Consider the following 72,089-nt stretch of genomic DNA (forward strand, 5'->3'; position numbering starts at 1 on the left):
CAGGACTTAATTCGGTGCGACCGAAGGTTCCCTTGGTATGACCGAAAAGTAGCCGTTATAGATCCATTGGAACTTTTTCTCTATAAAAGGAGCACTTGGAACTTTGTGAAAAGTGTGGATTAAGGCATTCTAGAGTCCCTAGTGCATCCCAAGCTCAACCCACTAATCCTAAACTCTATCCACACGAGATTCATGTTCTTTTCATTGTGATTCCTCACTTTAATGAGCATTCAAAGCTCCTATTAATGAAGAACATAATCTCAAGCCTTCTTTAGAGTATTGAGACCAAACCTATTGAAAAATTCTTAGTCTCCATGATACTTAGAGCATCCATCAGTTGAATTCCTTAGGAAATCTATTCACTATATTTTATAGGAGATTCAACCCACTCCCATTACCTTGGTTACCCTAATAGGAACATCATACCAAAGGTATTTGATCGTAAAGCTGAAACAACAAGAAAATCATAGTATCGTGATCGAGGGAGCAACGGGGAGCTAATTAAAGCACAAAAGAGCAAAGATCAAGCAACCCAATAAGAGCTACAAAAAGGGACTCAATTCGACAAGTAAGTGTCAGTGTTAAGAGTCCATAAGTTAGTCTCTATCCTCATGTAGGATTGAGGTTAAGAGTTTGGTATCTACAAACTCGACTAGGTGCCTTGTATGAGACCTTGGCCTGTGAGGCCTGAACGTAGGTGCCTTGTATGGGACCTTGGTCGATGTGGCCTAAACGTAGGTGCCTAATATGGAACCTTGGCCGGTGTGGCCTAGACATAGGTTCTTAGTGTAGGACATTTGCTCTTATGTAGGGAATAAATTGTAGAGTCCTTTGTGTTGGGCTGTAAAGGTTTATGGTGAACCTGATTTAAAACCATTGATAGTGAAATCCGGTACACTCTAAGAGAGAGTGTGTCTGTTGAGAGTGGAGTAGGCACGTAGCCGAACCACTATACATGATTATGTTTGAAATTATCATTTGCGCATCTGTTTAATTATGCTTATGTGTTTTAATGCTTAATTCTATATGCATGATCAGATGAATGCTTTGGATTAATAGGTAGCATATTCAATTCACACATGTTCACAATGATATAGGCTGGTTGCTTTATTTGCATATCTTGAGTAGCCTATGTGATTGAACCCTTTATTGGCTTAGAAGCCTTTAGAGTTATATTACCTTGCTTAGTTTAATTGTAAATTAGTTTAAGTTAGATAATGAAGTTTTTAAATTGGCATAATCATTGAAAAGTCCTATTCACCCCCCATTTAGGACTCTTAAACTATTTCATACTTCTACTATAGCAGTCTAAACCACAATTTCAGAGCTCACGTTAGACGCAAGTGTCCAACTTAACCTTATCTTATTGGTCAGTCCATTTTTATTCATAACAATTACCATATAAAATTACAAATGTTAGAGTGACCGTCAATGTTCAGGAAAAAAGTGCAAAATCTAAGGGAGGGCTGAAATAATTTAATTTAAGAGGTTTTTTGGTTGTCCATTCATTGTAAAAAATCAGACTCGTATAACCAATCACCAGAAGAAGACTAGATTCAAAGGCTGAAGTCTCCGTGCATGGGCTCATTTGGTAGCATGGATTTCAAACATTGGACTTCAAACCCTAGTTTTCAAATCTTAGATTTAAAACCTTGAATTTTGGTTTGTGTTTGGTAGCTTAGGGGGTGTTTGATTTTTCATTTACCATTCTAAATACCTGTAAATAGAAAAATTCGCTAAAATCAAGGCATAAATTAAATTCAGGCAAAATTTGTGGAGCCCACTGCTATTTATGTGTATGATCTACACCATCCATTCATTTTACTTGCTCATTTTAAGGCATTAACCCAAAAATAAGGTAGATCCAAAGCACAAGTGAACTACACCACAAGAAACAAGGGAGCTGAATGCCTACCATTGAAAACTTCTTGGGCACCACAGAAGTTTCGAATCAAGCCAATATTTATGTATTCCTTTCATCCATGGCTGTGTGATCTTATTAACAGGTTGGATGATAGATGCACATCTTTGTGGGCCCTAAAAAGGTTTCGACTTTCAACTATGGACGTTATTTTGTGCCATGTTTCTTGTAGTGTGGTCCACATGAGCTTAGAATCTACCTCATTTTTTGACTCATGCACTAAAATGAGCTGGTAAAATGGATGAACGGCATGAATCAGACACAAACATCACATTGGGTCCCATAGATGATGTGTATGCAATCCTAGTTCATTTCTTTCATGAGGTTAGCAAATTTTTATTTTTATTTTTTAAAAAAAAGAGACACTTTCCATGGATTTTCAATTGGGTTGGAATTGATATTCAAGTGTTCATTGAGCCAAATATGACTTGAATTGAACATTATTGATTTCAATTCCCAATTGCCTAAAATTCATGTTTTTGCTTTAAAAATCCAAGATTTCAATTTCAACACAGGGATAAAAAAAGGATTTTAAATCTATGAAAAGGGGCCCTTTTTTTAAATATAGAAGAAAGCAATATTATAAATTTTAAATTTCAAATCTTCTCTAACTATCATAACTACTCTCTCTTCCTCTCTTTTTTAAGTGACTCATATTTATTTTTTGTTGAGTTCGAGTTTTAGTGCTTATTTTGTTGAGTGGGATGGGAGATGGGGTTTTGGAAAGTGCATCCAAATGCACAATAACAAACACCACTTGTATTAACTCCACATTTTAGCCCCAAAAGCTCTGTTATGGGTAAAATGGAGATAAACAAATGTATGAGACAGATGAGACAAGCAGCCAAACTCGATGACTATAGATTGCTTGAGGGTCGGAAAATCACCCTGACCTTTGGGTGTTGGCTACTTTCCACCTCGGCCTTGTCACTTTGGCCCTCAGTACTGACCTCAGGCTCGGATACCCAAATCAACCTCGACCTTAGATATCGATCACCACCTCAGAATAGAAATATCAAGGGAAGATCACACCGAGAAAGGCATGATATACCCAGATACAGATCCACTTTGTAATATGTAACTATCCAACATATTCATTGCCATATACATAGGTGATGTCAAGGGATTATAAATAGAGACCCTCACCATAAAACAAGGTACACACAATATATACTGATTTTACAAGTGTGGTGTTTTCATAGGCTTTATTGCACACGTGTATGTTTAGCAGACTTCCCTAACCGTAGAATGGACGCGGATGTTCCTTCGCAAGGATGCTGGGTGGGGCCCACCGCTATGTTTGTGAGAAATCCCCGTACATCCATGTTGTGAGCTCATTTTCAAACATGCGACCAAAAATGAGGTCGATCCAAAACTCAAGTGGTCCACAGAACAAGGAAAATTGGGGAAAGAAATTCCTACCATTGAAACCTTCTTGGGCTTCACCTTAATGTTCAGGTTTCAACCAAATCGTTTATAAGGTAATTTCCACTGGGATGAAGTGAAAAAAAAAAGAAGAAAAAAGCCTCATACAAAACTTTTATGGCCATAATAATGTTTCAATGGTGCTCACTGAATCCCCAATGTTTCCTCTCGTTTAGACCACTTGAGTTTTGGATCTACCTCATTTTTGGTCGCATGTCCTAAAATGAGCTCGCATAACGGATGGATGGGGTGGATTTCTCACAAACATCATGGTGGGCCTCACCCAACATCCTTGCGCAGGAACTTTCTATGAAAGGCTTTAACAGGAAATCTGCATCCTTAAAATGAAGAGAAGGGAAAAGATATGTGCTCTAAGTACATCCCCATGTATTAAAATACCGTACTTCAAGACTTTGCATAATGGAATTGTGATGCAGGGGAGGACATGATGAGGTCAATCACCATCTTCCTCGATCTATAAATAACTTAAATTTACAAGGCACTTTTGAATGCATGAGATGTTTCTAGAATTCACGAGAGAAAATGAGAAATTTCTAGGAAATTTATTGATTAAATAATTGATTCTAAAAAAAATGAGTTTAACATCGTTAAATAGGCGTAAACAAACCTTAAAATGTAAGTAAAAGAGTCATAATCAAATAAGGAAACAATTTGTCTACCTATTGAAATGGCTCAAAATTATTCAGATATAAAAACTAAAAATTCTATGCATTTCAACCTGTCAACCTAATTTATTGACCTGCCAAATAGTATTTTGACTTGTTGATAGATTTGTCAACCTATCGAACAGTATTTCGACCTGTCGATAGATCCATCAACTTGTCAAAACTGGCAGAAATCAGCAAGCAAGCAATATGGAATTTCTAGCAGAATTTCGACCTTTCAACCACACGAATTATGTTTAATTTTGTCAAATTCTTCCTGGCCTTCTTTTGGTCCATGTGCTTTAGGAACATACTTAATCCACGTCTTATGTCAGACCCTTCCACTTGAAAAAACCTCATCCTCGAGTTTGGTTCACGATATGTGTTCAACTTCCTCAAGTTCTTCAACGGACTTGGTTCTTAATATATATTCAACTTTGGGTGTCAACATTTATTAGGCTCTTCCTTGTATCCTGTAGTAGGCTTTTTTGATTTCTCCTGGACATTAACATGAATAGTTGCTACCCGAACTGCCATATTCTTCACTGTAACACTCATTTCAGGTTACTTAGGCAATGGAAACAAGTCGATTGTAGGTTTAGGAACTCGAGCATACACATTCTCAAATTGGGTTTGGTCGGTAGATTGATTCTTTGTGTTGTTGGAGACAAACTCAACTTGAGAAATACCAATCTCATGCATAAGAGATGATTTGTCGGGAAGTTCTGTGAGCACAATCGTCAACTCGATCTCCTACAACATTGACTTTACGTCTTCAGGAATGTTCGCAGACTCCTAAGCCACTTCATTTGCCACTATCACTCTTATCTCCTCTTTGTTTGACGAGATCCTGTTCGTTTACGAGATACTGCTCACTCACTTTAGAAATATTGGGTTGGTTCTCCATCTCCATAGGGGACACACATACGCCACTGACAAATTCGACAACCTATCGTGACTTCGTCGAGAAGTTCGGTGAGTACAATCGTCGACTCAATCTCTGCAACACTGGCTTTACATCTTCTAGAATGTTCGCGGACTCCTCATTCGCTTCATTTGTCACTATCACTCCCGTTTCCTCGGTGTTTGAAGAGATCCTGTTCATTTATGAGATGCTGCTCATCCACTTCAAAAATATTAGGTTGATTCTCCATCTCCACAGAGGCCACATGTACGCTACTAACAAATCCAGGAGCCTGTCATGACTTTTTTTCAACTAGGTCACCCCTTGCTAACAAACAAGATGATTTTTCTGCATAACCCCTTACCAATTGGCTATCGTCATCTCTTGTGACAAGCAATATGATTTCTCTAAATGATCCTTCACCGATCGGCTATCCTGCTGATAATGTTGGTATTGTTGCTGCAATACCTTATTATAATTGCTAGGGGGGAATCATGTACACAACAACAGCTTCATTCGCGGCCACGAGCGGATTGGCATATTCACCCGTCTCATTTGCGCGAGCTAAAGTTGTTCTCACCAAGATGAGGTTAACCTTTTCATTAGGTGAATCACTCATGCATGAAAATGATCAAGACTTCAGAAAGTTTTGTCAACGGTTCAGATTCAACATATACTGGGTGCCATTTTAAGTGTACATTGGGCAGATTTTCGTTTCATTCGAGATTAGTTGGGAATCACCTGATGCACCGTCCCGATTCCCTCTGAGCGTCCTGCATTTGTGCCAGTAACAGCATATATACATGCTTGTAGCTTAGTACATGTTTTACTTTCAAATTGAGAATTTTAAAAAAACAACCTCATTAATATGGAAATTATATTCTCGTACTTTTTTAAAAAGTGCAATTGGGTTGGTGGGTTGGGCACCATGATGTTATGTAAAATCCATCCCATACTGATAACCCAAAAATCAACGCAATCTATTATTTAGGTAAATCACGTGATTGAAAATAGTGTAGAAGGAAACATTTGCCCTCCAAACTATTTCTATACAAGTGTGGCCTAAATAAACCAATGACAGGTATGATTTTTGGACCATAGACCATTTTTGTATGGAAATTAATGGTTGGAGTGGATTTCATATGGTTCTCATAATAGACCCTATAAAAATCTGGGGTGGAATGGATTTCACGAGTTCTTTTTTATTAAAAAAAAAAAAAAATTAATTTTTTATGTTCTTCTCACTAAGGCCGTGTTTGTTAACGCTGAATTTTTGCACTTAACGTGGAATGGGGAAATTTTCCGTGTTTAGTGGTGTTTGTTAATGCGTTGTTAACGCGGAAGACGGAAAGCGCTAAGTGGTTTTTCACTGAATTCTTTCAGTGATAGGAGTCTGGCTTAATGGTGAACGCGGAATGCGCTCCGTGATTTTTCATTAAACAAAATTTTTTTCCTTCCAAAAGTATCCCTTTTCAAGTTACTACGTAAGGTTTTTCTTTTCAATTGTTTACGCAATACAAAATCAACTGAAACTTCTTTATGCCCCACCGTGATTTATGTGTTTGATCCACAGTGTCCATCAACTTTTTCAGATAATTTAACATGTGATCCAATAAAAGAAGCAGGTTCAATGATTAATTGGACCATAAGGTGGGAATTGAACGTCCACCGTTAAAAACTTCTTGAGAGTTGGAGAAGTTTCAGATCAAGCTGATATTTGTGTTTTCACTTCATCCGTGTCTACATGACCTAATGAATAGGTTGGATGGTAAAAAAACATCACAGTGGCCCATGTAACTTTGATCTCTTTGAACCGTTGGGATGCAGATTGCGTACTACCCCCGGCCCGTCCCTAGCTTCGAACGGGTAGTTCTATGGGTGGGCCCACCGTGATGTATCTGTACATCCAAACCGTCTATCCCTTTTCTCATATTATTTAAAAGCACCAAAACAAAAATGAGTCAAATCCAACGATCAAATGGACCACATCACAGATGACTCTTGCATTTAATGCAACTGGTGCATTTTAATGCAACCAAGATTATTATTTGGTGTGGTCCACTTGAGGGTTGGATCTACCTCATTTTTATGTTCATGCCTTAAAATAATGTGAGAAAAGGGATTGACAGTTTGGATGTACATATACATCACGGTGGGCCCGCCCACAGAACTGCCCGTTCGGAGCCAGGTACGAGCGGGGGTAGTACACTAGTACGCAATCCGCGTCCTAGTTAAACACGGACGCGGATTTCCTGCGAAAGCCTTTGCAGGAAGCTCCTGCTTAGGGAATCTGGATGGGGCCCACTGACATGTTTTTGAGAAAGCCACACCGTCCATCCAATTTTAAAGATCATTTTAGGATATGCAGCCAAAAATAAGGTATATTCAAAACTCAAATCGACCACACGAGAGGAAACAGTGGAGATTTAGTGACCACCGTTGAAAAATTTATATGGCCACGAAGGTTTTGTCTCAGTCTAATTTTTGATATTTTCACTTCATCCTAGTGAAAATGACCTTATAAACGGCTTGGATGGAATATAAACATCAAGGTGGAGCCTAGGAAGGTTTCAGCGGTGGACATTCCTTTCCCACTGTTTCATCTTGTATGGCCCACTTGAGTCTTATATCCTCCTAATTTTCAGACACACATACTAAAATGAGCTAGAAAAACGGATGGACGGGTTAGATTTCTCATAAACATCACGGTGGCCCCCACATGCATTCCCAGCGCGGGAACTTCCTGCCAAAGACTTTCGCCGGAAATCCTATTCCATTACGGGAACGGACTGGCTACTCCCATTACCACCGGCCAGTGGCTGATGGTCGGTGCTCTGTGGGCCCTACCATGATGTATGTGTTTCATCCATGCCATCCATATATTTTTTTAGATCATTTCATGGTATAGGAAAAAAAACTAGATATATCAAAATCTTAAGTGGGCTACATTACAGGAAACAGTGTTGAATAGCGTCGACCATTAAAAACCTTTTGGGGACCATAAAAGTTTTGGATCAAGCTGATCTTTGTTTTTCCCCTTCATCTGGGCCTGTATGACCTAATTAAAATATTGGATGTCAAATAAATAGTACATTGGGCCTTAGGAGGATTTTAATGATGCATATCCAATCATTTTTGTTTTCCTATGGTGTGGTCCATCTGAGATTTATTTTCCTATAATTTTTGGGAAGAAGCACTAGAATGATCAGTAAAAATGGATGAAAGGAATGGATGAAACACATACATCATGGAGGGGCTAACATAGCACCGCCCAGGGAGTAGCCAATCCGCCTCGAGTCAGGGTGACGCGGATTTCCTGCTAAAGGCTTTCGCGGGGAAGTTCCTGTGCTGGAAACTTAGGTGGGCCTACCGTGATGTATGTGAGAAATCCACCCCGTCCATCCGTTTTTTGAGATCATTTTAGGACTTGAGAGAAAAATTGAGAAGGATCCAAGACTCAAGTGGGCCGCGATAAAGGAAAACGTGTAGGGGGAAATTCTTGCCGTTGAAACGTTCCTGGCGTAGACAGTGATGTTTATATGCCATCTATACCGTTTATAATGTCATTCATACTGGAATGAAATGAAAACAAAAATATTATCCTGATTCAAAGCTTTTGTGGCCACACAAATTTTTCAACTGTTGACATTTAATACTCACATTTTTGTCTCACCTAAGTATGGTTCATTTTTGTCTTTATGTTCTAAAATGAACTCACAAACGGATAAATGGAGTGGATTTCTCACAAACATCACGTTAGGCCTCACCTAAGTTCCAAGCGCAGGAACATCATGCGAAAGCCTTTCGCGAGGAATCCCGGTCCGAGCCAGGGACGGGATTGGGATTTGGGAAGTGGATTGGCTGGTGTATTGACGTAAACAAGTTCTATGGGTCCCATCATGATGTATTTGTTATATCTAAACCGTCCATCCATTTTACGAACTAGTCGTAGGACTTGAGCTGAAAAATAAGACATATATAAAGATAAACTAGACTACATTGCAAAAAGCAGTAGGAGATTGAACGTGTACTGTTGAAACCCTTTTGGGGTCATAGAAGTTTTGGATCAATATGAAATTTGTTTTTCCTCTTCATCCAGATATTTTTGACCTTATGAATACATTAGATGGAAATAGATGTTATAGTGGGCCCTGCGAGTTTTTTAACGATGAAAATCATTATCCCACTGCTATTTTTGTTGTGGTCCATTTGAGTTTTGGATATGATTAATTTTTTGGACAATGCTCTAAAATAATCTTGAAAATTTTATGAACCGTGCGGATATAATAAATACATTATTGTAGGGCCGATGTAACTTTAATCCCCTTTGAAACCTTCATACAAGCGAGGAGCGTCTTCGCACGACACATATCCACGTATCAACGGATTGGCTACTCCCCCCGCCACCAGCCTGGTGGGTGATGGTCAGTGCTGTGAGGCCCCATGATGTATGTGTTTCATCCATTCAGTTCATTCATTTTTTACATATCATTTTAATTTTTTATTAAGTATTTTATAGTTTATTTGAATTAAATAGAATAATTTTATTTTCATTTAATAGAAAATAATTTCTTTATAATGTAAGATATTTCCAAATCAGAGAAAGGGGCAAATGTGTCAAATCAATATATTTCAGACTATTCATACGTTTGTTAACAAACAGGTTGTTTCAAATTCAGTACTTGATTTTCAGACTTCAGCCATAATTACTAAACAAGTCTTTTAACTTCAGATTTCAGATTCAGGCTTTAGATTTCAGATTCAGCTTCAGATTTCAGTTTAGGCAGATTTAACAAACGGGGCCTAAATATCTGCTTGATTTTTGGTGGAGCCTACTGCAATATTTATGTGAAATCTACTCCAATCATTAGATGCTTAATTTTAGTTAGGCCCAAAAGCTAAAAAATTTGACTGACTTGTGAGTGAGTTGTGGCACACCGAATAAAAGAGTTGGGAAAAAGAAATCCACCTTTAATTTTTATAGGGCCCACCGTGATGCTTCTATAAAATCAATTCCAACAATTAGATAATACACCAAAATTTTGCCACAAGGTCTAAAAATCAATTCAAGTACACTATATCATGAGAAACAATTTAAGTGGTGATCATTGTCCTTTATACTATTTCCAATTAAAACAAGAATAGAGTTGATCTTCTGAGCATCAACCTAACATGAGGTGATGCACTCGATAATTCAACTGAATTTCATATAAACATTAAATAAGGCCCACCCAAGCAACCAACCGGTTTGCTCGTTGCCAAAGATATGTAAAGGGTGGTAGTGTAATGATAATTATGTGGATTATTGAGGGAGTTTTTTGAAAATAAAGTATAGGCAGTCTTTTGTAAAATTCCATTTCAAATTTCAAACGTTGAGAAAGGAGAAATAGGAGCGCGTTGGCATCCCTTTGCGAGGGGTATTGTATCATACACGGCCTGAGACTTTGAATAATATACGCCGGTGTACAATTTTATCAAGTGGGCCTCATTTATCATTAATCAGGCCGTTGATTTGTTGAGTCCTAGAATGAATGGATTGCTTCCGAAAAGTTTATTAGACTAGAAGATCATGACCACTAATCATGTGACTTTTAACGGTTGAACATTCAGCATTGATTTGAAAGCTAGATTTAGAGATTAACCATTGCAGGATTACTTTTTAGGAGCGGTCTATTTATATAACGGTGGGTTAGAACAGATCAGTGGTCTAGATTACCTAAACATAGGCCCCACTTGTCAGAAATCAGAACCGGCGTATACCGTGCATTTCCTGGTGCTGCGGCCCAGGATGCTATAAGTCTTCTCTCCCTTGCCAACGGCTCTGCTGCTCTCTTTCTCTCTCTTCCCTCTCTTACCCCATTTCAAAATCCCAGATCTCTCTCTCTCTCTCTCTCTCTCTCTCTCTCTCTCAAACGGGAAAAAAAAGCTAGGGTTTCATCATCATCTTCTTTCTTCTTCTTCTTCTGTGATTGATTGATCAATCCAATCCATCCATTGGTCATGGAGAAATACGAGAAGCTTGAGAAGGTCGGAGAAGGAACGTACGGCAAGGTGTACAAGGCCCAGGACAAATCAACGGGCCAACTCGTCGCATTGAAGAAGACACGTCTCGAGATGGACGAGGAAGGCGTCCCACCGACCGCCCTCCGGGAGGTCTCCCTCCTACAAATGCTCTCTCAGAGTATCTACGTAGTTCGGTCTGTCTCCCTCTCCTGCAAAACCCTAACCTTAACCCTAGCCTTCCTTTCTATGGGTTCCCTCAACAGTCGACACCCAATTTCAACTGTGTTCTTGGAATTTCTTTGAATGTGTAGATTGCTGTGTGTTGAGCACATCGACAAGAATGGGAAGCCGCTTCTTTATCTGGTATTCGAGTATCTGGATACAGATCTCAAGAAGTTCATTGATTCCCACCGCAGAGGTCCCAATCCCAGGTCTCTGCCTACATCTGTCATTCAGGTATGTGCGTATTTAGTACGGATGCATGTATGTGTCTATATATGTATGTATGGTCATCAAGATCAGGCATTCCATGCTTCTTTAGGCTTTCTTTTGGGATGTGTCAAGTCCTTTGAACTTGATTTTCTTTGAGTTTTGGGCATATAATGGTGAAATTAGTTAGATGTTTGGTATCTAATGGTAAGATTCAACCACCCATACCTCTTTCTCTCTCTCATTTTCGTTTTGTTTTCTTGTTTTTCTTTTCTTTTGAGTCAATAGATATTGGTACAGAGCTGTATCCATCTTCCTGAGAATATATGGGCCCTCTACCCAAAAATGTTTTCCCATGGTTTTTATTTTTATTTTTATTTATTCTAAGTTATACAAAGTGCTGATCTTCCTTTGGTATGATGGCACCCCTAGGAGTTTAAAAAGTACATGGAGAGAGAGAGAGAGAGAGAGAGAGAGAGAGAGAGAGAGAGAGAGAGAGAGAGAGAGAGAGAGAGAGAGAGAGAGAGAGAGAGCTAATATGCCACATGTGCCACCATCCATCTTCTCTTGCACCCCCACATGTGTTAATGTGCCACATGTACCACCATTCATCTTCTTTGGCACCACACAGTTTATTTGTAGAAACCGTTCATGCAATTAGTTTGGACTGTTTTAGTTATTCGGTGATGATCCATGTTTGTCATTTTCTTTATTCAGTGATGATCCATGCTTGTCATTTTCTTTGATCCAAATTAACTTTTAACATGGTTCTTTTGATTAATGATCAATGGAGTGTCAGAGATATGGCTTAATGCATGTAAACTTTTTAACATAATGCTTGACCCAACATGGCATGGAGGACTTCAATATGCACAAGAACTTTCTTTTATTGATTTCCTCTTCATTACTCAGGTTTTGTCATGTGTTGTGGGTGTAGTGCTCTCTCTAGTTGTTCAGTGATACACTTGTCTTTGTATCATTGTTCATCGGTGTAGTCCGCTCATCTATTGTGTTGTATCGAACTTGGTTCTTTCATTGATCACTTCTTTATTACTTGAGTTCTGTCATGTGTTGTGGGTGTAATTATCTCTCCAGTTGTGTGGTGATACACTTGTCTTTATATACCGTCATTACATTGGTGTAGTCCACTCACCTATTGTGCAAAATCACACTTGGTTCTTATTAAGAGGATTTTGCATGTGAATGATGTGTTGATGATTTGATGGTTATCTACTTTGAACATAGCCTATTATTTCAAAAGAAGAATTATTGGATGCCAGCAGCCCATTCTAAAGAAAAGTTGTAACAAAAGATCTTGGATCTAATGATGTTGAGTTTGATGGGAAGTATTAAGAACGAAAATTCTGTATGTATTTTGTTCTTTCATATGGCACTGCGTTGAGAGTTTTGTCCCTCATAGGGAATTTGTGGAATGTTGGTCATCACTCCTATTTATATAAAGGGGCTCAAGTTAGATTGTCTAGGTTAGGAGACTGTGTGAGCAATGTAGTCATTTGGGCAAATAGGAGCTCTAATTGGGTAGGAGTTCCCCCAACTCTTCTTTAATGGATCTCTTTGTTTCTCATTTTTCCTTTGTTTAACAGTCACATTAGAACACAAATACACTAGAAATGATTAGGCAAAATTTTGTTACATGATTATCCTCCATGAAACTTTGTATCATATATTGTATTTACTTATCCATAAAGTTTGATTTCATGGATCTTCACTTTCCTGGTTACATGGGGACTATCGACTTTATTTTGATCTTTGTTAAAACACTAATTTTAATGATTGCAAATGTTCAAGGATTTTAGTCCCATTTTCCATTAACTAATTTTTGTCTAGTTTTAGCTTTTTAAAGTTGTTTTGGCATAGTAACCAATATTTAGGGACCCTTCATCATCTAGATAAGGGTGATTGAAAATTTTCTCTTTTGTTCTTTATAGAAGTTTTGATATTAGGTACCCCGAAGGAGGCCTTTTAATGTTTTCAGCGCACTAACTAGAATTTGGAAATGTCCTCTTTTGTTCTTTATAGAGCTTCTTGTATCAACTGTGCAAAGGAGCCACACAATGTCATAGTCATTGTGTGCTTCTTGTATCAACTGTGCAAAGGAGTTGCGCAATGTCATAGTCATGGTGTGCTTCTTGTATCAGTTGTGCAAAGGCCTTTTTAATGTTTTCAGCCCACTAACTAGAATTTGGAAATTGTCCACTTTTGTTCTCTATAGAGCTTCTTGTATCAGTTGTGCAAAGGAGTCGCGCACTGTCATAGTCATGGTGTGCTTCACAGGTTATTTTTTTATTTTCCTTCACTAATTTTCCACTTTTATCAATCCCATGGAGTTGTTCTAATATTTTTTTGCTTAACAGAGATTTAAAGCCACAAAATCTCTTGGTGGACAAAGAGAAAGGGATATTGAAGATTGCTGATCTTGGTCTTGGCAGGGCCTTCACCATCCCTCTTAAGAGCTATACACATGAGGTTTGAAATTTTAGAGGAAACGAGAAACTAGTCTGGTGATCCATCCATTGGTTATTGTAACACTTTTCATGTGCACATTCTCATATTAACTATATTATTTTTGGATTCTGTTGTAGATTGTTACTCTCTGGTATAGGGCTCCTGAGGTACTGTTGGGATCAACCCATTACTCGACTGGAGTGGATATGTGGTCTGTTGGATGCATCTTTGGTATGTTTCTTTAATGATGATTTTTTAATCTTTGAACCTGTTCTTATCTTCTTCTTCTTCTTTTCTGCTTTTACCAGCCTTTAACAAAATTTGCACGTGTTTTTAACTGTATTTTAGTTTGATATGCAAAATGTTTATTGTAAAAATAAGGAATGCTTTTTGCATGGCTAATTTCACACTCTTACTACTCTAGGTGAGGTCCATGGAACACTACAAATATGTGTATTGTCATAGTTTGAAATTTTTTTTTTACAAAATAAATTACTTTTTTTTTGAAATATTTCATGAAATATATCACTTTAAATAAAATTATCTAATCTTTATCACAAGCAAGGTAGGTGTTGCCTTAAGTCTTATGTTACTTGGTTTTGCATTGTCATTTTTTTCCTGTCGACATCACTGAATTCTTTCTAATAATTGGTTTTGCATTGTCATCTGTGTTCCTGTCAACATCACTGAATTCTTTCTAATACATTTGGTTTGGTTTTGCCACATAATGTAATGAATCTTTATGCATAAACATGGTAGATTTAGATGCAACGTCCAATTAATCATGGTTAGGGTTGCTAGTATATCTATTTAGTCTAGTCTACCTATAGCCAAAGCTGTAATGGCCTATTAGGATACATAATTTGCATTAGAGTACTAATGACACTAGCTTATTTTAATTGACATATGCTCTTAATTTGATTTTTAGCAACAAGCTTGACATTACAATCATATAATCGTTACTATTTTATTAAAAAATTTGATGGATTTTTTCTATGCAATGGGTCAAAGATTTATATACATATCCGGTTCTTGTGATTTTAATTCCACATACCATATATGCTCAACCCATACCCTTCATGTCCAATTGAGTTGTTAAAGAACCATATGTTCATAAGATGACATAGTTGTGTTGATGTTGAAATGAGAATGTTGAGATGGAAGACCAGGAAGGATAGGACTCAAGATCTCCATAATACTTCTCGACTGCCATTGCCTGCCAACAAGATTTGGCCATTTTTCGGTGTCCACCCACCATCTGGTTTTAGAGGCTTGAATTAATTCCTTGATAATATTCAATCATGATTGGATTCCCGATCAGGGGGTGCAACTCATTGTCTTTGTCGAGCAGAATGTCCTGTTTAGGTAGTCCATGTGGTTTCCATGCTTTTAGTTCATCAATCATCATGATCTCATCCTTTGTGGAAACCTTGGCAGGTACAAGTGGGACCAGTGATGCCTGTATGGGGCTGTCCAATAGATAACGTATTAGAAATGATTGAGGTTCTAATTGTGGTAATTGAACACATTGAAGAAAGCCCTCTTGTACTAGATGAAATTGCTTTTGATGGTGCTTGTGAATGTCTTTTCCTCCATCATTGCGAATGTGCCTCATCTTTCGAAATTCATAACTTCTCGTATGATTGATAGTTACCAAATTTGAGGAGGCAAACAAGAGTCGACTAGGGCTTGTCAATGTTGGTAAGGAGGTGTGCTTCGAAGGGTAGATGAATGGGTGTCTTGTTCCTATAGAGATTTTCTTGAAGGATCTCGATCAAGGGAACCGAAGATGCTGAGCGGTTGAAGCTTCTCTAGTTTGGGTTTCCGAAGGCTACCTAAGAGAGATTACACTAATAGTTGGCTTGAGTTGGGGTGGGTAATGCAGGGGCATTTTCACACTGGGCTCGAGTGGGGTTGCTTGTGAGATGCAGGGGCACACTCAGGGTGGGCGGCCCGTGTGAGGCGGTACCCATGTGATTTGGGGCCCATGAGGGGGTTTTTTTTTTTTTTTTTAAGTACACTCACTGTCAGTTCACACATCATTGTTAGCCACCCCCACGAGGGGGGTTCGGCCAAGGTCTTAACTCATGAATCAAATTGGTATCAGAGCGGGAGGTCTCGTGTCCAAGACTTCTTACCGGGGGTGATTAATGCAGGGGCATTTTTACACTGGGCTCGAGTGGGGTTGTTTGTGGGATGCAGGGGCACACTTGGGGTGGACGGCACTTGTGAGGTAGGTGGCTTGTGAGAGGTGGGCCCCACCTGTGTGAGGCGGTACCCATGTGATTTGGGGCCCACGAGGGGGGTTTGGCCAAGATCCTAACCCATGATATGTGGGGCTTGGGCTATGAGATAAAGGGATTGATTCGCCATGCTCTAACAGTTCGAGCTTTTAGAGTAAGTGGTTAATTGTCCTGTATCGGTGGGACCGTGGGAATAGAATTTCCACCAGAGGCAAGCCTAAATCAAAACTAGTTACTAACCAAAAGGTGTCGAGTCGGTGCTTCAGATTCAAATGTTACACTTCAATTTACACCTCAAATTGAATTCTCAACAAACAAAATGAAAAAGAAAGAAATATGTCAAAACCCCCAAATCAGTTAAAATCCCAAAATTAATTGAAAATCCTAGATTGAAATTTCCCTGAATCGACTGAAACCCCCAAATAGATTAAAACCCCATTGAAATTTCTCAACAAGATTTAAACCCCCAAATCGATTCAAGTCCCCAAATTCATTGAGGGCCGAATTAGAAAGTAACCCAAATTGACTAAAACCACCAAATTGATTAAAATCTCCAAATCTATTGCTTATGGAGGGGATAAAATAGAGTTAAGGAGAGTTAAAGGAAGAAGAGGAGAATGTTTTGAGTCAGTAGAGTGCTATGTGTGTGAGATAGTTCGGTGTGCATGAGCCGTGAGGCCTTCATATAAGGTGGTAAAAATGCAAGCTGTGATTTACATATGCATCCATTTCCTCATGGGGATAATGTAAATGCAGCATGTGAAATTGTTTGCGTATGTAAAACATGTGCAACAAATTTATTGCTTATGGAGGGGATAAAATAGAGTTAAGGAGAGTTGAGGGAAGAAGAGGAGAATGTTTTGAGTCAGTAGAGTGCTATGTGTGTGAGATAGTTCGGTGTGCGTGAGCCGTGAGGCCTTCATATAAGGTGGTAAAAATGCAAGCTGTGATTTACATATGCATCCATTTCCTCATGGGGATAATGTAAATGCAGCATGTGAAATTGTTTGCGTATGTAAAACATGTGCAACAAACATGTGAAAATTCCATTTATGCATGTTAAATGCCACCAGCATACATAAATAATGGATGTGAGCAAACAGGCTGTAAGTGAGATCTTTGAGAGAGTATTATTTGTGAGAATGCTGATAGTATTTTCTATGATAGCAAGAAATACTTTTTAAGCAGGTGCGAAAATAGAGTTAAGGAGAGTTGAGGGAAGAAGAAAAGAGAGTTGATCCAGTAGAGTGCTGTGTGTGAGATAGTTCAGTGTGCATGAGGCCTTCATATAAGGTGGTAAAAATGCAAACCTTGATTTACATGCGCACCCATTTCCTCGTGGGGGTATTTTAATGCGGCATGAAACTGGATGTATATGTAAAACATGAGCAACACGTGCAAAATTCCACTTACGCATATAGAATGCCATTTACATACATAAATGCACGCAAGCTAACATGCCCTATGTGAGATCAGAGAGAGTATTATTTGTGTGTGAGTGCTGAAAGTAGTATTTTCTATGATAGCAAGAAATAGTTTTTGAGAGTAGGAAAATTGCTTTTGAAGTTCTGCACCATTTGTCACTTTTATTACAAAGGTTTAGTGTGGCCTTCAACAGAGAGTTGTTATGGATCAATTTTAGCTTTGTTGCATCGTGGAGACAGAATTGCCAGGATCTGTTAGCAGTCTATAGTTGAAGTGTACAGAGGGCAATTACTGTCTTAAAGAATGATTAATTCTATGAGTGAAAAAACTAGGAGGATTATTTTATACATTTTTTTTTTCATTTCCAACTTGTACAAGACCTAGAGAGCTTGTCTGGCGAGCCCATTCATCAATATATATCATGCAAAAAGAAAAGAAAAAAGCCTTTTTGATGATCCTAACCACTTGACCAGAACAGGACCCAAAAGATAGTTGCCATTTTTTTTTAACTCCTAGTGTGGCAATTAGAATCCTCCAATCAAGCTGATTTTTGGACTATATAGCTAATTTATACTGTGGGGATGGATGGGAGACGTTAATTTTGCACACATACATTCCTTGTGTCTCAATGGAAACTCATGTACAATATCCCGCATACAGTAAGCATTTTCTCTTTATATCAATAGATGCAACAAAGAAGAAGAAGAAGAAGAAGAAGAAGAAGAAGCCTTTTTTATGATTGTAACCATTTGATTGGAACAGGATGGTAGCTGTCATCTTATTTCCTCAACTGCGGCAATTATAATCCTCCAATCAAACTGACTTTTTGGGCTATATAGCCAATTTTTAGTGTGGCTATGGATGAGAGATGCTAATTTCGCACGCATTTTCTTTTTGTCTCAATGGAAACTCATGTACAATATACCACATACAATAAGCATTTTCTCTTTATAATGCATTTTTTAGTGCAGTTAATTGGTTCATGTGTAAGTTCTCTCTTCTATCTAAAAAGTGTGTAGCATCTTGCATAATTAAATGAGAAAAGTTACTCTCTTCAATCTAAAAGTGTGTTGTATCTTCCTGAATTGAAAGAGAAAATCTTCAATTTTCTAATCAAGCTTATTGAATCAATTCTCTTTTCTTGAGATCTCTCATACAATCAATCTATCATCGTATGCAGCTGAAATGGTGAGAAGGCAAGCTCTATTTCCTGGTGATTCAGAGTTGCAGCAACTTCTTCACATCTTCAGGTACTCACTGAAAAAGTGCACCATGTTTTTACAGTTGTGACATTTGATGGAAATCACTGTGTTTGTGGGTAATATTAATTCTTTGTAACCGAAATGAGATCTTTCTTAGTAGGCTATTTTTTCTTTGTAACCGAAATGAGATCTTTCTTAGTAGGCTATTTTTTCTTTGTAACCGAAATGAGATCTTTCTTAGTAGGCTATTTTTTCTTTGTAACCGAAATGAGATCTTTCTTAGTAGGCTATTTTTTAAGAAAAATAGTTCATTAATACTAGTTGAATAATGACATATACTTAGTAACTGTTAAAAAAAAATGAAAACATTCTTACCAGATTTTATTTGATCTGAAATTGGTGTCTAGAAACTTCTTCAGTTCTCAAAAATTGGCATAGTCAATGTTAGCCAATTGGTTGGGGTACCAAATAGTTTTTGCAAAACTCAAGTGAGTGCTATGAATTAACACACCTGAAATATTTAATAAATCACTTGAAAACTAGAAAATCAGATTGCTTGTAATTTGTAAATCTTGAAAAGCTTCATGAACTTAATCAATTTTTTAGTCACCCCATCTCTCTGTTTAAATGGCACCAATCTGTTGTTCAATCATTAGGCCCCACTGGATGTATGATCTGGGATCATCTGAACATACAGCCACGTGGGCATCTCCCCAAGTCACGACATGCAATATGCACTTGTATCAAAGAACGCAAAACTTAGAATTTGAGGGGTTTTTCTTCTTTTCCTTGAGGGCCTGTTTGTTTTGCCCATTTTCCTGTTAACGTAACTAATTGTGCCATCATTACTGTTTTACCACTGCCAAACCAAACACAGGTAATTTGTATTCAATGGACAAGTAATTTGTAATCATTGCACTTTTTCATGTAATTACTGTATCTTCATCCAAATAGCAATATTAGTTTATTTTGATGATGATTTGACATTGAAGTAATGTGAAATTGCTATCATTAAAATTTTACCCTAGATAAATCAAACATTGTAAAATTGCCATCATTGCGGTCAAATGCAGTTGTTGTCAGGAGACAGTTTAAGTAATTTGTAATCATTGCTCATTTATTTTACAATACTATGGTAATGGGCAAAACAAATGGGCCCTAATGGTGTTGGTTGGGCTGTGTCTTTAGTCAGCTATTGAGTGTCTTCATGGAATGACTTACTAATGTAGTTGTAGTTTTTCAGTTTTGTAACCTCTTCCTTCTTTTGGTATTCTGCCACGAAAGGTTGTTAGGAACTCCAACTGAGGAGCAATGGCCGGGAGTCAGATCTCTGCGGGACTGGCATGAATATCCACAATGGAAGCCTCAGAACTTGGCACGCGTAGTTCCATCTTTGGAACCTGAAGGCATTGATCTTTTATCGGTATGTCACACACTACCAATGCACTTTTATATGCTCAAGAGCTTCTGAAGTTGATCACTCAGTTTCCAAGTATTATCCTGCCCAAGTTGATGGAAAAAAAAGGCCGACTTCCAAGCAAGAGTTTCCTTGTTCTCCCAGGTCAGACTGAGTCAATCATGAGATTTTGAACCTTGATTTCCTTGTTCTCCCGGGGTCAGACTGAGTCAATCATGAGATTTGCAACATTGATTTTCTTCATCTCTTTATGTGAAAAAATCAAAACAAGCAGAAAGTGCTTTTACTCAATTGGTTTTTTGAAACTTTTCTGTTGTTACGACTATCCATCCCAAACCTGTAAAAAGCCTCTCTTTGAATGTCAGAATAAAATGCATAGACCTTGTTGCTTACACACTGTCAGACCTAAATTTTTTGTGAACTGCCCCACTGATCCTGATCTCAACTTCTTTTGGTGGGATACTAGAGTCTTTTATCTCAAATTCTGTTTGTCAATTTGATCCATCCATTTGGTCATTGGAGTCCCAACCTTGTCTTGGAATCCACTATTCCCCACTGAGGCCTGATTGTTTAACCCTGACTGTGATAGGCCACACCCCATCAATGGGTGTGAAAATTGGCACTGTTGGATGTTTCTAAACCATTGAATCTGAAACTTTCTTTGGGCTGTTGCTCTTGACTTTCCTCGACTGTCCACCATCGGTGGCTTTCCTTGACTGTCCAGCATCGGCTATGGATTAGATAGTAATGAATTGATTTTTGGTATATGGGATATCCAAAAGATGGGTCCACTGATTCTACAGTGTGATTCATTTCTGAAATTCATCAATGAACAGTCTAGTTGAGGAATGTATGATTCTCTTGTCGTTGTCAAGGGTTCTATAATTCCTCTCATCTACATGATCCAACCGAACCTCTCTCAGCTGCTAATGGTTTAAATTTGTGATATGAGCAGAAGATGCTTCAATACGATCCAGCAAACAGGATTTCAGCAAAGGCGGCACTGGATCATCCCTATTTCGATAGCCTCGACAAGTCTCAATTTTAACCAGCTCCCCTCACTCCACTTTCCATGGAAATATTAGAGAATGTGAGTTAGAGCGAGCTGTGATTTGCTTTTGTTGTTTTACATCTTCTGTTTGGTAACTTTGGTTGCCATTGTTGTTTGATGACCTCTTTTGGAATTGTTTCTGATATAATTTGGGTAGGGATACATTGAAAGTCTTGTGTGTTTTGTGTATTGTATAATATGTATGGAGACTGGGCTTGGGTTTGAAACCTAAGCCCCCATGTCTGGGCCAGGTGGGGCTAGGGTAGAAATGATGAATGGCCCACTCTAATTATCAAGTGGGTGGGTGATTGTTATAAAAAGAATGGTAATTTCAAACATATGGAATAACATTTCAAACCTTTGATCATGTTGTTACTCTTTTCCTCCAAGGGCTAGCTGTGTGGCCCTGCCTAACTTATAAGGAGCCATGCCAGGGCTCAGGCTTTTGAGACTAGGGTCCTCCACCCAGGCCGATTGGCACCCTTATGTCTAGTTGGGGAGATTTTTGGGACCGTGGTCCATCTAACTCGAGCCAATTCAGCCCAGAATCGGGTGAGTCACAAATCGACTTGGGGTCAAGTGGATCGGGTCCAGCCAGCTGGTCTTTAAACCATTATGACCATATGGGTGGTGGGCTGGGTGACGAGGATTTTATTGCTGATCCAGTGCTTGTACTTTTTTTCTTTTTTCCAATTTTTTTTCACAACTTGAGTCCATAGTTAACTGATCCAAACCGTTGATATGATGAGTCTCACCCTAGATGGCTCATGCACCAAAGATTCCCCAGATTTCTTAGCTGTTGACTACTAAATCTTTAGTCGATATATTTTTTACCGTTGATGTATTTTTATTCTTAACCGTATGTTGGGCCAGCTATTTAGGTTAAGAATAAAAATACAGGACAAAGCTTACCCTCCCAATTGTTATTGCAGGGCCCAAAAATCAGCACCATCTATGATTCAGGCGGACCAAAGGTATACAGGACAAGCTTACCCTCCCAATTGTTTCTTTTGGTGTGGCCCACCTGAATTAGGAATGAGTCTGACATTTGAGCCCTAGGCCTGAATTTTAGTGTAGGATTTAATAGTTAGAGTGGATTTCATAAAAATATTATAGAGAACCTTGTAACCAACTGTTTTCCTTCGTGCAGCACACCTAAATTACAAGTCAGCCTAATTTTATTTTATTTTTTTAATCCATGCCTCATATGGTATTACACAGATAATAGTCTGAGTGGATGTCACATACATATCATACATATATGATTGGGGCCATGAAAAATCAAGAGTGCACCTACGTCTTCCACCCGTTCCTAGAAACAGTGACATCTTCCGGAAACAATTGACATATTTCAGAGTCTTTAAGTACAACAGGCGACCGCAAACTAAAGTCCACCCACGTAATAACTTCATGAGTGTTAAGTCCATGTGTCATCCAACCCTCTTTAAAAAGTTGGCCCCACCATCAGTAACGGCTACTGCAATGGTCAGTCTTATCTGCTGTTAGCACAAATTGCATATTTTACAATTTTTATAAAAATAATTAAAGAAATTGGAAAAATAAAGATAGAATGAAACAAGCTTGACTACTATGTCCTTAAAGTGGTTCTGCGTTCAGCAAGTACGAAGAGTTACATCTCACTCCAACAGTTAGTTTTCAGCCTTTATAAAAGGCAAACTAGTTTCATCTAGCTCACTTGATCATTCCAGCCATTTGACTCATATTTCTTGTCGTACCTCGCACCTTGGCTCACCCTTATCTCGATATTCCACTGATCAACCATGCAAATAATAAGGTACTCTACACCCCACATGTAAACAAATTTTTAATTCTTTCATTTTCAATACGGGATTATTTCCAAAAAGTCAAAATTGCAAAATTTTCAAGCAAAACTTTATATATATATATATATATATATATATAATTAAAATATTTTTTAATCAAAGCTTTTTCACAACATTTACACCAAGTGGGCCACACCATATAAAACAATATCAAAACATTGGTATTGTCCACTCAATGACTGTCTATTTTATTTTTGAGTTTTCAAAAGGTAGTTACACGTTGCACTACAGCCCGTTGGACTCATTAGCTCATTATAAATTTCAGTGGATGCCTGCCCTTGATTTTTTATTTTTTTCTTAATGGGCCCTCCTCCCTGATGTGGATCTGACATCCACTCTGATAATTAGATGTGACAGGCATCACAGTTGACCCCACAGATATCGGTGGGGTTGGGCACAGGCAATTAGTGTCCTCTATTATTGTTAAAAGGGACAGTTAGATAAGAAGAGGAATCCACCATAAGTAGCACTTGACCTGATTGGATAATCACAGCCATACACATCAAATGAAAGGGTAAGAAGAGGAGAAATGGGGGTGAATTTCCAATCTTAAAAGAATGGCTCTCTCTATCTCTCTCTAACTAGAAATTCCAACGAGATTTCAAAATATAGTAAAGCCGATTAAAACGGAAACGAAGGGCTTAAAAAAGTCTCCATCCATCCCCTTTAGTAGACGGATATCCCGAAAACAAGAAAGAGGATTGAAGAGGAAAGACCCATCCAAAAACAAACAAACAAGGGTGCTATGCTTTTCTCTCTCTCTATTCCTTCTCTGTCTCCCTTTTCTTGTTAGGTTTCATTTTCTTTCTATAGGGTTTTAAAAGACGAAGACATTTTTAGGTTAGAGGGGTATTCGATAGAGCATTTATTTGATAGTAGAGTATATATTTTCAAGAAATGGAAGCAGGTGCGTTGGATGATCTGATCGGGCGGCTATTAGAAGGGAGGAAGACGAAAAGCGGGAAACGGATTCAGCTGAATGAGGTGGAGATCCGTCAGCTTTGTCTCACCGCTAAAGAGATTTTCCTTTCCCAACCTAATCTGTTGGAACTAGAGGCCCCTATCAATGTCTGCGGTATGTAAATATTTTTATGTTTCCAAATCCCTCATCATCATCATCACCATCACCATCACCGTCGTCTATAGAATTAATGTATATTATCATCTGATGGTATTAGTTTATGTGGACGTTTTGGAAATAAAATGCTAATAAATGAGATGAAATGTTGCAGATTGAAGATATGAACAATTTTGAAATTAAAACGCAACCCGTAGATGTATAATTCATTAGTTATGGATGTGAAGACACCTCCATGCTCTTTTTTTTCTTTTTTCTTTTTTCATAACAGGATTTTACCATCACTAGAAATTTGCATTTTATCAAATAAAGCCTCTATCAAACAAATTCAAAGGGAATGCTTTTCGTGGGGGTAGAAGTATCAAAATGCCCAGTTTTTTTTTTTTCCCTCTCTATAAAAGGTATCTTACGTGGTATGTGTATAACATTCAATGTCATGAAACATGCCATGATGTTCACACTACTCAAGGAGGGAAAAAAAAAAAAAAGGATCTGGGTAATTGAATCACCGGATGGGGTGCACATGAAATTAGATGTTTTTGAGTAGTGTACTCCAACCATCAGTTGTTTCATACAATTTTAGGCCTAGGTCCCAAAAATTATGCCAACTACTTGATTCAGGTAGGCCACTACAAAAACGGCCAAGAGAGCTTGACGTTTTCAGTACTCACCTTGATGATTATATGCAATCTGCTCCAACCATTGGACAAAACACCAAAATTTAAGCCTGGGGCTCAAAAATCAGGCCCAGCACTAATTTAGGTGGGCCACACAAAGGGAAATGATTAAGAGGGTGGACATGGCCCTGTATACTGTTTGCAATCAATAGTGTGGTCCACCTGAATAATGGATGAGGTTGTTTTTTGAGCTCTATGTCTAAAATTAGGTCACACACCTACCTGATATGGTCTGAATAAATTTTGAAAACAAATCAGGGTGGGCCTAATGTGGACACTCACTCCTTTGCTGGTACGTAAACCCATATCCAAATATTGTCGGACTTGCAGATATGTATATACATATATGTTTATGTATCATATAAATGTGCATGCGGCTTAACGTAATAACATAAATTTCCCGTGTTAAATGGCCTACGTTCCTCTAAATAGTTGGGTATTAGCTGAAGATCATGAATTTCTGAAATTCACACCAGATGTGGATCACGCCATTTAAAACAGTGTACAATGCAATGTTCACCCTCTAAATTGTTTTCCTTGGCGTGGCCCACCTGAATCGGATGGGGCTGATTTGGGTGTCATGCCTAAATTTTAGTGTGGGATGTAATGATTTGAGTGGATTCCACATAGTCATCATGCCAGGCCTTGTAAAAAGTCAACCATGTACACATCAGGGTGTAATGCCAGGAGTGAGTAGGTTAAGCGCTCTCCCCCTCTCTCTCGGTGGTTGGAGTGGGCCTCACCGTCCCTGACCCTTGGGTATATCACCCTATGATAGGCACAGGGCTCAAAAATCAGCCCCATCTATTATTCAGGTGAACCACATATTAAAAGGTGTATATAAGACAAAGCTTAGCCTTCAAATTATTTCCTTTGGTGTAGCCCACCTGAATCACAAATGAGTCTGACGTTTGCGTTAGTGTGAGATCTAATAGTTGGAGAGGATTTTCATATAAACATCACAGAGAACCTTGTAAAAATCCCAAGGGTGAAAGTCTCTCTCAACTGTTTCCGTTCATGTAGCACACACAGGTCAGCGTTTTTTTTTTTTTTTTTTTGATCTGAGCCTGATATGGTATTTCACACATAATGGTTTGAGTGGATGTCACATACTTATCATGGGGGGCCCATAAAAAATCAAGAGTGCGCCTACGTCTCCCACCTGTTCCTAGAAACAATGACATATTCCCAGTGTGTTCTACCCAGAATACCAACCATCTGCTGATCAGTTGAGGCTATACATATACATAGGATGCAGGCCATTCACCCAATATTTTAAAGCATTCGTTCCAAGGAAAAGTGGCCTGCACAATGAGCTCACCTGATGAACCGTTCAAAGAATGAACATGCATACCACATTGCCACTTTCTAGTGGAATTTGGTACGCAGGTCTCTTTCATCAAGGGATTGGAAAATATTAGAATCTGGTCAATATATAGTAGGTTTCTTTCTCTTAGTGTTTCACCATGCATGTAGTAAAAGGATTCAGCACTTGGGTTTCTTGCTGCTTGCTTCTACGAGCCTATGACACGTTTGAAATTGATGGGGGTATGATTACCCTGATGCATCAGGGCCATATGATTTCTCTTTTAGTTGTTCTCATTTGAAATGGGCTTTCTAGAGGTCACAGACCAAGACAGCCAGTATCTGATCTGAGCTCAACACCAACGCATGTATCCAGTGTCTTAAGGGGTCATTTGGATGCCTGTAAATAGGCTAAGTTTTGAATGATTTACATGTAAATCATTTACAGGCTAAGGGGTCCCTTCCAATGCCTATTTTACCTGTAAATCATTTACAGGCTGTAACAGCATTTTACCCATCTCATTTACAGGCAAAAACGTTTGGATTTCATTTACAGGCTCTCCATTGGAAAGATTGGCTCTGCATTTATAGGACTTGAACAATTTATGGGCTATCCAAACGCAGACGATCATCTACAACCTAAACCAATTACAGGCATCCAAACAGACCCTGAGTTAAATAGCTTACATCCTATCTCACATCATCTTCCACTGCAAGAATGTTTTGCATCTTTTCTCTTCGATTTTTTCCTATTTCATTTCAATGTTTGGAATATTAGCTCTCTTGACTTGTTATTCTCTGTCTGGTCAAATGAATGGGTTCTTCTTCTTCCGCTGCTAAGCAGGTGACATACATGGGCAATTTTCAGACCTCCTACGACTGTTTGAATATGGAGGTTTCCCACCAGATGCCAACTACCTATTCCTAGGAGATTATGTTGACAGAGGGAAACAGAGCATAGAGACTATATGCCTTCTCCTAGCCTACAAAATCAAATATCCTAGCAACTTCTTCCTCCTCCGAGGCAACCATGAGTGTGCTTCTATCAACAGGATTTATGGATTCTATGATGAATGCAAACGCCGGTTCAGCGTCCGTCTCTGGAAGGTCTTCACTGACTGTTTCAACTGTTTGCCAGTTTCCGCAATCATCGACGACAAGATCTTGTGCATGCATGGTGGAATCTCTCCTGAACTCGATTCCTTGGACCACATCAGGGCAATAGAGAGGCCAGTGGACGTGCCAGATCAGGGCCTCTTGTGCGATCTTCTCTGGGCTGATCCTGATAGAGATATCAAAGGGTGGGGAGAGAATGACAGGGGCGTTTCCTATACTTTCGGAACTGACAAGGTGGAAGAATTCTTAAAGAAGCATGACCTTGATCTAGTATGCCGTGCTCATCAGGTATGTTTTGTTGACATTCTTTCCCATCTTTTCTATTTGCTTCTTCTACAATCCTCAAGGAAAAAAAATTTAAAAAATTCATATGTGATATGTGACTGGATTCATGCCCCAAAGCTCAACAAGTTGACCCCCTTCAAATAAAAAGACCAAAATACCCCTTCAAGTCTGCAGGAACTATATGATCAGAATATTTAATAGTGCCCTCAGGTCATTTGGACAAGTGGCAACACAGTTTGATGATCACACCCACTAGATGGATAGATCACATCACTGATATGATGGATAAGCATGTGGGAAGATGGTTTGGTGAACACAACGATTGAGATGATGAGCCATGTAGTGTTCCAATAGTGGCTTGAAAATAGACAGTCAAGTAAAGAAACACAAAAGGTTGATGATATTTGACTGAGATAGTATTGGCCAATGTTTTAAGTTTCGATGATATCAGTCAATATATCTTCTATTCCACCTATGCGATACGAAATGCGCATGTGGTAGGATATATCCCACATGTTCGATCCAGTGAGCATTTTTTAATTTTTGATATATATTTTTATTTTTATTTTTCTGTAAACCATATTAAATCAGTGTCAAATTGTTGCAAATCATGAAAATCATTGATTAGGAGCTTCAACTTCGAGATTTGGAAATAGGCTGAGTTGTGGAAAACCAAAGAAAAAAAAACTAAAAAATTCAAATTTTCACAAATCAGTTGCAATCTATGTCCAAACATGTATGCACGTAACCTAATTTAGTGATTCTTCTTTTGCTTTTGAATGTATTACTTGTGTTTCTACACGTCTTCTTACATTTATAACTTATATGAATAGACTTTTGTTTTTGAATGTATTACTTGTGTTTCCACAGGTCTTCTTACATTTATAACTTATATGAATAGACTTTGAATATACTGGTATTAATTCAGTGAGATTAGGACCCCATTAAACCTATTACATGCACTTATTTTTTTTTATAATGTTTTGATTTATAAGTGTGTATTGATATCTTTTTTAACAATCATTGAAATTTCATTAAAAAATTCAACCAATTTCCCAATGTTTTACCATGTTTCCAACTACAAAGATACATTACACAATAAAACCTATATATCCCGTGTGATAACCAATGTATTGATTTATGAGTGTATAATAAATCAAAACATTATAAAAAATAAGTGCACGTAATAGGTTTAATGGGGTCCTAATCTAACTGAATTGATGCCAGTATATTCAAAGTCTATTCATATAAGTTATAAATGTAAGAAGACGTGTGGAAACACAAGTAATACATTCAAAAGCAAAAGTCTATTCATATAAGTGTGTATTGATATCTTTTTTAACAATCATTGAAATTTCATTGAAAAATTCAACCAATTTCCCAATGTTTCACCATGTTTCCAACAACAAAGATACATTACACAATAAAACCTATATATCCCGTGTGATAACCAATGCGTATCTGTACACCAAGAGAGTGATATGTAACGCGATATCGATATTTCAAACACTAAGTATGGCTACACTCATTCAATTTGGCAGATTTTTAGGGAATCAAATCAACATTACATACAGGACCATCAGATTGGTCAAATGGATTTTGTTGCCACAATCATCCATGGGGCCCATTAGATTTTGTTGCCACAATTTGGCTACACTCATTCAATTTGGCAGATTTTTAGGGAATCAAATCAACATTACATACAGGACCATCAGATTGGTCAAATGGATTTTGTTGCCAAAATCATCCATGGGGCCCATTAGATCAACAGTCTGGAACACACAACCTTGGGCCCAACTTGGATGGACTGAAAACTTGAGGATGATTGTGCATGTCTCCAGGTCAAGAATCATACACAGTTCAGACGCAAGAAAGCCAGAAAATCTTACTAGCTCTAGAACTTTTTGACTTAAAATAGCAGGAATTATGCAGGTTGTCGAAGACGGATATGAGTTCTTTGCAGACAGGCAGCTGGTTACCATATTCTCAGCTCCCAATTATTGTGGAGAGTTCAACAATGCAGGCGCATTGATGAACGTCGATGAGAGCTTGCTATGCTCGTTTCAGATCCTCAAGCCTTCAAGGGGAAAGGCGGTGCAGCAGGAATAGGAGCTAACCCATCAACGAAGAGTCATCTGTCAGCGTGGCGGAAGATGAGTATCATCAACCGCAGATGGGTGTTTGTGTTCACTAATCATGTAGCAAAAATGTCTGATGTCGGCACCTCAAATTAAGGGCAGGCTGATCTTCATTGAAGATGGCACTTCAATGAAATGTAAATGGACCACTAGAGAAGCTCTGCATTTCTAATAGGTGTTTTTACATCCTAAGCACTTGTATATGTTTCTAGTTTTTCCTGCTACGCACAACTACTGCATCAAATATTCAACAAGGGGTAGAGAATATGATTGTGATTGCATTGTATTTACAGAAGAAACTCAGCAGAATAAGAAGAAGAGATGCTATTTAAATAATACCACAGATAAACAGACTCAATACAACATAAAATAAAACGAAACATTTCGCGATCCAAACTTCACCTGCAAGTACATGGCTTGTAAGAGACAGGAGAAGAGCCATACTTTAATCCCCTATAGCTTTGAAATGATCTTGGCATTACCGAAGCTTTGTTTCACTTGATTTGCTGCTCCTAAATGTTGAAAGGGAGAAGAAGGACCGCGTTGCTGAAAGTAATAATATATGGAATTTAGAATCAATTTTTTTTTTTTTCCGCATTTTAAGAGAAAAGGTCAGTACAGAACATGAAGTCAGAAGATTTACAGGGCAAGATTCTGTACATCTGGGGCCCCTGATCTGGACCTAACAGGCCTTACCCATGGACGATGAATGCCCCAAAATGTACCACATTGGAGTACTCTTAACCCTTCATTCTATAGTCTATTTACTGTTGAATGTGGAATGTTCGCCCACCAACTGTTGAAGTGTTAGGATCTTCCAATTGGTACTCTTAACCCTTCAGTCTATTAGTCTATTTACTGTTGAACATGGAGTGTTCGCCGGCCAACTGTTGAGGTATTAGGATCTTCCAATTGGATGTTTTTGAGGGGCATTTCCATCACACAGCGGAACCCATCAACTCAACAGCATGGATTACCAAACTGCATGCCCTATGTATGAAATCTTGTGACTCACCAAACCATGTTTTCTGAGTCCCAGAACCCTATAGTTCCTCGGGAATTCATTTGCCCTTCTGAATCATGGTTTGGCAAAAGTTGGGGGTCTTAGCCAGGAAAGGAAACTTAACCTTTGGTCGAGGTGGCTGTAGCTGGGGTTTGTCCCTCACGCAGCTTGTGAGAAACCTGACTCGTAAAGTTGCTTGCATTCGACTGGCCTGTAGACAGAGACATCAAGAGGTATTAAATAACAGAGGATGTTCATCTGAGTTGTAACACTAAAGAAGATTTGCAGTTCCAATAATTGATATTGGCCAAAGCATCTTGATTGGCTTTTGCAAACGAGTTGCACTGAAAGAACCAGCTCTCACTCTATTATGAAAAAAAAAAAAAAAAAACAACAAAGCCACACTTTCTGAAAATAGAAATAGCACCTAATGTTATTCTGGTAAATATCGTTGTGTACTAATACATGGTCAACATAATTGCATTTTACAGTATTTCTAGGATGTCAAGAGACCGGACCTATTCAAATTTTTGATTTCACATGGCCCCGGCCTGGCTCATTGACAGCCCCAACCATTACTAACCCTTTCTTAAAAGTTAAAACTGGAGGTCGCTTCGGAATTAATCAAGCAGTATGGTTTTCTTACAGTAGTTCTCGAAGAATGCAGAGGTCATTCATAAAATATTTTGGCTGTCTGGTTGTTGCCTGAAACGAGTTCATCTCATTTTTAATTAACTGTAAATTTTTTATTTTTTATTAGACATATGGTGCTCTAATTCAATAATTCTGTATTAGAGATTCCTAATCTCTAAAACATAATACTGTTAATGAAATGAGATGAAATCATTTTCAGGCATATAGCAAACAGGGTTGAAACTGTTAACAGAATCCATGGCCATAGATCAATTGAATTAACAGCCACAAATCTCAAATTTTCAGATTTTGGAATTCAGATGACTTAATTTATTCTACCAAGTAGCAGGAAATGTTCCAGAAAGTCCCAATTTACACAAAATACCTGATAGAAGTTCATGAGCGGCTGTGTGGTCTCTTTTGCTTGAATTTCCACCATCATAGCTTTCACCAAACATGGTTTTCTGCTGCCCGGAGCCCTTCGCTTGAAGGGCAGACTTCCTCAGTAGAGCATCTGCATTTCTCTTACTTGTAGCTTTAGGTTCCTCTGCATCATCCTCTCCTTCAGAAAAGATCGATGGGCTGGCCCAACCAGTCGCATTTGTATCTCCTTTACTTTTCCTTGCAAACTTCAAGAGCCTCTTCAATCCTTTGGGTGACTCCTTCTGATAGACCATTGCTGGAGGATTTTCAGCATTGCCCCACTCTATAATCTCTGGCTCACCACTGTCAGCTTGCAGCATCTGTGAAAGGGAATGACGGACACGTGGACTTGATATGGACACCGGTGCAACATTTGTCAGCATTGCAATTTGTGATGGACCAGTGTCACTGGATGGCGGCAGTCCCTGATGGTCTATTTCTACCCAGGCGGCAGATGAGATACCTGAATCCTCATCAGCTTGGATTTCTTCTACAGGATATTGTACAGGAAATTCTACTGTCTTTGTGAAGCTATCATCAGCTTCCACAGAAAATTGTTCAGGAGTCTCTGCATTTTCACATTTTGAATTGCTGTCTACCAATATCTCTAATTCCAAATCTCCAACTGCTGGTTCCTGGGCCACGTCATCACCAGGTGGCAGCTGAGTTATTGTTTCGGTTGTTGCAGCTACTACATCATTTTCTTGAGGTTGTATCAGATTCCCACTGTTTTTTGAAGATTCATCGGACTGAGAAGTTTTTGCCTTGACAACAACAGGACCAACACCTGGACCTATTCCAGTGCCTTTCCGTAGGAAAGGCTTCGACTCCAATGGCACCACAGTGCTCTTTTTAGTCACCTTGCTGTAGAAACTTGGCTTGGCTGGAACCATGCCAGAATCATCTGTGGATGCTGCTATTTTTGTTTTAGTATTTTTGCCACTTTTTGTCACTGTTTGCTGCTTCTTCTCTTCCCCACCTTTTAAGTTCCGCTTGCTCTCAGTCTGGGCTCCCTTCACCCCTTTCTGTTGTGGATGGGATCTTTCCAGCTTGGGGCTTGGCCTTGTCGGGGATAGTGTTGGCTGGGGCTTTCGGCGGTTCGGAGTGGTGCCAGTGGAGGTCCCGCTGGAGATTTTAGTAGATGGTGGCCCAATGGATCTTGGGGATGGTGTTGATGGCCATGAGCTACGCGTAGCAGGGAGGGGTGAAGTTTTAGGTAGAGACTTCCTTACAGCAGCTGGCTTCGAGGGTTCTTTTTTGGGTAGCACAGGCGGAGACGAACTTCTACGCAATTTCTGAGCCTGAGCTGGAGAATTTTGTTTGGCAGCAACGCCCACATTCTTTGGTTTTGAGGTCATCTCAGCTTTCCTCTTGTCAAGGATTTCCTGCATTGCTTTGAACTGTGCCTCCTTCTCTGCCCGTTTCCTAGCATTCTCTCCTCGAAGTTTCTCATCCCTCTTCTCCTTGTAGTGATCGTAGAATCCACCCCTCCGATCACTGGAGTGATCCTGGTTTCTGCTGCCAGCAGTTGTTGCGTTCCGGTGTCTGGCAGGTTTACTCTCCATCATTTTCATCAGCATTTGATTCAACTCAGCTTCCTTTTGTCGATTCCACTCAGCTGAGGCAGTTGCACGATCAGGAACGTCTTCATCTTTGGAAACAAATAAATCTGCTGGACTCTCAGTTGGAGGAGATGCCTTTTTCTCAGCAGCTAAAGATTCAGTTGCTTCAGCAGTCTCAACAGGATCTGGACTGCCTGCCAAGAAATCAGTTTCTGGCTTTGCTTCCACTGAATTCCTCGTTACCATTTCTGTCACGGAATTATCGTGAGTACCCTGAAAGCCACCTTCAGATGAATTTTCCGGCAGGCATTGAGCAGACGAATCACTCATACCTGCACTCCATCTTCTCAAGACAGCTTTATTGGTGCTAACGGCGGTCTCTACCGATGACCTCCATTTCTGAGTATCTGATTTTTGATCTCTCTGCTTGCTCTCAAAGAGATTGATTGCATCTTGGACGCTCATTCGCCGCACAGTGTTCTCTGCTTTCTTCATTGGCTGGTCAGATTCTTCATCTCCACTGCTGTTTCCAGCAGCATCCCTGTTGGATGATATCCGTTCCCTCGGTGGAAAATAGCTAAGGCTCTTAATAGTTAGTGCAGTGGCCCTGCGCGATCCAGATCTCCCTATTTGGACCCGTCGCATTGGAGATGCTGATCTTCTAGGCGATGCGGATCTGATAAGAGGCCGACTTCTTTCAATTAATGATCGATCTTCGTCGCTTGAGCTTGAAGATTCATCGCTTCCTGCTGAGCTTTGGCGCTCGGCTTGTGCAATTTTTGCAGGAGAGACACCACTGTTGCTGTGTTTGACTGTATCTACTGGCAAACCATCTTGAGCTATCCCCACTACCAGTTTTCCATTGTTGTTCTTTGAATCGTGTGAGAAAGCTGGCTGCTCATTTACAGGATCAGCAGTTTGGTTCTTCTGGTTCAGTGCTAAATACATGTACAAAGAATTCCTGAAAAGGACAGAGGCATTCATCAACCCAGCTAGAGGAAGTTTATCAACTTATCTACCGAAAAAAGTAAACAGAAAGATGAGACAAGCCAAGCTTTTAGTCTTTTATTTCAGTTTCTAAGGAAATTAAAGTGGAACAGAATCTGCCAACGCTTGAGTTAATTTGGGATTTCCTTTTTTGTATTTTCATAAATTGAATCATGTTCCCTTGTCATGCAAAAAGGTGAATGAGTGACAGAAAAGGAGGAAAGAACACTAAAATATTATAGCTTAGAGAGAACAGAAACACATAAATTTAGAAGCATGTGTTTCATTTCGATGGTGCCATTGTTGATTGGCAAAACCTGCTCTGCCATAAACAGGAATGAATACACAACCATCGTTGTGGTTAAACGCTTGAGTAGAGGAAGACAGTCTACCCTCCAATTGATAGCATCAGATATTCAGTTCTACAGGGAACTTGACAGGAAGAACAATAAAATTCACATCAGAATAAGTTACCTTAAATCTACAGCTCCAAAATGCTCAGCAAATGCTGCTAGGTCAGCAATTTGTTTAACAGAGCATGTGGAACCTGCAGCACGGTTGACAGCAGAGGCTAGTTCATCCCTTAAGGCTGTTAACCTCAAGTCCATTGCTCGCAACAGTTCATTCCTGTCAGCATTCATCTCAGCTAAGAATAGAGGACACCAACAATATTCTACTACAACTGCAATAACTGAAGGAAAATACTTACTTTGTAGGATCGGATGATGCCAACTTGTCTCCAGGCTGGAGATGATAATACGAAACAAAACATGTTAGTTGTGAATGTGAAGTAGTTGCAAAAGATAAATTATTGTTGATCGACTTTTAAGCCAAACTAATTATGGTTAATGGGCAAAGCCAAATGGTAAGCAAATTACTTTCAGTGCTGGTTCCGTGTCTCTTGAGTAGCTGCTATCTGTTAAAATGGAAGATATGAAATCATTTCCACTGAGAAGGAATATGCAACAATACCATGGTATACAGGAAAAGGTAACAAAGAAGACGGAACAAATAACATGCACTCAAGAGTATCAAACCTTACCTAGCTATCGGGAAGCTACCAACAAGATAACTTACTTCCAGCTGTTTTTGCCTGTTTATGAACAAGCTGTTTTTGCCTGTTTATGAACAGTAGCTACCAATTTCATCTAAATATTGTCGCACCCATGAGGATTCCTAGTCTCATGATTACTCAAAAAAGAAACCACACTAAGGGGAAGAGACATGCAGTCTACCCGCCCCCCTTTTTAAAATCTGGTTAGCTTGAATATTTCGAGATAAGAGCGCATGTATTTGCTGAGAATGTACTACATATTTGTCAAGACAGTACGGATTTGCAGAGATGAGCATGAAGCAGCCAATCTCTAGCTCCCTAAGCACAGATTTGCAGATCAAGAGCAGACGCAAGCCCTAGGTGGAATGATCTAGCTAGCTGCTAAGACCTTTCTGAAAGTCCTCCAGAAGATGGACAATGGATGTGAATCATTTCAAGCTCACATGTCAACTGAAATAAGACAAATCTTTCCAAGAGCTGAAATGTTACAAAGAGAGAGAAAAAGAAAAAGAAAAAAAGAAGGAAGAATTATGAAGAGGAACTGCATTTGCATATGCTCCATTAGCTCACCAGATATGGAATTGGCTATAATGATTTATAGCCCAAGTGTCACAATGGAGGACGGAAACTCATATACCTGTGGAGCATATTCCTATATGAACTGAGGAAAGCTGCATGTGTTACTAAGTTATGGTCATCATAGTGTGGCATTCCCTATTTACTGGATTTAGATAACAGGTTTCTGCTTCTTGCCTCACCAGAAATAGCAGCAGGATGTTCATTTAATTGGGATACTCAGAGATAAAAACCAGTTGGAATTTCAACACTATTTAACAAGTCATAGACTTTCTCAGTCCAAGAATTGGATGCATTTTATTGTTTTATCCATTAAGAATTGGTTGAGTCAACAATTCTGATAGGTTTATACCATTTAGATCATCAAATCATAAAACCTATATGTGACGGAACTTGACCAACAGGGCGTGTGAAGGTTTGTAAAGTTCTTGAATCTCGATATAACAAATACCCAACTAAAAAATTCTAAAACAGAAGGAAAACAAACAATGAACAGTTTTACATTTTTTTTTAACAATTGTCTTTTATCGCAAGAAACACAAACAACAAACAGAAACACACAGCACAATAAATATTTTCACCATTTTGAATTGATTGGAGCACTTAAAAAATCAGAAAGGCACAAACATGCATAGGCTTCAATAAATAAAAGGGATATAACTTGGGTCTCCTACATGCCCTGGTGCCCCCATTTGAAAGTAAGGACGATTCATTTTACATTCTCCTTGTTCATCACTATGACCAAGAACTGAGAGAAAATTGCACAACAGTGTCCAACACCAGGCCCCCAAAATCCAATGTCAAAACTTTCTAAAAATGCACTTCGCCGGAATGACCCATTGTTTAAAACAGAAGATAATTGCATTAAGAGTTATGTTCTAACCATGATATATACAATTTTGTTTCTATTGACTAACATCAAGGTAAGAACTCATGTACATACCTGTTGCCCCACTTCCAGAATGATTCTGCTGACCCTGGGAAAAGACATCATATCTTAATGACAATGACCGATAGTTGACTGATTATCAAAGAAGGGTGTAAAATGGCACCTGTGAATACAAAGTAAGATGAAACCTTCTAGCTTCCTCTAGCTGCAATATCTCATCTTTAATTGCATTGGCAGCTTTTAACAACTCGGGTTCACCAACAATATGCAGGAATCTGATAAGAAGGACAAATGAACGTGTACCTTAGAAAAAGATAAGGGCAACACTTCTCTCCAATGAAACCTGAGATTATTATACACAAAGAAGAAGGTGATGCCAGTATTCTAACCTAGAAATAGTGGACTTGGTGAACCATGATGAGCCCCTGAGGCTTTCAGGTAATTGAAGTTTGAGGTTGTCACCCGATCCATCAGAGATGAAGCTTCCTGTTGCCGATAAATGTAACACTAGGTTTTCCAGAAGGCCAGAAGCTAGTCTCTCTGTTCTGCCTTCGCCACATACAAATGCCTCGTACCTAATATTCACAGTATCCCCATAAATTACAAGAACAAAAACATGAGTACCCTAGATGAGCCACTCAAAGCACAAGTTGCTGGATCAAACACAGAATTGAACTATAACTTGCCTAGAGAAAAAGGCAGTAACAGGGAAAAAAACTAGGGAAAGAAGAAAAATAAATCAAGTGCATTAACCTGTTTTGCGATGGGGAAATCTGAAATGCTGCATAATCCAATGGTAAATCGGTGTCCAGTCCTCTTTCCATCTTAATCCAATAGTCTCAGAAGCGCATCAAGCAAAAAAATAACTTAATTCTCAGTACTTCTTTTGCAGGCTTTGAATGCAGTTGTGCCAAATGGCTCCAACTTCACCAGATGAAAACCAATAGTATGCAGTCTTCAAATTTAGTGAGTCCTCCATGAATATGATGGCATAATGTGAACCAGATCATATCTGCATTGGCATTCTCTTAGAAACAAACCATATCCCCAAATCTCAAACAAAAATCAACAAGAAAATGACAAATAGACAGCCTCAGAAAACAGAACCAACACAAACTCCTGAACCCTTTCCAGAAAACATTACAGTCAGATCAAAGCACAAAACCTTGGAATTTGGCAGATAAAGACCCAAGAAAGAAACCAAGTCAGCTTTGGAATCATCCAGCTCCTATAAAGATTCACGGTGATCTCATCTCCTTCAAGGTGAATTAGAATAAAAGGAAATGTGTTCAAAAGTTTCCATTTCCCACTCAAGTCAAGCATACAAGCCTAAAATCTCACTAAGACAATCCAACTAATGTGCAGCAAAAACATATTTTTAGGTTAAACCTGTCTATAGCGGTTCAAATCTAGCAAGAAAACCATGTTTCTTCAAAAATGCGAGTAAGAGAAAAAAATCCAATTTTGCAGTTCAATTCCTAGGCAGAATGATAATTAGTCAAATTTCAAATAATAATAATAACCAATCAAATCCTTTAAACTCAAGCTATAAAACCTTGAATCACCATCAATTAATGAAACTTACACCATTACATTAGGAAAAAACAAGACTCTAAACTCAAATGATCTCAAATCATGCTAAATTCTAGGGGGAAAAAACTGCGGTTTCTTCACAGCATCACGAAACACTATTTCATGGCAGGAAATTTACACGCCAAAGGTCACTTACAAGCCAAAAAAACTACAAATCAGCTCAAATTTAAGCTAATAAAAGCCTCAAATCAGCTTCTTTTGAAAGAATTTCTACCAAAACTTCCATAAAGGAGCAATTTTTAGCTAAAATATAACAATTAGGACTCAATCTACAAAAAGTACCTCTATTTCTTCACAACCAGCATTGAAGTAACACTTCACAAGGAAAACTACAGGCTAAAGCTCAATTCCAATATATACAGAGCCCAAAATCAGCTCATAACAAACTAAACAAAGGCTCAAATCCATCTCATTAGAAAGAGTTTCCACAAATACTACCCGGAAAAAATAACCTTTTCGCCCAAGTCCTTCCATCTAGACTCAAACCTAAGCAGAAAAAAAAAAAACATCCTTTTCTTTTCAAAACTGCCATTTAAGAACCATTTCCTAATTAGAAAATGAAAGCTTCACAATTAATTACATGAAAAAAAAAAAAAAAAACAACGGGGGAGCTAGGTCTAAGTACAAACAAAATATCAAAAAGCCTCGAGCAATCTCAAATCAAGCTACAAAAGCCCTCAAAATGGGTCCCATTTGAAAGAATTTCAGATATTTGTCTCCATAAAAAGATTGTTTTCAGCTCAAATCTAAAAGTTAGGAACAAATCTAGCCAAAACCCTAATGTCACGGAAACTACAGGAACTCTACAGCTGACAACTCCGTTCCAAACAAGAAAAACAAAACTCAAATCCGCTCAAATCAAGCCACAAAAACCTCAAATCCAACCCTATCTGAAGGAACGCCCACCATCTACTCAGTAAAAAGCGGTATTCAGCCCGAATCCATCGATCCGGACTCGAATCAAGCTAGAAAACCCCCGATTCTACAAAATCTACACCCTGTGGTCTGATCCCAAGCCCGAGAAACCCTCAAATCCGCCTCTTTTTGATGCATTACGTTTCCTACAAAGATCGTGCTCGAGAAAGCAGGAAAAAAATCGCAAACTCTAGAGAAAAAAGAAGAAAAGCCCGAAATCTAAGCTACATTTCGTATTTTTTTTCCAAAGAAGTAGAAGAAGAGAGAGAGAATGAGAGAGGAAATTACCAGTAGTAGAAGATCTCTCTCTCTCTCTCTCTCTCTCTCTCTCTCTCTCTCTCCTTCGGCGCTGAAATTTCTGGAGCTGCCCTTCTATCTTCCCCTTCACAGTAGCTGTGTGGGAACGGAAGAGATGGGAAGAGAGCAGAAGAGAGCGAACGGAACGTGGGCAACGGAGAGAGAAGCATATAGCCGTGAAGGCTGTGTCTGACTATGAGAATGGTCTTGGATTTGAGTCGGATTTACATTCGTACCACTGTGATTCCCCTATCGCAATCCATCCCAAGGAGACTCATTCGCGCGAGTGAGTTGGAAAGAGGCTTCGCGGTGTGCTTACCGACTCGGGACACAAGTTGTACGGAGCGAATTAAGTGCGGACCCTGCGACACCCGACACGGTGCGGCCCTGACCGTGGGGCCCACCTTAATGTATGTATTGCATATCCACGTCGTCCATCTGTTTTTTCAACTCATTTTAATACATGACATGAACAAACTAAAAAGATGCTAATCTCAATTAGAACACTCTACATAAAACAGTAGTGAATGGCCATTAAAAATTTCTCATAGGATGAGCTTAGGCTAACTTTAGCACCGAGGATTTGAAATACTCTGGATTATAAATCCCCTGGATTTGACATCCTCCAATAGTGAGTAGCATCTAGGTTTAAAATTCATATAATCCAAAAGTAATTATGCATAATATACTTATAAGAGTTTGAATTTAATCAGTAAATCGACCTTAATATTTTAAATTAGTATATATATTTAGATATATATATTATATTTGACAAATGATTGTACTAAACTTGTTAAAATATATACTTTAAGTGAAAATGATGGAATTCTAAAACTCAAAATAGCCATAAGCATATAATCACGTTTGACCAACTAACCAACAATTTTAACAGTTGGTTTAGGTGGACAATGTTTGAGTTATACGTACCACCCTATTAAAGATATCTTAGTGATGCAGTTGTAAATTTAATTGTTTTGGAATATTATTAATAAGCCATTGTACCTAATGAATTAGTTGACAAGTAACACATGCAACTTTCCAAGGGATTTTAGATGTAATCCTAGCTTCATCGTGGATTGAAAACCCTCTCTTTGACGGGAGATTTGGAATCACCTGATACATTTTGGTGCCAAAGGAATAGGGTAAATCCCCTCGTATTCTTGATGCCAAATGACCTTTTATATTTGTTAATTCCTTTCATATGAGGGCGGGCTATATGTAAAATTAAGATTTTAATAAGAACTAAGACAAGCCTATGGAATATTTGAGTGGTGGGTGCTCAATCACCACTTCTGTGATGCAGTCCAATTGAGAATTGGATGTGATTTACTTTTATACACTATCGAAAAATGAGCTGGAAAAATAAATGAAAGTTGTAGAAATACAATACATATATCGGTATGGGCCCAAGGTTAAGGCCACACCCTCTCGGTTGAGGCTGTGGCCGCATCTAATCTGCTGCCTATGCTATAAATCTTAAACACGTCGGCAATTTTGCCAAATGTAGTGCGAGGCCACTTCTATACGTCACACGCGCGGCTCCGTTTCGCGTTTCTTAAGAGAATTGCTAGATCTAGGTTGATAGTGCTCGTTGCTTGAAATGACGGTAGTGCCACTAATGCGGAATTGATATTACTGCCACGTCCTCATTTCTCCATGCGGAGAGCGAGTTTACAGAAATACCAATGGCTTTGAGATTGATTTACCGATATGCCATTGTCCGACGGCAAATGGTAGCTGGAGCGTACAACGGTCGACTGTTGCGATGGAATAAAAAACACCGTCAGAAGGCTTTGACAAGGAAAATACCATAGGTATAGGGATGATTTACAAACTTGCCCTTCCTAGATGGAGCGCTTTGCAGCACGGATATCGACGTGCGTTCTTGTGCAAAATCCAGGCCATTTATCAGATGGGGCCTGCCATGAACACGATCTGGCCCGAGAATCATGCAGGTCGAGTAATCAAAAGGCCAGGTGTATGTATATTTCACATGGACGGCTGGTATTCTTTTGTTTCTGTCCATTGTCTCTGGGTCCACCTGATGACGAGCCCAAGATGAGGGAGAGGTCGAGCACCCTCTTCCTCCTTCCGATAACTGTTCCGAGTTCACGGAACTTCTCTCGAATCCTCGCAAAGATACCTCAAATTTATGAGGAAACTTAGAAAATTGAAAATAATTTTAATAAAATTCGTAATAATTTAGTTAATGATTAAAAATAAGCTTTCAATCTCTTAAATAATAACATAAACCTTAAGAAAAAGTTTCAAAATTAAACTATAACTAGAACTCCTAAAAAACATAACTTACTATAAGTAGTAAACGGTCATGATTTTCACTAGACCTCACGGTTTTTGGCCAAAAACTAGTAAGTATACTATTTGGCTCAACCATGCTATTCTCCTAATTATTCTAAGCACTTTTCATATTGAATGCAACTCCTAAAACTCAACGGATGAAGAGTTATAATCAATCAAAAACTTAGTATATATAGTAAAAATAAAAATAAAACAGAAATTCAATTGTCAAACTAATTCAATCTCATAAATTCGACATGCATAACTGAGCGTAGCGGGATTGGGTGGCTAAAGTAGCTCGTCCTATCCCAAAATCACATATGGCACGTGGAATGACTCATTCCGGTTTGCGAGATACGTCTGTTTTAAGTTCTAACGATGTAGATCACCTCCGTCTCCGATTGAGCCTTTTCTGATTCATCTTGGCCATGAAATTATCCACGACCCGCTCTACATCAGTAGGGGAGCGGATTAAGTATTACTCGGGCAACACCATAGTTGGTGTTACCCAAACTGTGTGGGGCCAACCTTGATGAATGTCTTCGATATCCACGCCATCCATCCATTTTTAGATCATTTTAGGATGTTATCCTAAAATTTTAAGCAAATCCAAGCCTCTAGTGTTTCACACCATTGGAAAATGTAGCGAATGACTATTAAAAACTTTTTGTGGGCCATAAAGTTTTAGATCAATCTGATCTTTGTATTTTGCCTTCGTCCAAGTCTGCCTTAGCAAAGGGTTGCACGGAAAATAAACATTACAGGTTTGCTTTTGGTGGTCTCTAGGAAGTTTTTAATGGTGGGCATTCAATAACCATTGTTTTTTGTGGTGTAGTCTACCTTAGATTTGCATACGCTTAATTTTAGGGACCACCTCATAAAATGGGTTGCAAAAATAGATGGATGGCGTACTCCATCGATAAGGTGCTACTCAGGTTCTATCATTGATTTTAGGCCCAGAAGAAAATAATCAGCCATAAATTTAGGTGCGCCACCTTACCGGGAATGATGGAGATGGGATGCCAGACATAGATTTGTATGTGGGCCACTATAAATAGAGATCGGATGCCAGCTAGTACCATTCTAATCCCCTAGATATCTTTCATCAAACCTGTTAGGAAGGTATAACTCTCCTGGATGAAGTTAAGATACAAAAGTCATCAAGATCCACAACTCAAGCTAGCTCTGCATTAAATGAGATGATTTTGAAAATAAAAAATAAAAAAATTTACATTATTCTCATTGGTATTATCTCATTAGAGTGTTTAAAAAAAAAAAAAAAAAAAAAATACTGTGGTGATTATTTATATGTACTGATAAATAAATGTTCTCACCTTGTGGATGGAATTACATATAAGGCAAGGTGGATCATGAGCTTGTGCTTGGGTGTTTTATGTAAGTTGGTGCTAAAAAGTTATTCTTAGGTGTACCATTGGCAATTCCAAATGACGAAAATGCCACTCGAGATCCAATCATGCACATTTCATTTTGTACTTCCTGCTTGCCCAACACTTTTATTGGTGTGCCGGTGTTGTGTGCACTGCACTGCGGATGTATGCATTCTAACTTATTATTTGATAATCTTGATTATTGATCATGATGACCATAGGTCCAATGTGGACATGTCACTAATTCCATGATTAATATGCATATGTATTTAAGTTGAAAGAGAAAGATTTCTATATTTGTCTCTTTAGAAACTTAAAATTAGACACAACAGCCACGTGTCAATGAAGAGTTGCATTTAATAGTTTTTGTGTTTCATTGATTTTAGTACCTGTTTTTTCTATATCTAAGTAGGTTGTAGGGTAAAGTTTTGTTGGGTTGTTTTTACATGATCATCATGTGTAAGGGAATTGATGATAAATCAAGATGGAAGGTTTCCACCGTAAAATTTGATAACAAGGCAGTGTTCTTAAGCCCTACCCTACATAAGAGTGTGAGTGTATTATGGGAACAAGTTCCTAGTGTTGGACTTGTTTGACACTTGCATTGAATGATAAATTCAAGTATTCATGCCAAGAGACCTATCATACTTAGGCTATGATTGACTCTCTTTTTTTAACTTCTACACACACACACCTTCATACCCGCACACACCACAATGGGTACTCGAACTGATGACCTTAGTTTTGAAACTCTTGTAAGTCTACCACTAAACCATGAGTAAAGACCCAGATTATGATCAATTTGTTTATGTACTAGTTTTGATTAATTTCTAGAACCGGGGATGTATGAAGAGTTCAAGTTCTTGATGTAAGTGTTTTGGCCTACCTCACGAAGTCATTGTAGTAGCTCATATGTGGGCGTTGTCAGGTTCATGCATTACAATGTAGTTGAGGTTCATATGATTAACAAGAGATTAACTAGTCTCTTGGCGACACTCTTAATGACTAAGAACTGATGGATTGGACCAACCATTAAGTGGTTTTTCACTAATACCAATACCCTAAAGATTTTATAAATGATTTTACGAGTGTTTGCACGTGCTGATCTTTTGTTTTCACTATTAAAATATTTTCATCCCACTTAATTATAATTCTAATAGTTGAAATCTAATACTCCATCATTTTGATTTGCATGGAAATTAAATTAAAGATGGGTGGCTATTTTCAATAAAGGAATAAAATCAATTTAGATATATGGTTAGGTAGGATTATAAACTTTTTATATAGTGGGGAATTACCAAAGTTTATATGGTGGTGGAGCATCATATTATTCTTGATAATATAATTTCTCCTTATAAATAAAACTCACTCCAACGAGAGAGAAGATAGGAAGAAAGAGCCTTGTACACCCCATATATATATATATATATATATATATATATATATATATATATATAGAGAGAGAGAGAGAGAGAGAGAGAGAGAGAGAGAGAGAGAGAGAGAGAATCCTCTCCTCCTTTCCTATGTCCATGCGTGTGTGGTACATTATATGCATGTCTCTCTATGCGGCTGCCCTAAACCTATTCAAGGGTTTTATGGGTCAGCTTTTCTACTCTCCTCGTCTAACATAAATTTAGCAGAAACCATTCTATTTTAAAGGTACGACATCCACAATCTAATAATATTTGACAGTGACATTGAAAATGATGGTTATATCTAAAATTTATTTTTTAAAATGATTATAGAAACTTGATAATATCTAAAAATGATTCTTAAGACATAAAAAATTAATATGAATTTTCTAAAAAGTCATTATTTTTCCAAAAAACTTTAATATGGTAATACTAAAAGATAATCTTTATTTTGAAATCTACTTATAATTTGAAAGGTAGAAGGTATAGTCTACTAGCTACTAGAGAGAAATGTTAATTTGTAAGGTAGGCTCATAATTAGCAAAACGTCATATTGCACAAGATTGATATGAGAAATGTTCATTTTTAATTCAACCTCGATTGTTTAAAAGACAAAAAATGGAATACAAAAAAAAATAATAATAAATAAAAATAAATAAATAATCAGAGAATGAAAAGTTAGGATTTAATACAATTTGAACTTAAGAAACTATATTTTTTTTTATAAAAAAAAAAGAAGAAGAAGAAGAAAAAAAATAGTTATATGTGCATGTGTATGTGCGCGCAGGCATCTATTATATAAATAACATTAAATACAAAACTTTAATTAAATTGGTTAGAATTTTTATCTGTGTGAGCAATGACATGTATAAGTAATTGAATGGTTCTCTTCTTCTCTCAACAATTATTCTTTTTCAAGTAATCTCCATATAAATTGATCCACGTATAGTAAAAAAATTCTACCTTCTACTTAATTCTAGTAAGTGTTGTATAATGTCTTAAATTTGTTTGTAACAAGGTTTGCCAATGACATCAATATACCACTAAATTCCATCGACAAATGCTCAATCCCACTACTCGATGGCATCGATGGTTCTTCAATGTCATTGACTGGTCTTCGATGTTTGTCAATGCCATCAAAGGCACGCACAGAATTGCGAAAGTGCATGATTTGTTTCCTATTTTGGTTGTGGTAGTATATATACTGGGTGTAATCAGGATTAGGATAAGACCAAAGGGTTCTTTGAACATGCTTAAGGGTTTAAACAGGATTTTGAAGGGAATATGCTTGGGCTTTTCTTCTTAGGGCTTTGATTAGGAAGGCTTTCATCTCTTATAACTTCATTTTCATAGTACATTATCGCTTTGTGCCGTGGTTTTTTTCCCGAAGGGGTTTTTCCACATAAATTCGGATTGCCTTCTTGTTGGATTTATTTGTGTGATTGTGATTATATTGTTTGATTCCTCTTTATGTACTTCAATGAGTCCCAACAAGTGGTATCAGAGAAAATGTTGGGAAGCATATTGAATCTGAATATAAGGTATTTATGGTATCTAACATGAAGTTCGATATAGAGAAGTAGTCCGGAAAAAATAACTTTAAACTATGAAAGGTAAAAATGAATGGCCTTCTAGTTTAACAAGGATTGGGAGATGAACTCTTTAGAAAGTGACTGAAAACTATGAAAGAAGAAGAGTGGAATAAGTTAAATTAAAAGGCCGATATCTCAATCTAGTTGTGTTTAATGGATGAGGTCCTCTATCATGTTATAAGAGAAGACTGCAGCGAATACATGGGCGAAGTGTTAAGGATCAAATATTGCATATTGGACCACATTTATTACTTGGTTTTATGAACATGATAATGCTTAATGTCTTATTTTAATCATGTTTGTGTTGCAAGGTGAATTTAAGAGCTTGGATTGAAAAATGTACTAAAAACATGGATTTGATGCTCAAAGATCACTAAGGCAAGGGATGAATCTTACGAGACCAAGATTGAAGAATTCACATGCTAAAGATCCAAGGAAAGCAAGTGATGAAAGAAGAGAATCGAAAACTTGAAGTGAAGAAAAGGAATCCTGAAAATTGTCCTGAAAACATATTCTGAGACCATAAAAGTCTAATTCTGAAAATTTTCAAAATCGCCTTCGATAATATCGAAACACCTTTGATGCATCAAAAATCATATTGAAGGTACTTGGATGTATCAACGGTGGAATCGAAAATTGCAGGATTTTTAAGTCAAACTCGTTGGACAGTTCGGGACCAGTTTTGATGATATCGAAAGACCTTCGATGCATCGAAGCTTATATCAAAAATCATATCAAAAGACCTTCGATACATTGAACTGTTACATAGATTTTACACGGACTACGTAAATTTGAGGCGGTTTCTAGATTCTTCCAAGTCGGTGTGAAAGGAGGTGTTGCTCAACTATAAATAAGAGTCCCCAGGGCATCCCTAGGCATCATTAGGGTTTGGAGGAGCAAAGCACAAGGGTGGAGAGCCATCGCCAAACTTTTTTCTTCCTTTTTCTTAGTTGTTTTTATGCTTTTCTTAAGAGATTTTAGTTCAATATATTTATGGTTGACTAAACCTCTTAGCTAGGGCTAAGAGGTGAAGCTTGTAGCGTGATGGGATGTTTCTTTTACTGTGATTTTAGTTTGATATTTAAATAATACTTTTAGTTTTTAATGTTTATTGTGACTTAAATTACAGTAGATCTGCAATAGGTTTGAGTATTTTCTTTTCCCATTTTGAGATTATGGGATTGGTAAATCCTGTTGTTTGTCATCGTCTTATGGGCATGGTTTGGTGATGGAATCCCTGTCAATTATCATAATTCTCCTCTTTTGAGAATTATGTCAAAGGAAGTTTATATTTGATCTTAATTGCTATATCATCTAATTTGATATGATAGGACTCCAATTCCAATTGTGTTACTTGAATCAAGTAAGGAATCCCCTTGATTGCTATAAGTGTATTCTTGAAAACCCTAGTTCCCACCTTTGAATTTACAAGTTTTGTTAAACAATTCACAATTACTCTCTCTATAATTTTTGATTTAGATTCACATCTTCTTCTAGTTCTAGTTCTAATTGCTTTCAAAATACACACAAGATTAGTCCCTGTGGATTCGACCTCAGTCTTACCGAGATTACTACTACATCGCGACCTTACACTTGGGGTTGTGAACAAGTTTTTGGCGCCATTGCCGGGAAGTAACGGTTGTGTTTTTCTGAAATTGATTAGTTTTAGAAGTAGGATAAGATTAGGATTTATTTACTTTCTATTTTTAGGATTAGGGTTTCTCTAGATTTTTTAGAAACTATCTTAACTTTCCTATTTTGTAGGATCCTAATATAGAAACTTCTAATTTGGTAATCTCTTTCTAATTTTTCTTTCTTTTTATTTCTATATTAGGGCTTGTTTTCTGTTTTTAGAAACTTTCTAATTTTAGAATTTCTGTTTTTAGAAACTAATTTCTTTTGTTTTGCTTTGCAGGATCTTAAATTAGGAACCTCCAATTTGATAACTTCTTTATAATTCTCTCTCTCTTTCTAATTCTAGATTTCTATTTCTCTTCTTTCTTTTAGGTTTAGGTTAGAATTTGAAATTGAGGGCTGAGAGTGTTTCATGCCCAAGTGGGTCCGTGACAACACTTGACGTCTTTTGAGTGAAGGAGGATTAGTTGAGGAGCTATCTATCCATCATAAGATTAAACACCACTTGAAATCCTCAGAGTTAATTGAGGTTATGACTGCAAATCAACCAGTAAATCAACTGCAACCTCGAGTTGCGGAAGTCCAGGATGAGAATTGAGTGCACTATGCACCCCCGCTTCGTACTTTACGAGATTACTTCCAACTAGCGAGGGTGAGCACGCCCTCATGTATGGTTTTTCCAGAAAATACGGAAAATATGGATATCAAGCCTAGAGTAATCCAACTCCTTCCAAAGTTCCTTGGACTTGGATCTGAAAGTCCATACCTGAACTTGCAAGAATTTGACGAAGTTATAGCCACTTTATAATTTCCTAACGTGCATGAGGATACGGTTAGGCTAAAACTCTTTCCTTTTTCCTTGAAAGAACTAGCTAAGACGTGGTTGCACTCACTACGTTCATGATCTATTGGTACATAGAATGACATGATGAAGGAGTTCATAAAAAAATTCTTTCCATATCATAAGACAAACACCATCAGGAAGTCAATCATGAACTTCGCCCAAAAGGAAGATGAAATATTCTTCTAATGTTGGGAACGGTTCAAGAATCTCTTAAGTTCATGCCCACAACACGGTTTTAAAACATTGCGCATAACAACTTTCTTCCACGATGGACTGACATCTTCTATGCGCCAATTCATCGAGACGATGTGCAATGGGGAGTTCATGAATAAAAATGTCGATGAGGTGTGTGATTATTTTGACAAACTCGCTGAAACCATACAATCATGGGACATCTCCCCAAAACTGAGCACTACATCTAAGCCTACCCAAGTAAGGGAGAGAGGTGGGATATACTTGCTGAAAGAGGATGATGATATAAATGATAAAGTGGTCAGTCTCGCAAGGAAGGTTGAGGCCATGGAACTTAGGAAGGATACGGATAAAGAAGTTGTTTGTGGTATCTCTGCTTGCAACATACATACAATTGAAAATTGCCTAACGATACCCGTTTTTCAAGAGGCACTAAACGAGCAATCGAATGCTATGACCAACTACCAAAGACCTTTCAGTGGACCCATCTCTAACACATACAATCCTAGTTGGAGAAATCATCCAAATTTTAGTTGGAGGAATAGACAAATGGCTACTCCTCAAGGAATCCCTAACCAATTATTGAATCAAGGGAAACCTCAAGAGGATCCGGTCTGGAAACATATTCAAAACCAAGAGCTTATCAATCAGAGTATATTATAAACCCTTCAGGACCTTTCAAAGGCCATACAAGGGTGTGAAACAAAAAATTCAATTGGAAAAAAAGGGATTCTTCTAGCCCAACCTATCCTCAATCATAAACCGCAATACAAAATAAGTGATCTAAGCTCTTCAAATCAAATGGAGCAAGCTAAGTCTATCACCACTCAGCATTGACATATATAGAAATAAGAAGAAGAGCATGTTATAGTTATCTTAGGCTGAATACCTTAAGAACGTATTGAAGTATGGGATGGATAAGACAAAGTTAGTTAGTATTCTCCACACGAATCATTTTAGACTTTCTTTTCAGCAGTGTCCTAAAACAGATGAAGAAAATCAGGTTATGTCTTGTGTGCCTTATTCAAGTGTTCTTGGCAGCTTGATGTATACCATGGTCTGTACAAGACCGAATATTTTACATACGGTGGGTGTTATTAGCAGATACATCTCTAACCGAGCAAGTAACACTGGGAGGCGGTGAAATGACTACTTTGATACATTCAAAGTACATAGGACTACGTCTTAACATTCAAAAAATCAGGAGACAATTTAATGGGTAATTTGGATTCTGATTATATGGGCAGTGTGGATAACAAATGGTCGACTTTTAGTTACTCATTTGTGTTAACGAGCAAAGCAATTAGTTCGATGTCGAAGCTTCATTTTATGGTGACTCTTTCCACAAATGAAGCTAAGTATATGACACTGACAGAAGCATTCAAGGAAGCAGTTTGGTTGAGGGGAATGACAAATTAGTTGGAGCTTCAGTAGGAGGTCATGCTGATTAATTGTGACATCAAAAGTGCGATCAATTTAGTAAAGAATTCAGTTTACCATTTTAGAACTAAATATATTGAAGTGTGTCATTATTTTATCCGACAAGTGCTTGAGAAATGAGGCATGACTCTCAAGAAGATTCATGCAAGTATGAATCTGGAAGATATGCTTACCAAGGTGATTCCTGCAAAGAAGTTCAAGTTCTGTACAACTTCTCTGGGTTTGGCAAAGATAGAGTGAAGATGGAGTGTGCACAAGAAACAATGATTATGGAGCTATGGTGGAGACGAATTAAAGATGAAGGATTGAGAACAAGAAAAGATAAATGAACATGGTGTAGATTGTTGTCTAATGTCTTAAATATGTATATAACAAGGTCTGTCGATGACATCAACAAACCACTCGATTCCATCGAGCAAACGTCGATGGCATCGACAAATGCTCAATCCCATTGAGGAAATCTGAAAAATCATTGTTGATTGTTGGAGAGTTTGGAGGTGTCTACTCGATGGCATCGAGGTTCTTCAATGTCATCAACTGGTCTTCGATGTCTGTCGATGCCATCGAAGGTACCATTAAAGGCACGCACAGAATTGTGAAAGTATGCGATTTTCTTCCTATTTCAGTTGTGATAGTATATATGTTGGGTGTAATTAGGATTGGGGTAAGGCTTAAGGGTTCTCTAAACATGCTTAAGGGTTTGAGATGGATTTTGAAGGGAAAAGGCTTGGGCTTTTCTTCTTGAGGCTTTGATCAGTAAGGCTTTCATCTCTTGTAAATTTATTTTCATTGTGCATTTTTGCTTTGTGCCTTGGTTTTTTTTTTCCGAAAGTGTTTTTCCACGTAATTTCGAATTACCTTCTGTTAGATTTGTTTGTGTGATTATGATTATCTTTTTTATTTCTCTTTATGTGCTTTTGCGAGTCTCAATAATAAGAAGTGCACCACTAATCTCTATTTTTTTAGTTGTCCTTCAAAATTTTTTTGAATAAAATACATTTTATAAAATGTATTTAATTTAGGTTGTCCAAAAAATGAATCTTTTTTCTGTCACTTGAAATATATAGAATTTTAAATATTTAATCAACTATGCAAACTCTTACAGAAATACGGAGTTTAAAGCAAAGTTTTCCTAACTATGGTTGGGCATGGTAATTGATGTATGACCTATTTTAGGTGGTAGTTGTAAAGATAAATCAATACACAACGAACTATTAGAGTTACATACAAATGTTTGTTATACGTATGCATATGTGCACCACCATATATGTCCATGGTCCTATTGTGCTAGCTCATAACAATAGTCTTTCATTGACTATTAACTTTTCTCGATTATGATCCAGTTGCCATATTGTTTAGACTAGATCTGGTAGCACCGAATTAAAAATATATAAGTAGCTACATGGAAAGATTGATATCTTCATGACATTCGCTAAATCTACGAAGGATGACACATTAATGAAGATATCTTCAAAGAGTCGTGGCACTTGGGTGACTTCTGGATAAGAGAAAATAACTATTAGGGCCACGTCAATGCTAAAACATATTTGAAAATTTGTTGTCACGATAAGATCACATTCAATGAAGACAAAGAACGATCGAGAGAACGTAACCACTACTTTATAGATATTGGTATATGACATTGCCACATAGGTAATGATTAATCTCAAAGCATCATTCAAAAGTCTATAAATAACAGAGAAGAGTTCAGTCCAAGGCTCCTAGCATCAATTCAAAACCCAACTACAAACAATCAATCAATCTAATGCAACACTACTTATCCAATCTTTCGAGATATCTATCTTTCTCCACTGTTCATCAGCCATGGGGCCCTTAGTCTCTAGGTGTAACACCCCAAAACCCAACACCCACATAGAGTTACTTAGATCTTGAATTCGAAGGTGTTAGATAAATAATGAATAAATGCTTTTTCATAATAAGTTACTTTTTTTCCAATATACTTTTCATATTCATATGGTATTCATCACATAAAGGTAAAATAAATTGAACTTTATATTTATAGTTTCAATCAACAAATAAATCAACTAATCTTGTACACTTAGTTGGAGATTTAATAAAAAATTAAATAGTTCATTAAGTATGAATGATTATAAAATATATAAAAATAAATTATATCTATGGGTTGAGTCCTAATAGCTTCATTGCACTCTTAAAAACACCCCCCTCCCCTAAGATTACACATCCATCATCACAATCCAATATAATTTACAAACATAAATAAGGCAAAACAATAATAATTTCATAATACAATCTTAATTAGTACATGAATGCACCAAACTAGGGATGCACATCTATTTGAAAATTATGAGTAGATCGAACCGACGATACAAGTGAATAGTCGTACAATGACTAGTCATCCGATAAAATTTACAAAGAAACGGCCGTACAATGACTAGCCATCCGGTAAAATTCATTAAAGTGGATGTCCATACAATGACCTGAAGCATAAGTGATATACATCGGATTCATCTGGTAAAATTCACAAAGGAACAACCACACAATGACTTGAAATCATAAGTGACTTACATCGGAGCCATCCAATAAAGTCCATAAATATCATAGATGCATGTTTTAGCCAAACAATTATTAATTCAGTTTACAATTAACAAATTATGGAATTCATTTACACTTACTGGCCTTTTGGATCACCAAACCATGATAAAAATATTCTATGTAACATCAAGTCCGTTAATGGGCACAAAACAAATTGCTCACAACCTATACCACTTAGGGCACCATAGCTTGTCACAAATGTACAAAAAATAAATGGCTCGTCACCCGTATTACTATTGGTACTAAAATCAGTCACAATGGATACAAACTAAGGGCTCGTCATCCGTACCACTTAGGGCATCACATATGTTACAAAATGATAGTATAAATCACACATCATCATAACATTAAGTCCATTTGGAAATAGGCTAATAAGTTTCAAGGTATTTTTTTAATGAAATATGTTTCAACAAAGCAACACATAGTATTGTAATGAATGGTTTTCCACATTTTGCACATGGATCGTATCTTAAATTAATATCTTGATATGGGAAATCATATCACACGTCCCAAAGTATACCAATCATTTTATAATATCATTAATTCAGTCCTTAACATATACTGTATCAAAATTTCCATCATGTAAACTTTAATTTTACATGGATGAACAATAAAGTTTACTTTACATTACAATAAATTCTAAATTATCTACGAATAAAGTCTAAGCATGTTAAGGCTCATAATAACATGTAAGAACATACCAAGTATGATGATCTAAACAAGTTATACAATAAGTTAAACTAGAGATGGTAATTTTAAAATAACTATAACTATTCTATGAAATCCGACAGAAAGTTTGAATGGAATTCTTCACCTCTTGAGTCAGATCACTCTCTAGCATCACTAGATGCTTGCATATACACCTTAGGAGCAAGCTCTACCATAGATCACACAATTGTATGATTAGGATTAAAAACTAGGGTTTAGTTGTGTAGATTAGGGTTTTGATCTTCAGTATAGATCCATGTTTGGATTTGAAAATTTTAATCTCCCACATCATAAATTAAAATCAAATGAATTAAATTCGAGAAGACTCATCGTGATCGACTCGAACTCAACTTGGCTGCGATTCGGCTTTAACGCGACAACAACAAGTTACTGATTTAATGCACGATCGTACCAGTTGAATTTCCTACTCTATTGGGAGAAAATTTAGCACTTGTTGGACTGATGTTGACCCGAACCTAGTTTGAATCGACTCTAAGTCAAATCTGAGTTAACTCAGCGAGTCAACCCAACTCTATCTTCTCTTTCTTCCTTCTTTCTTTCTCTTTCTCCTTCCTCTCTCTCTTCCTCTTTTCCTTTCTCTTCTGAAATTCTCATCCAACAAATGGTTTGGACTCAACAGGCATTCGATTCAATTCGAGTTCGACTAAGTCGACTCGGCATATCCAATGCTCCTCTTATTTTCTCACTTTCGAATCCCCTTTCTCATAATCTCTCTCTTGCCCTATCTGAAGAGACTTTTTAGGGTTTTCTCAACCTTTTTTGGAATTCTGCTCGAAGGAGTTGTGACCAAATGGTTTGCAGTTTTCACGGATGGGAGTTTCCAACGTGATTTTCAGCACTAGAAATGCCAGTTCGTGGCATTCCATACAATTTGTGGATCTTGGTTAAATCATTGGCAATTAAATTTAATAAAATGACCCACTTGAAGAGTTTTCTGATTTGAAATTAGATTTCACCTCAGGTCGTGCAGTTATAATGTTTACCAAGGAAGAAGACCCGACTTTAATGGCAACTCGTCTCTCGATCGATCTATCTTTAATCCAAGGCTTATTGAAATTGCGGTAGAACCGCTATCACTGAAGTATGGAAGTATGTCTAGGTATCCTAGAGGGGGGTGAATATGACTTTTTAAAAATTATTTTTCTATAACAACAAACAATGCTTATCTTTAATCAAGATGAGTAAGGTAAAGTAACTCTATGGCATCCATGCTAATGGAGAGTCTAAATACATAGGTTTACATAAGATTTACATGTAAAGCAAATAACCTATAAAGATAGTGTATGTGATAGTGTGTGGGATGTGATTCCTATCAATACTTAGACATTCACTAAATCATGCATCACAATAATCATTTGATAGATATAAATATAATTAGACCAATGCACAAAAAGTAATCCCAAACACAATCATATATAGTGGTTCTGTTACTTGCCTACTCCATTCCTGACGAACGCACTCTCTCTTAGAGTGTACCGAATTTCACTATCCAATGGTTTTAAATCAGGTTAACCATGAACCTTCACAACCTACACAAGGTTAATTAAGGAGCCTACATAAGGTAACTTTAGATGCCTACACAAGGTAACTTATGCCTACACAAGGCAATGAGTTCTACCCAAGAACTCTCCTGGGAGCCTACACAAGGCAAACGCATCCTATACAAGGAAAACGTATTCTCCCGTTAAAGGCCTTATAAAAGGTCTTGCCGAGTTTGTCAGTCAAACTCTGAATCTCAATCCTATATAAGGAAAGGGCTTCAGACTCAACGGAATCCTTATACTTAAAAATAAGTAAGTGAGCCCCTTTCACGCACAATCTGAAGATCTTCTATGTTGATGAAGAATCTTCAGCTCCCTTGAACCGCAACCGCTTCTGATGCTTTCATCAATGCTCTAAGGTTGTCAGGTTTAGGGTTTGGAACTATCTTCTTTATTAAATGATATGAGTTAAATACCTAGAGAAGATTCTCATGAGTAAGCATTCAAGAGTTCTAACACCATGATTTTTCTACAAAAAGTGCTACTGAAAACTCAATGAATGCCAGAGTTCATAATTCAATCCAAGTAAAGAAGATGATAGTAAATCTCATGCTATGGATTGAATGATGAACTCTTATAGGAAAACCAGGCTTGAGGATGAGGGTATGATCGGTTACAATAACTCTATCAAGGTTCCTTCAATTCTTACTCTGTTTGCTAAGAAGCAACCTACCGGTATATATAAAGAAGAATTCCAATGGTAAAAAAATAGGCAGAAATTTGTCATTGTCGATGCTATCGAGTAGTCTTCGATTCCATCAAAATTTGAGTTTTGATGTTATCGAGCCTTCTTCGATTGCATCGACTTGTTATACACATATATTCATTTTTGTGTTGAACAGATTCTGCTCGATCTTATCGAACACTCTTCGATTCCATCGACATGCACTTCGATGTTAACGAGAGGTGGTTCGATCCTATTGGATTCTCTTTAGAAAAACTACCTTTGGTTGCTAGAAGATTTTGTCTCAATTTTCGATACTATCGACATCATTCGATGCTATCAAATTTTGAGGGTTCGATGACATTGAATGGTCTTTACTGTAATCGAAAAGATGGATATACCTGGATGGCTTGCTGGACAAAATGTTCTTTATTTTCGATGTAATTGAACAGTCTTTGATTTTATCGAGAACTTACTCTCGATGTGATCAAAGGTGACTTGATTCTATCGATGAACACTTAGAGAATATTTTGTATAGAGGGAGTGCCCTTAGTCGATGCAATCGAATCAGGTTCGATGCTATCGAAATTTGAATTTCGATATCATCGTATTCTATTCGATTGAATTTCGATATTATCGAACTCTATTCGATATAATTGACATTTCTCAGCAGATGGTCATTTTATTGCTGGACAGAATGGGCTTATTGTTCGATGCAATTGATCCATGTTCGATAGAATCGAAAATATCTTCGATTGCAAATCGATGCAATCGAACCATGTTCGATATAATAAAAAATGTCCTCAATTGCAAATCGATGCAATTAATTTTTTCCTGTATAGTTCATGTTTACTCCTCTGATATTCTAAGTGTTCAAAACTTAAGCTTACCAAAGATGATTTAAGAATTATTGAGGGTAAGACTAAGTTAAATGAGGTCATATACCTTAAGGGTTTAGTTAGGGAAGTGGGGCTTCATTTACCTATTTAGAGCACTCAAGCTTCTTCTTAGTTGAAGTCTTGATCTTGTAATCTTTAGCTTAGGGCTCACTTGAAGATTAACTCAACACTCACATAATTTGACAAACTAGGGCACTTTCAAGTCTTGATGATCCGTAGAGTGAGTAGAGAAGGGAGAAATCGAAGCTTCTTTCAGGTTTTTAAGGTGGGTTTGTGTTTGGAAAGTTTTAGGCTTTTGTCACATGTTATACCATCAGAAACTCGGGAGCGGATGCTGTTTTTTTCTTTTTTTTAAAAAAAATATTTCTTTTGGTTCCTTGTTTAAAATACACATGAATTGACAATTAGGATCGGTTCTTGATCACATGATTTGAAGAAGTTTGGGTTTTCAAAAAAGTTAACAAAGAAGAAACTCGCAACTTCTTAATACTTCATGATCCATGAGAACTTAGACAACCACGATTTCTTTAATGGAGGGCTATGATTTGTTAAAACCACTTCGCGTGAATCATGAAATATGCCAAATGAAAATAGAAACATCCTATTTTAAATATGTGTTCACGCAAGCTGTCTACCGTAATCGATTTCTGCTTTAGCATTCTCCACAAAATTCAGTTTTTGGGATAGGGAAGTCGAAGGGCTTTGATCGTCCAGATGGACGATGTAGATAATTTCCTCCAATGGATAGTCCAGATTTCTTTGAAAAATGTTTCACATGGATTATAGCTGATTTGAGGAAGAATTGAGCATGAAGACGATGTTCAAACATTTCGTGTATTAACAAGGAGATGTCGGTTTCTAGTCTACTTGTGGGTTGCATTGGGACAACCATGACGTGTTTGATAAATGGTTCAGATCCATTGGTTAGGGGGGCCATCTTTGATCATAGTTAGATGATCTAGATCGTTGAGATTCAATTCCAAATTAAATTTCTTCATTAAAAGGTTTAGATGAGGTTTGGTTAGATTTTACGGTCAGATTTTCTCACAATCATAAATCAATGATTCACAAGGCCTTTAGGATTGTTAGGATGTGGATATTTAGTTAACCCCTCATATTAACGACCAAATCGTGATCCGTGGGGTGAAGATGTACAGTAAAGGTTATATATGTGACTATCGAATCTAATTTGAAATTTAGGAAATGTAGGATGCAGGGATTTTTCCTTTATGGTCCGTGGACTCCATTAATTAGTTTAGACATTGCTTGATGACAAAAGTAAACTGATAGATTTGATAGGGGTCGATCGTGGTGTATGATGTGGGTTGTTGTGTGATTTTTGAGCGGGTCATCTAACGAATACGATGCAATGTCCGATAAATGATGGATCTTATGATTTAGGTCCTAAAATTAATAATATATGACTTAATTGGAATAAAAAGGCATCATCTAAATTTTCATCATGATCAGGCTCTTAGAAATAAGTTTTTCAAGTTTCAGCGTTTGGTATGAGCATCTATACGATAAAAAACTATTGATGATCAATGGTGTATTTTTACCCATTGGAATTTGATTTCAACATTATAGAATATTCATCTATATATTAGGATCATGGTCTTATGTTCAAATTCATTGATGATCGGGTATAAAGGCTTAATTGTGTCCATTATTTATTTTACGATGATATGATGGTCCATCTTAAAAAGCAATAGTTGAATAGGTTGATCTATGGATGAAGATTACTATTGATGATTGGTTTCAGGTTAGAGTACAGTTGGGTGGTTAAAATGAGCTAAATTGATGGATTTATACATATATGCTTGTAAGTTTACGCTCTCACGTGCATGTGTACATGCACTAAAATATCAATCCTTGCATTCAAACTAAATTCTTATGGTAACACCAAAGACTTTCAATACTTAAGTATTGAAAATTTTAAGGTGTTATACTAGTATTAGCTTATTTCGTCTATACTTCAAACTGACCAACTTAATCGTAGCCAATAGTTGTAATTTCCTTCCATTTGTTCCTGCATGTCGAATATAAAGGAAGACCGTAGTTATAGGAGTCATCTACCTACACTCATACGCTGGGTTGACAGTAGCTTGTAACTTCGGCATTAACCATTTCTCGCTCATTAGCGCACTGCTTGATAAAGTACCCCGTTTCTCTCACATAGGTTGGTGATCCCGTTTTTAGTGGTAAGTCTCAATTTTTTGTGTCCATCTTTAAATTATTTCCGCTCGACCATACAATTGTTGCACTTTTAAAAGTTTCAATTTTTCGTGTCCATCTTCTATGTGAAGAAAGTCAACGAAAGACTGTATCAAAAAGAACTTATTACCGCAATTCAAATTATGAGTTAGTGATGGTTGAAATAAACTTCAAAAAGACTTTTATCTGTACGAGCTTGACAAAGACCGATGACGAGTCTTCATTGCAAAGCTCAAATACTGCTAAGGAATTTTCTGAAGATGGTAGGAGATATTCATTCGATATAACTAAGGTCGACGTAATTTTTTATCTACTTTTGGCCGAAAAGTTTATCAAACTATCACTGAGGCAGAGTATTCCTTCAACGGATCAGAATTAAAGAAAATAGAATATTGTAAATAGTATATATCGTGTTCTCACTCTATTAGAAATTATGTTATTTTCAAGAACATAATCTAAGATAATAAAGACTCTAGAATGTTCAAATTTCATGAGAAAGAGAATGAAGCTATGCTAGTGGAGATCAACATATTCCTTCCTTCGATGGAGATTAATGTCATCACAACTAATTTAAGAAACGTAAAGGCCCCTAGAAAGAAAAGCAACCTGAAAACGACACAATAATTGATTGAACTATGCCAATGAGATATCAAAGCCTGAAAGAAATGCAAGGGGGTAGTTGAGTAGTAATGTTGATTCGGGGTATCACGGGAAGCCGATTATGTGAGCTATGTCATGAAGATATCTAATGGCAAGATTCCACACGAGATTACTATGCGCCTAGAAAATAGGTGAACACGAACGCCAATAACACAAATCGAAATTATATTACCACTGATACAAAGAGTCATACAAGAAAGTGACCAATAATGGTTAAGCCCATCAATGCCAAGGTCAACTGATGGGTCAAGCCTCTTCATGTAATATCCACCGAAAATGATAAGAACTCAAAAATACCCTTACAATGACAATGGTGGCAAATCAAGTCTAAAAAAATTTCAACAATTGCATTCAACCCATTCTTTCTTGTAGTGTAGGTTACTTGAGTTTTTAATCTTTCCTCGTTTGACCTCAGGCCTTAAAATAAGTTAATAAAATATATTATATGAATGAATATAATACATTACAAATGTAAAGTTGGTCCCATGGACCCTGGGTTTAGGGCAAGCAAAGGCCTCGATTTTCTACTTAGAAATGAATATTTTGCCAATTTCTCCCGTGACATTGCTTTGACAAGCAAACGTGGCACTTTTATTGTGCCACACCTAGTTGGCACAATACGTGTGTAATTTGAACGGTGAGGATTGTACAAATATCCTGAGTTAAGGTGGATGAGTGCCATATCTTTAAGACTGAGGTGAACTTGCAACGAAGCCAATGAGCCGGTCAGTAGTGGGTGCAGATTAGGAGGGACCTGGCCTTATCCAAGACGGTTAAGCATTTACCGCGGGGCCCACCTTGATATATCCATTATTTATCTACTCCGTTCATTTATTTTTCCCTGTCATTTTAGTGCATGATAAAATAAAAAATAAAAAATAATCCAAGAAGATCTAATTATCAAGTGGACCACGCCATGGAAAATTGTGGTTATGAATCATTAATGGACGACAAAAGTTTTGGATCCACTACTAAGACTTTAATGTGCGCCTTAAGAAGGTTTTAATGGTAGGGCTTTCAATCACCACTCTTTCTTAAGAATATGAACCCCCCAAAACACCAAAAAAAAAAAGAAAAAAGAAAAAAGAAAAAAAGGATAAACAGTGCATGGACAGATTAGATACATCAAGGTGGTTCCCACGTCTTGGGTGAGAGTGGGTCTCACCTAATACGCTCCCCATCAGTGGTGGGGAGAGGCTTCGGTGGGATCTTTGACCGTGGGGCCTATTTTGATGTATGCTCTTTATATCAATGATGTCCATTTGCTTTGAAAATTTATTTTAAGGCATTGTTGAAGCCGATCTAAATTGTAGATGGAACGTAATATAGAAAACATTGGTAATAGATTATTGAAAGTTTTTCATGAGCCACAAAAGTTTTATATCAAGCTGGTGTATGTGTGGTCTCTTTATCATCCGTATCTTTGTGTGCTTATTAACAAGTTGATATTTGTGTAGTCTCTTCATCCATGGATCTTAATCTTATTAACAGGTTAGATGGAAAATAAACATTCTCATGAAGTTTTTAACGGTGGGGATTTAATGAGTACCGGCGGGGCAAATTTCCAAGAATGGTGGTTGCTTTTTGGAAATTTGACCTTCAAACGGAAGGAGTCGGTGAAAACCTTAAAAGCGGGTCAGAAGGCCACTGCAGTATATTTAACTGGGGCGCGGCTTCGGTGGATCACCGGATCCACCCAAGTGGGTGAGACCCTTGACCGTGTGGCCCACTTAAGTGCATATGTCTTATATCCACGCCGTCCATAAGTTCTAAAATATCATTTAAGGGCATTATCCAACGAATGAAGTAGATCCAAACCTTATGTTGACTATGATATAGGAAAAGGTGGTAATCGACCATTAAAAGCTTCTCATGGGCTACAAAAGTTTTTATTGATCAAGCTGATATTTGTTTGATTTCTTCATCCAAACTTGTGTGACCTTATCGAAAATTTAGATGGCAAAGAAAAAATCCAGAGGCACACATGAAGTTTTTAATGGTGAGGATTCAATCACTACTGTTTCCTGTGCTATGGTCCACCTAAATTTTGGATCTTCTTAAATTTCAGGATCATGCTTTAAAATGAGCTTTCAAAATAGATGAACGGTGTGGATATAAGGAAATATATCAAAGTTGGCCACAATTAGGGATCCGCTGATCCCAGTGGATCCCGAGATCTACCCAAACCGCGTCCATTTAACTGGTACCGCGAAGCAACAACGGTCGGATAATTACTGACACGTGTCAGTCTTGTAGAAGCTTCACGAGTGCTTCATGAGGTGGGTGGATCCTGACTGCTGGGCCGACTGTAATGCATGTGACTACATCCACGCCGTCCATCCGTATTGAAAGCTCATTTAAGGCATGATACCGGAAGCAGTTCCAAATCCGACCATAGTACAAGGAACAGTGGTTGTTGACCGTTAAAAACTTCCTGTAGGCCACAAAAGCTTTGGATCAAGATGATATTTGTGTGATCTCTTCATCCAGGTTTTTATACCGTTATCTACAGGTTGGATGGCAAATAAACAATCCACTGAAATCTATAAAGTTTTTAATGGTGGGGATTCAGTCACGATTGTTTCTTGTGGTGTGGTCCACCCAAAATTTAGGTCAGCTTCATTTCTATCATTATGTCCCAAAATGAGCTTTCAAAATGGTTGGACGGTGTGGATTTAAGGCACATAAATCACTATGAACCCCACGGTCAGGGGTACCACCCACCTTGGAGGATCCGGGTCTCACCTAATCCGCTCCCGTTGATCCAGACCGTTAGCCTGGTGGTCACATGTTACAAGAACCTTGCTATCTCTTCCATAAGATAATCCTAACCTTCTAATTTGCAAATATTCGGATCAATGGTCCAGATTCGACCAAAAAAGGACAGATTAAAAACATTTTGTGAGCCACAACAGTTTTAGATCATGCTGACACTCATTTTTTACCCTGAATCATTTAGGATTATGTGACCTTATCAAGAGGTTAGATGTGAAATAAATATTACGGTGGGGCTTGGGATGATTTTAATGGTGGGGCATTAAATATCCACCGTTTCCAATAGTATGGTCCACTTGAGATTTATATATGCTTAATTTTTGTGCTGATGCCCTAAAATGATATGGAAAATTGGATGGACGGAGTGGATTCAGAATACACACATCAAGGTGGGCCCCACAGTAAGGGCCGCACCCGGGGTCGCACGTAATCCGCTCCCAAGATACACACTGCAAGCCCGGGTTTTCAGTCGTCTATGTGTGGGCCCCAAGTTGTATGATGCACCGGCAGATGTGATGTGAACCGCCCGTGGAAAGGGACTCGTATTCGGTAGTCACCCCTCCAGTACACAGGTCGGTGCTTTAGAAGTTCTGTGGACCCACCAGGATGGACTTGTGTTTTTTTCCACGCGGATCCATCCATTTTCACAGCCCAACGTACCCAAATCTCACGTGAGCCACACCACAGACAGCAGTAGTGATTGAACGCCCACCGTTAAAAACTTCCTGGTAGAGCCCTTAGTCGTTTTTGATGGTGAGCATTCAATCACCACTTTTTACTGTAGTGTGATCCACCTGAGATTGTTATCTGCCTCATTTTCCAAACAGTGCACTGAAATGAGCTGAAAAGATGGATGGATAGTGTCGATAAAGCACATACAACTATGGTGGGTCCACAGATCACCGACCATTACTGACGTACATATTGGCAGGGACAGTGAGGGACGCGAATTGCACGGTGAGGAGCTCACCACGTGGTAACCCGGTGTGGACATACTATGAGGCCCACCATTACGTATGTGTTTTATACATGCCCAATTCATTTTTCCCACTCATTTTTCTCACCATTTCGTTTTTGGCGTAGAGCCGACGGAGCACCCACCTTTTTTTCTACCCGATGTGAACAAATCCTGCTAAACCAAAACTAGATCTTTACCTGCACAGACGAACCTATGAAAATGAAATTACTCTCACTTTTTCCAGGTGCTTTGTCCTGAAGTTTAAAGGGTAGTTTTGTCCATAACCCTATTGCCGCATCCTAAAAAACTCTTTTAATAGCATAAGTTGTTGGGGTCTAAAAAAAATAATCTTGCAGAAGAGTCTACAGTGCTAATTTTTTCCATTAAAGCGGCCATATTATAAAAAATGGTGGGGATGATGAGGTCCACCGTTAAACATTCTCAGGGTATATACAGTAATGTTTATTTGCCATCCAACCTGTTAATAGGGTCACATGGACCTTGATGAAAGGAATGCACAAATATCAGCTTGATCCAAAACTTCCTTGGCCATAAGGAAGTTTTCAATGGTGGTTGCTCAATTCCCACTGTTTCCTGTGGTGTGGTCCACTGCAGCTTTGAATATACTTCAATATTAGTCTAATAATCTATAATGAGCTCGAAAAATGGATGAACGGTGTAGATAAATCATATACATCACGCTGTACCATGCTCCTCACTAGACAACCAGCGTCCCTTCGGTGCTCTCCTACTCCAAACGCGGATGTACAAGGTATCTGATGACATCCAAGCCACCACATGTGCTATCGTGGCACACGTGCATGAGATCCAAGCTGTTTATATGGTGGGTGACGTATATTTTGGTAACTGGCACAAAAATTGGACCTGTTAGTTCAATAGGTAGCCCACAACTGAATAATAATAATAATAATAATAATAATAATAATAATAATAAAGACAAACGAGTTTTGGGAAGTTTCTCAAGTTCTACCGGTTGGACCAGAGGTTAAGCGACTAAGTGCATGCCACATCCAACCCTCTGAATAGGCTGTCCCACCATGATCATCACTTAGTGAAAAGATCAGCTCCATCTATTCATCAGGTGGGCCACACTATAGAAAATAATATGCAGCCATTGATAAATAGAAAAGTTTAAGTGGATTTGGGTGATTTTTGTATAAGGTGCTCCTCCTGTTGGGGCCAGCCAGCCTGTTTTGCACGCACATAAAAAGATGGAAGTCATCCGCGGCGGGATGGAACACGACTTGTGACATGAACAACTGTAGTGTAGCTGATAAGCTAACCGGCATTTATATGAACAAGTAATCTACATGGCGGAACCTGCTTTTGTGCCTGGCTCCTGGCCCACAATACTTTCCCTATGTGGGATGTCCCATTGCTTGTTATGGCTGTAACTTGAGGTTTGGGTTAACCGAAACAACATGGGTTGGGTTGGATTGGATTGAGTTGTCAAGGCCTTGGGATGAGAAGGGCGATGCCCCGTCGAGCCCACATGAAAAAAGGGAGACGTCCTCCCCTGGTATAAAACATGGTTGAAAGTAAAAATTATTTATATTTCATTAATTTTTTAAAGAAGACTACATAAAAGGAGCTATGAATCTTACCTAGATGCTAAGATAAGCATTGTTGGAGAATTGGCCCAATGAAAACACTTTACTCTATATTGAAACAAACAAGAGAAAATGAAAAAATCAAAGTAACTACACAGAGAGTACACAATTTTTATTTTTATTTTTATTATTTTTACGTGAAAAATTTTTATGGGAAAAAACCACGATATAAAGCAATGATCAATCAACTATTCAAAGAAGATTAAAGGGATTAAGAGAAATTAGAATAAAAAATCCTAACTCTGTCCCCTTGGAGGCTCTCAAAACACCAAAAAACAAACCAAATCTTTACTCTATCTTAACCTATAAGACTAGAGTTATACACGAACCGAGTTAGCTCGGTTAAGCCGATCGACTCGACTCGGATCGAAACTGGGTTCAATCCAAGTCGAGCTATTTTTTAATGCAAAAAAAAAATAAAAAAAATTCAATTCGAGTTGAGTTCAAGCTGGACTAAGCTCTACTCGACTCGAGTCGGTCTTCAGCTCCAACTTGACTTGGTTCAGCTTGGTTCGGGCTCAGATTGAAACACAGTTGACTGGGTATATAAATAATCGATCGTCCAAAAAGGTTAAAAAAACCCTAACCTAATCGATGTTGAGTCTCTAGTGTCCAACCCCACCTGACCACTGCCCTCTCTCCAGTCTTTAGCGTCTGATTGGCCACGCTCCGATTTAGCGAGCGTTAAGCAGCATGTCGACACCCACCCATTTCCGGCCAGCTTTAATCTAGCGAGCACCGAGCACTGAGCAACGAGCAATGATGAGCAGCTGAGCACCAAGCAGGTACTCTCCTGCTCCTCCTGCTCTCTCTCTCTCTCTCTCTCTCTCTCTCTCTCTCTCTCTCTCTCTCTATTTAACCCTCCACTTGCCCATCCAGGCGGTCGGCTACTATCAAATGTCCATGGTTAACAGACAGTGGCAGCCCGATTGACCCTACCACTGGCCTTGTGGTTGTGGCCCATTGTGTGTACACACACACACACATGTGTGTGTGTATACAAAATATATAATAAATTTGTATAAATTTAGATATATCATGAAGTAAAAATTATGCTTAATTGCTTATTTAATTATATGAATATCAGAATGGTGGAAGTTTATTAAACGATTTAAAATGAAAAATATCCAATTGTCCTATTTCAACAAACAAGTATCCACGAATCAAAGGTTAGAATTGCATAACAAATATGATTTTGATATATTATTTTGTAAAAGTGGGCTCTACAATTTGTCGCTTTAGTTTGAGTTAATATACCCCATGTGTACCTTGTACAATTTTTGAGTTCTTGCATATGAAGAGCCGTACTCTACCAAAGTATCAAATAGCTTCATATTACACTAAATATATTGATAGATGGATGTATGTGATGGTTGGGTGGATGGATGGATGGACATATCATGTATGGATGTTTGGGTTAGATAGATGTAATTGTTAGTTTTTAAATTGTTTTTAGCTTGTTAGATTGTTAATTTATCGGATTGTTAAATTGTTAAATTGTTTTTTATTTGTTACTGTTAGATTGTGATTGTGATATTGTTTTTAATTTGTTGGATTTTTAAAAAAAAAAAATTGTAAGGAATAAGGATAGATAATCAGTTACTTGTTTGAAGATTTCTATGTTGCCATACATAAATACAATGTATTCTTAGAGGTATAGAAATTCTCAAATTGTGTCATTTTTAAATAGTTCAGGATTAAATATATTGTAATGACTTCATTTATTCCAATTTAAATACATATGCCTATTCTGGTTTGTCTCTCTTTTTTCTCTTTGGATATATTTTTTGCATTTATTTCTGTCATCAAATGTCCACACTTTTTATTGATACTTGACATGAGAATCAAATACATGATGAATATATCTAAAGAGATAAAAGGAGATGCCAACAGAATTTTGGTGTGACATTTAAATTGAAAAATAAAGGCTTTACAATCTATCCAACCTTGAACGGGTGACTAATTTAGACAGTTAAGCAAGTATAACCGTCTAGGTAAGCATTACATCCTGCAATTCTATAAAGTGGTATGGTTAAGATTATAACTTGTTAAAACGTTGTCTTATATATGACTAGTGAGGAAGCCCCAAATACTCCTGGTACAAGTGCGTCGGCCACGTCTCCTTTTATTGTGAAGCGAGACGTGTCTTTAATTGCAGTCAGAGGAAAGAAAAAATTAGTAGTGTAAGATGAGTTTAAAGAAGTTAGTGTTAATGGTGTGTTGAAGATCAAATGTATTCATTACAAGTCATTATACAGTAAGAATTTTGAGGGTCAACAGCACATTTAAATAAACATAATCAAAATTGTTCTAAAAGACCAAAACTCCCACCACTAGGCCAACAATTGCTGTCATTTAATAAGTCAGAAGAGGATGACTCCCAAGGAATAGTTTCCACTCATAAGTTTGAGAAACACAAGCTAAAAATTAGTATGATAGATTAGTGATCGTTGAATAAAAATCTTTTAAAATGATTGAAAGTAAAGTGTTTATGTCTTTCTGTTAATTCTTTCACCCTCGAGATCAGAAAGTTCCCTGCGTCACTGTGTAGAGAGAATGTATTAAGATGTACACAAATGAGAAGAAGAAACTGAAAGAAATTTTGGCATCAATCTCCAAAATAAATTTGACGTCTAATTTATTGTTATGTTCAACTTCAAACTTGAATTTAAAATCGAATTCAAACTCGACTCAAACTCAATATATCGAACTCGAACTCCGCTGGAAAGCATGAACTCGAATTAAAGTGACAAACTCAAACTCAGCTCGGAAGCTCAAACTCGAACTTAGCTTGAAAGCTCAAGCCCGAACTTAGCTTGAATTGGCCCGAGCTGCTAACCGAGCCGAGCCGAGCTGCCCAATCAAGCTCGAGGACTGAGCCAAGCCGAGTTCAAGCTGAGGTAGCTTTTTGGCCAAGCTGAGCCGATCCGAGTTGGGCCAAGCTCGACTAGGTTCGACTCGTGTACAACTCTACCCATAACTAACCCTAAAAGTTACCATTTCGAGAAGAAAGTGTCAAAATACCCTTCCAAGAGTCTACTGACACTTGGACCTTTTTAGCGTGTGAAAAATGGGTCATATGGGCCAATAAAAGTGAATAAACCCATAGTGATTTTGGTGTCATAATTTTAAGAATCTCCACCTTGATAGAAAATCACTTCCTTGCCTTGCCAATCTTCTTCTAAGCATCACCATCATCACTTTATGCACACTTCATCTCTATTCATTTCTTGTTAAGCCCAGAGAAGTTGAGTAAAACTTAAACTTTTCTACAAGAACAACCTTTGTAAGCATGTCTGTCGGATTTTCACTGGTGTGAGTCTTCTCAAAGTAATTTCTCCTTCTCCTAGCATCTAGTAGATAAATTGATGACGAACATCAATGTGCTTAGTGCAAGAGTGATATACTGAGCTTCACCAAATCAATTATGCGCTTGTTATCATAAAGCACATGCATAGCTTTTTGCTGAAGCCCCAACTCATTTATCATCCCTTTCAACAAAATAACTTCCTTAAATGCCTCTGTCACTACCATGTATTCAGCTTCGACAGTGAAAAATGCAACCATATAGTAAAGCTTAGACATTTAACTGATAACTCCACCCACTAGCATAAATAAGTAACTGGAAGTAGACCTTTTATTGTCCACATTCCCTGCATAATACGAATCAACATAGCGTCTCTTGTCTGAATCTCCAAAACAAGAGACATAGTCCATCGTACCTCATATAACTATTTCACTGCTTCTCAATGTTGCTTGCTAGGGTTTGGCATGTATCTGCTCACAATACCAATTGCATGTGAAATATCTGTTCTCGTACAGACCATGGTATACATAAGACCAACAACCATGTTCAAATAGGGCACACGAGACATATACTACTTTTCTTCATCTGATGTAGGATATAGTTATGAGGAAAGCTGAAAGTGATCAGCGTGGGAGTGATATCCAATTTTGCCTTTTCTAGTCCAAGCTTGACTAGAACATTCTCAAGATACTCCTCCCAATACAATTATAGCCTACTCCTCTCTCTGTCCATGTATATATCAATGCCAAGAATCCTCTTTACAACCCCCGAATCTTTCATTTTAAACGTCCTGGATGAAATTGAGTTGAATAGTCTAACATGACGCATGCGGAAGCTTGGCGGAGTTGCACAATTATGGCTAAGTCCTAGAGAGAGAGAGAGAGAGAGAGAGAGAGAGAGAGAGGGGGGGGTGATTAAGACCAATTAAAATTTCATTGCCTATTAAACTAATTTACCAATTAAACTAATAAGACAATTAATATAAAGGCTTCCAAGGTAAAGTAAATCTAATTACATAGACTACAATAAATGCAATAATGAAGCAAATAGTATATAAGAAATAGTGATCTTGTATGTGCGATGTGCTAACCATACATACACACAATTCAACATATTAAGTTCACAAGCATAAGTAAAAATGTGCACAAAAGACAATCCCAAACACAAGCATGTATACTAGTTCGGTTTCCCTACTCCACTCCCAACGGGCTCGTTCTCCTCAAGTATACCGCTATTCACTATCGGAGGTTTTAAATCAGGTTCACATCTAACTTATACAAGCGTACACTCTCGCCAAAGGCCTGCATAAGGACTTGCAAACGTACACTCTTGTTAGAGGCCTATACCAGGACTTATCAAGCGTACACCTTAACCAGATGCTTACACAAGGACTTATACGTACTATCCCGTGTTGGTGGCGATACGGTCCTGTACAACCTACGCAAGTTTGGGTCACATACTCTATACTCAATCTTACACAAGGAATGAGTATGAATGAACTCTACAATTGACACTTGTTGGATTGAGCCCATTTGTTCTGTCTTGCCTGAGTTACTTCTTCAAGGCTCTCCCATACTTGAAACAACTCCTTAATTACTCTTCAAATCATTGACAATGATGTTTTAGTTCTTACGATCAATCGCCTTGCATATGATGCTCCAAGAGGTGACTAAGGTGATAGGAGGTTAGTTGAATCTCCCACAACTTATGGGAATGTTGTAATGTTAGGGGATTCACCTAGAGAGGTAGTTTAGAGAGTTTAGACAATGATTTAACCATAGTCATTGTATCTAATCTCTAGAAAGGTGGGAGTTCATCCAATAGTTTGAATAGGAGCATGGAATGCTCATTAAAGTGAATAATCATGAGAAGATTTGTATAAAATTCATTGGAATAGGGTGTAGGATGTGTGGTATGAGTAAAAAAATCTAACTTCTAATTGTACCAAAAATCCATCCCTTTACCAGGAACCAAATGCATATTTTATTGAAATTATGTTCCAATGGCTATAAAATGGCTAGTTAATGGCTCTGTCGATAGGATCGAAAGGCCATTCGATAGAATCGAGCACACTATCGATCCCATCGAGAAAATCCAAGAATATTCTATATGGTTGCTAGACTGTTTCTTCTATGCCATCGAGATGGTCCTTCGATGCCATCATGACCAATCAACAGATTGTCGATGGGATCAAGGACTACCTGAAAACTGTTATTTTGGGTAGGTATGATTACAACAGCTATGCACCTCTTTTAGCCTTACTTATTATATTCTAATTTGATGCTTAAGGATATGTGGTAATCAATCAAGGTTTACCTATTAAGGTTAGGATCATCTAGAGGTTAAGGTTATTTTGGGTTTAAGGGTTAGGGTCACCAAGTCACCTCATTTACCTATTCTTCACTATTTGATGCTCCACGTCCTCTTATGTTTTCAGTCTTCAGCTTTCAGGGGTTTGTCAGGTGGAGTTTTAAAGCACACATATGGATCCACTGTACATGCTCCTAACACTTGAAGTACTTTTTGACATGATGATAGCAATTTGTCTTCATAGTTAACAGATAATAACTGAGTTGTAGGATCTCTTCTGCCATTGTATTCATTCATGTACATGCCACAAACTATAGCATGAAATGTAGGCATGATCTTGACAGCTTCTACTTGACAGGCTTGATTTCAGGTTGGTTGACAAGTTTTTGATTGAATACGGACAAGTCTTCATGTGATGCAAGATTGGGTAGTCATGGCTTCAAGAGTATAATCATTCTCAACTTATTTTCCGGGGGACAAGAATTCTAAATGTGCACTTCCATAAGGTTTCGAGAGATCCTAAATTTACAAATTCAAAGATTACTGGAATAATATCAGTTTTTTATTTTGAACTTTCTAAAGTGAACATCTAGTTCGAGAGTCGATTCATCATTTTCCATATCATTTGCTTCGTTCAAACCCTTGAGGCCTAAGTCAAACTCCAGATCAAAATTATATGAATTGACTTCTCACTCAAGTGCTTTGACAGACATACTTGGCACTTTATTTCTTGAGATTTTTGGAAAATTTTTTATTTTTATTTTAATTTTTATTTTATTTTATGGAATTTTGTAAATATATGTTTTTTCTTGAAAATTCTGAGATAACTGTGTTTTTTGAAAATTATGAAAATTTAAAAATTTAAAATTTTTTTGAAATATCCACTATTTTAAGTTTTGGATCTTCTAATTTTTTAGAATTTTAATTAGATGGGATGCCGAGCAAAATGGCGATGTGAAATAGGGGCTGCCTGTTTTGGCTCGAGGAGCTAAGCACTATGGCTTTTATTGTCGTCATAGAAATTGCGAATCTGTTACTACCTAGCTATCCTTCCCTTCTGAAAGCATGACCAAAGGAATCAGTAAGCGAGTCATTGCCATTGTGCTCGAGCATGAGGATAGATCTATGATTGAGTTATGAGTTGGTGTCAGATGCGGTTGTATCCCTGATGCATTGCAACTCCTTAAGTTTTTTCAAACTTGGTTGGAACTGAAATTGTGGTCGAATCAATCAGAGACAATTCCTACCCCTTGACTAAGTCCTTATCAGACAGCTTGGTTAAGATCAATCTTCTCATTTAGTCCTTCAGGGTAGAATCTACCTTGCCACCAAGGTAAGTGATCCCTGTACTAATATATCAGACATATGTGCGAATGAAGGGATCCTTCTTTTCTTGACAACCTCGTATTCTTCTGTTATTTCTGTGCCTTGATTTCTCCCTTGACTAAGTCTTCTCTTGTTCACATATCCACGATCCTCAAGTACTAGAGTCGAGTCTTG

At 37.8% G+C, this 72,089-nt stretch overlaps 3 protein-coding genes across 7 annotated transcripts; 2 read left to right on the forward strand and 1 right to left on the reverse strand.

Annotated features, from left to right (window-relative positions):
* The first annotated feature begins 10,761 nt into the window (after positions 1–10,761).
* Positions 10,762–21,321, forward strand: LOC131223745 (cyclin-dependent kinase B1-1). The gene is made up of 8 exons (XM_058219242.1): positions 10,762–11,112; positions 11,230–11,374; positions 13,581–13,642; positions 13,723–13,834; positions 13,951–14,044; positions 18,662–18,731; positions 19,968–20,106; positions 21,056–21,321. Exons 1-8 carry the CDS (start codon positions 10,916–10,918, stop codon positions 21,146–21,148), a joined length of 912 nt encoding a protein of 303 aa, XP_058075225.1. The 5' UTR covers positions 10,762–10,915; the 3' UTR covers positions 21,149–21,321.
* Positions 21,322–23,537: 2,216 nt separating this feature from the next.
* On the forward strand, positions 23,538–29,880 carry LOC131223748 (serine/threonine-protein phosphatase PP1-like). Of its 3 annotated transcripts, XM_058219246.1 has the most exons (4): positions 23,552–23,735; positions 23,809–24,070; positions 26,900–27,459; positions 29,389–29,880. In XM_058219246.1, exons 2-4 carry the CDS (start codon positions 23,893–23,895, stop codon positions 29,563–29,565), a joined length of 915 nt encoding a protein of 304 aa, XP_058075229.1. In that variant the 5' UTR covers positions 23,552–23,735; positions 23,809–23,892; the 3' UTR covers positions 29,566–29,880. The 3 variants fall into 3 exon arrangements, with proteins under 3 accessions (XP_058075230.1, XP_058075231.1, XP_058075229.1); XM_058219247.1 differs by having other exon boundaries at positions 23,538–24,070; positions 26,924–27,459; XM_058219248.1 differs by having other exon boundaries at positions 23,541–24,070; positions 29,378–29,880.
* LOC131223746 (COP1-interacting protein 7-like) lies at positions 29,841–39,669 on the reverse strand. 3 transcript variants are annotated; one of them, XM_058219245.1, is made up of 11 exons: positions 39,518–39,669; positions 37,475–37,733; positions 37,111–37,296; positions 36,885–36,996; positions 36,776–36,809; positions 35,081–35,118; positions 34,912–34,946; positions 34,677–34,829; positions 31,616–34,176; positions 30,722–30,808; positions 29,841–30,140 (listed from the first exon to the last, which is right to left on the reverse strand). In XM_058219245.1, the coding sequence occupies exons 2-11, from the start codon at positions 37,543–37,545 to the stop codon at positions 30,073–30,075; spliced, it is 3,345 nt and encodes a 1,114-aa protein (XP_058075228.1). In that variant the 5' UTR covers positions 37,546–37,733; positions 39,518–39,669; the 3' UTR covers positions 29,841–30,072. The 3 variants fall into 3 exon arrangements, with proteins under 3 accessions (XP_058075228.1, XP_058075227.1, XP_058075226.1); XM_058219244.1 differs by lacking the exon at positions 39,518–39,669 and adding an exon at positions 37,887–38,163; XM_058219243.1 differs by lacking the exon at positions 39,518–39,669 and having other exon boundaries at positions 37,475–38,163.
* Positions 39,670–72,089: the final 32,420 nt, after the last annotated feature.

The sequence above is a fragment of the Magnolia sinica genome, chromosome 13 (genome assembly GCF_029962835.1).
Source record: "Magnolia sinica isolate HGM2019 chromosome 13, MsV1, whole genome shotgun sequence".
Taxonomy (NCBI): Eukaryota; Viridiplantae; Streptophyta; class Magnoliopsida; order Magnoliales; family Magnoliaceae; genus Magnolia; species Magnolia sinica.

Bases quoted from the DNA above. Each gene is read 5' to 3' on its own strand.
- LOC131223745 (XM_058219242.1), top strand. From the start codon at position 10,916: ATGGAGAAATACGAGAAGCTTGAGAAGGTCGGAGAAGGAACGTACGGC. The intron at 13,835-13,950 runs GTTTGAAATTTT...ATTCTGTTGTAG, and splicing joins TTAAGAGCTATACACATGAG to ATTGTTACTCTCTGGTATAG. The intron at 18,732-19,967 runs GTACTCACTGAA...CTGCCACGAAAG, and splicing joins CAACTTCTTCACATCTTCAG to GTTGTTAGGAACTCCAACTG.
- LOC131223748 (XM_058219246.1), top strand. From the start codon at position 23,893: ATGGAAGCAGGTGCGTTGGATGATCTGATCGGGCGGCTATTAGAAGGG. The intron at 24,071-26,899 runs GTATGTAAATAT...GCTGCTAAGCAG, and splicing joins GGCCCCTATCAATGTCTGCG to GTGACATACATGGGCAATTT. The intron at 27,460-29,388 runs GTATGTTTTGTT...GGAATTATGCAG, and splicing joins TAGTATGCCGTGCTCATCAG to GTTGTCGAAGACGGATATGA.
- LOC131223746 (XM_058219245.1), bottom strand. From the start codon at position 37,545: ATGGAAAGAGGACTGGACACCGATTTACCATTGGATTATGCAGCATTT. The intron at 37,297-37,474 runs GTTAATGCACTT...TGTGAATATTAG, and splicing joins ATTTCCCCATCGCAAAACAG to GTACGAGGCATTTGTATGTG. The intron at 36,810-36,884 runs GTGCCATTTTAC...GTCTTTTCCCAG, and splicing joins ATCTTACTTTGTATTCACAG to GGTCAGCAGAATCATTCTGG.